A 72,089-nucleotide genomic window follows, 5' to 3' on the forward strand; every position below is an offset into this window, starting at 1 on the left:
TTTTATGATTGCAGAACCCCCCAGGAGAATATAAAAGTCGGGATAAGGTTGTTTTTTCCCAAATCTGTATCGACCTGTTATTCCATCATGAGTAGTTCCAGCATGTGACAATTACCCATAATAATTCATTAAATGCTGGACGGTAGTGAGTTCGCTTACAAATGTTCATGCGTATAAGGATCAAACTGGTAGCCTTTCAAGACACATAATTGTGAGCAATATGTGATATATGAGTGGCATTCTGGACTCAGACCATATACTTTTCAGTTCAGGATCCATTTCTGAACTTACAGGTAGAAAGGTAAGGTCCGTAGGTCTAGCCTAGAGACAGCTGTGTCTGTATTGTAAGGCTCATGTAATAATAAACATATAATATAGAGGTATTTTGGATCAGTAATCTTCATCCATTGGTCTGTTAAGCTGTTACTTATGTTTTGCTCATTCTCATCACAGCATGTAGAATTGCGTAATGAGTCAATCCATTTCAGCCCTTGACTTTCTTGAACGGCATTCACCTGATAGATGTGAATGCCTATAAAAAAAGAGCATGACGGGCCAATACTTTATTTTAGTCTGAGTACACCCACGTGGTAGGAAGAATCTTCAAACTTTTAATTATATTGTATGCAGTGATTTTCTTTTTAAATTTAAAAATGTCATTGCAATATTTCGGCTGCCACAGAGAACAAACAAACCAGTGTGTCATGGCCAGACCTTTCAGCTTTGCTGCTGATTAGTTTCTGTTGTCTTCAGTTGTTGTCTGAAGTTGTCTTCAGTATAGCCATATAGGCATTTCAATTTCAATGCTTGTAACGCTGAATGCACGCTCTTTACTCAATGATGATTAATTCATCAATACTTCCTTTTGTAAATACTGTAAGTTTGATTCAGTGCAACTGTCACCAGACATTATCTGATCAACCTAAACAAAATACACTATTAGGAGAGGAGCATTGACTCCAGCCACATGTTGATAGTCAGAAGCATACGTTTTGATTGGGCAGAAGTTGTGCTTCCACAAAATAATTGCTTGCCCTCCATGCAGCTGTGATCATTTTGTTCATTAATCCTGCCTGAGTGTGAACTTTCAGGGGCACACAACACTATATGAGGGATAAACTACCTCTATCTATATTTTAAGGATGTTGCAAGTCACCAAGGAGTTCCATAACCATATTGAGGAATGAGGCCGAAGGCAGAGTTCCTTTATAAGGTTATGGAACTACAATGTGACTTCCAACATCCTTATCATGTATGACAGGTGGTATTTTATACCATTTATATTAAATGGTGACGCCATCACCTTTCCCACAAACCACTAGAAACCTTGGTGTGTAGCTCTTTCATATGAAAGAGTGTGCATGTCTGTAAACAGAAACAATAAAAAGCAAAATTAAACACATCAAAAACTGGTTCGTTTTTTATTGCAATCAGATATTGGAAACAGTTCAATATAAGTGAATATTTTTTATAAAAAGCTGCACTAGCTCAGAATATATAGAAACAAGCAGAAAGATTCTAGCTTTTCTCTAATTAAGGAGTGACAAAAATAAACATGTTCTCTCTGCTTGTCATTGGAAGCTATTACAATAGAGCCGAAAGAAAGAAAACTAGTGTTATTTTTTTTTTTTGCCACAAAGAGCTGCTTCAATTATGCTCCCTAACCTGACCTTCCTTTCACCTTGGCTGCTAGCTCTGGCAACAGGCATTGCGATGTCAGAACTCGACTGTAATAACTTATTATAGTCATGTTTTGACATCTTTTCTTTATAATAGGTGGCTGGGTGCTTCACAAGTCAGGCAGAATCCAATGTATTAAAATGGTATTAAAGTGTCTAAATTAACTATATCATTTACTGTGTTTATTTTCCTCAAATAGCAGCCTGAATGGGAGCAGGGCAGTTATAATCTTTATAATTCAGAGTGCAGTTTTGAGTTTGAGAGTCCACAGCTATTGATATTTTATATCTGGCTTTACAGTGCAACTGTCTCCTGACTTTATGTGATCATAAAAAGAGCATTCAGATTTCTAGTGTAAGAAGGGTTTAGGCTCCACCCACTTGCTGGCTTTCCTGTGTACAGGATTTGATTGGATCAAATTTGAGTGCTTCCACTAAAAAGACTCCTTATGTGCACTTTTGGGCTATTAGCAATCTTTGTATTTAATACAGCAGGGTTGAGTTTGTTATGACGGCAAACCCCTGATCATGGCTATACGTCTGATCTGTTTGTTATGAAATGTTATAACGAAGGCACTAGGTCTGACATATTAAATGATGGTTTTTATTTGGGGTGAAAGACCACTGACATAAATGCATCATTTGCCCTGTAGTCAGGTCTGGGGACCCTGAATCGGGTCTGTTATCTCTGTGTTGTTTCTTTCTCAGTGTGAGCCAAGAATGAAAGATAAATCAGTTGTCTTTTATGTAAATAGGAGAGAGAGAGAGAGTGAGAGAGAGAGAGAGAGAGAGAGAGAGAGAGGATGACTTACCCATTTGGGGGTACATTTTAAAATGTGAACCCAGATAACATGGAATGAATACCGGCTTCCCTGTTCATCCAAATTGTGTGATCCTGGGCAAATATTTGACAAGCAGAGGCTACTTTTTTTCATCATCTCATATGAGCACACTTTGAAATACTTGAGTTCAGGATGAGCACTGTACAACCACTTTAAGATTTGATTTAATAGACTGTAATGAGAATCTAGGTCATGTTTAGGGTTTAAATGATTACTTGCTTGCCTCTTAGTTCACTAATAGCATTGTCGTGGGGGGGGGGGGGGTCAAACCATGAACATTTCTAAAACAATCACTTATTTATAAATGTCTTTGCAACTCTGCAGCTCGACAGTCAGTTCTCCTTTAAATATCTGATTCCCACTGTCACATTCACCTTCTTCAGGTTATTTGAAATTATCTGCAAGATGCTGTCTTTTTTTTAGTTCAATGCAAACTGTAATCCATGCTTTTAAAGATTATAGGCTGAGTTACTCTAACTCTCTCTACCGAGGCATTCCAAAGACACTCATATGCAGACTTCAATTAGTGCAGGATTGAGCAGTCAGACTACTTTTATCTTTGCAGACACTATTCTATCTCACCGAAAATGAAGGACATTCACTGGTTACCAATAGAAAAGAGGATTCACTTCAAGACTCTGATTCCCCTTCACATAGCCATCTATCTTTCTGGTCCACATAGTCTCCAACACTATTTAAGTTCCACCCTCCGGCAAAACCTTCGAGATCCTCCAATAACTTCTCTATCCTCTCTTCAAAATGTTGTACAATATGGAGAAAACGGCACTCGAGAGCAGTTGTATTGAAAATTATGGAACACTCTTCTTCGCATGCTTCATGCAACAGCTGATCATACACAATTTTTAAAAAAATCTTAAAACCTGGTTTTTGACTAATAACTAATTTCCTCAGTGCTTTTGTTCTCGTCCAGTTTGGCTGCTGACACCTTTTTATTGTGTTTTTTGAGAATATAGGATCTTGAAACTCTTTCTTGAGCATTAGCCATGATGTACAAATCATAAATCAAATCAAATGCGGTGATATTATCGAATGTGCTAAGGTGAAAAGCTTCCACATGTTAAAGAAATACACTTTTTTGAATTTTGAAGAGATTGTATCATATTTTTACATTTTGTTTATTGCCTGATACACATGTCAAATGTTTTTATGGTTCGGCTCATACACAGACCCTTGAAGCCAAGCCAGACCCATGGCTCGGCTCTGTCTCAGCTCTGACTCGGCCCACACATCTAATTTGCTAGCATGCCCTCTTCATTTACGACTCAGGCTTAATACATGTGGCTGTCAGTCACATGATAAAAAAATGTGTAAAGTTCAAGGACTAGAAACATGGAACTCTGCTAAAATGCACTGATTTGACAACCTCCACCGTCAAGACTTCTTGTAGCAGAGTCGGAGAAGAGTGCATTCAGTGAAAATAAATTTAAAATAGGTGATCATAAGGCAGACACTCCATGTCGTTGTGTTGTACGTGACCAAAGTCTTGGTTCCTACCAAGCTCAGGTAGGACAGGCACAAGCAAGTTTCAGGGGGGTGTTTGGGTTGTGACTCCCCTCAAATACATTTTTTGGTTTGGCAGCTGGGCCAGTGGGCCCTGGTATGTCTGTGGCCTGTTTTCTCGTAGTTCTCATTTAAACTAAGAGCTTTTGACCTGTGCATTTTTGAGTTGGGGATCTTAAATATATGTAGTGATAGGTTTCCCAAAAAAGTACTAAACCTGCACCTATAGAATTACACCTTGAATGGGTGCAAATTTACTACTTTTTGGAATTCACAATTCACAAACATTGGCAGTAGGAGACTTGAAAGCTGCACCGATGTCAACTTTCCAGGCATAAACAGTTACACCATTGGCAATCACTCAGACTAGAACTCCAAAACATTGTTATTTGCCCACTGTGACACTCTAGACAGAAGACCACCTAATGCAAATCAGTACTGATCCTGTTCCTCATGAAAACAGTCCATCCCACACATTAATTATCTCACCCCTCCACCCTGCAGCCCACTGCTTTTTTAGTTTGGGAAATTTACCAGAAAAGCATATAGTAAAATCATTAGGCTTTTAAGTGTGAATTTTGTACAACTTTCCAATATTATGACTGTCTGAGGTTGCATTGCAGAAATGTTTATGCTACAAAACTGCAGGCTGAAGTTGTTTATGGTGACATGATATAGGCCTGTTTAGTGCACTGGAAACATTATATCCGATGCCTTGTGTCAGGTCTGCTTTTTATGAAATGTTATGACAAAGGCAGTTGGTCTAGCTTATTCAATATGAAAAGGATATTTAAAGCCAGTAAGCCTTTAACACAGGCAGTTGTTATCACATTGTGTTACAGGCTGTAAACTGTTATTTTGATACATGTGATATCACACATTACCATGGTAGATAAGAGTTTTAGCATTGGCCACCCTCTTTGACAACACTGAGGGTGTTCATATGTGATTCTTGTTAAGCCCTATTGAGAGTGATTGTATATTGTTTGGCCAGCTGTAATTTTAGGAATGCATGCCTGATGGTTGCAAGTCCATTGGTCAAGGCTACAGGCCTTATCTGTTCACTGGGAAAAGTTATGTCAGGATCCTTAGGTGTGATATGTTTATTAAAAAAAGTTATACCAAAGCAAGTAGGCCTTACTAACCTATTGTGAAAAGCATGTGTTCAAGACAATTTGCTCTTAATAGCAGATTCTTATTGTTGTTGTGTTATGTTATGAGATTATTGTGTTGTGGTATGTGATGAGGGTGTTAAGCCGTGGCTTATCACCCTCAAGGGTTTCCAGGTGCTGTACAGGGTCAAGTGACGGGAGGCTGACTCAGGGTTTAGGCTCAACGGGCTGATTCTGGGGTTTTCCGTGGAGTAGATCAGAAGAACCAGGCCTTGAGCTTCTTCTGGAACTCAAGGAGTGAGGTGAAGGCCCTGATGTGATACGAGAGGCCATTCCAGGACTTAGCTGCAAAATTTGAGAATGAGCGGCCTCCAGTTCTGCTTCTGTAGAAGCGAGGAATGTGTGCTAGGGAGAGTGCTGCATATCTGAGTGGTATGGTCGGTTGGTGGTAGTTGGCAGAAACTCAGTCGGTGGCTGAGGCATGTGGGACCTGTGTAATGCAGGGCCTTGAATGCGTGCTAAAACCTGTGGGCAAGGGTTTTGGTGCTAGTGACGCACCCAAACAAACTATACGAATAGACACTTTGCCCAATAGTAAATCTTATTAGGGTCTATTAGTAGGGATTTAATATTGGTACAAAACTACATTTTGTACATATTTTATTATGGTATACCTGATGTATGACTTGTGCGAATGCTTATGACCACCACAGAAGGTCTGAGTTTATTATAGTGACAAGCAATGCCAGTAAAAAATAGTATAAAAGCTATGAACACATCGATTTGGGAGAAACAGGATGGCTACCACAAGTTTCAGCTAGAAAGAGGCTCCCAGGCTCGGGATCCCTTTTTAGATTAAATCTCCATTTAGCAAGCCATCTGTAACCTGCCAATTTTGCAAGTCCTCAGCAACTTTCCAAACAAAAGTATTATCCAGAACAGTACCTAATCATCAACATTTTCTCCATGGCTTTCAGCGAGAGGACTGGTACTCCAGGAGGACTTGACGAGAGAGTCTTGGAGTTTCAACAGTCAACCTCCATCGACACGTCTATTCAATTCCTGAGTGTCAGCTGGTTCTTCACACTTATCCACCCTCCAGACAACTGACTGAACCCTGAGAGTACATGGATAGAGACTGGGGATCCAACATGCTTGCTCTAATGTCTACTAGAACAGGACTGTAGTAGGCCTGGGCGGTAAATTTCGTTCCGTTCGCGGAATTTGTGGAATTTGCGGAATTTGGGTAATTTCGCGTTCTGCGGAGAACGCGAAATTGCCCAAAATTCCGGTTTCCGCGACTTCGTGAAATTTTTGCTTGTTCGCGTTCTTAAAATGCTTGTTCGCGAGATATTTCTCCCCGAGCACGCAAACAGCGATTGTGAACAGGAAAAAAGCATCGCGAACAAGCAATTCCGCGTGTTCGCGGAATTTCTGCGTGTTCGCGGAGGTTTTTTACCGTTTTGCGGAGATTTGCGTAATGCGATTACGCAAATTCCGCCCACCCCTAGACTGTAGTGAACATTTGTGGCCCGACTCTCCATGCCTGCCTTGGACCAACGCTGTACTCTGCAGTGCTACATCGCTGCACTGATCCTATTCTAGCATGCCAGTACTAAGCGCAGCACTCACAAGTTTCTGTGTCCCCCCTGGCCTGGGCCCACGCTAAAGATGGATTAACATCCGGTGTGATCATTCCAGGACCAGCTCATGCTTAACCACATCAGCATGGTCCAGGTCTTTCTCTATATGTCACCAGGGTGACTTCTTGCTTCCACATGGGACCTGAGTCCTGGGTCAACACAGCCTGCCCCCTCCTGCAAGCCATTGTCTGTTTCTTTCCATCTTTCTTTGCTATAGAGCAGTTCTGGGCCATGGCCGCTCGATGGAAGCAAACCCTGCAGAATCCATTGGCTGCTTTAGGTACAAAAAAAAGTAAGCATATGGGTTGATTTTCACCATATCTGCGGCTTCACACCGTCCTCTCTACCAAGAGGCAAAGCACTCTGCTCATCACTGCCATAATGCATCACGCACCTTCAAAAGGGCAGATAATGAGTTTGGTGCTCATTGGCCTTTCAGACCCCACTGTGCCCTCCAGCATTGACTGAGTACGCCCCATCTTGGCCTCACTGCACAGATCCTGCCCTGACCCGTGCTCAACACTGCTATGCTGCATCACACATACTTGAGAAGGCTGATAATGAGCTTTGTCCACATTGGCCTCTCGCAGTCAACTGTACCCCTCTTGCACTGACTGTGTATGCTCCATTTTGACCTGCCTTGAACAGATCTGTGTGTGTCCTCTGCACAACCTGGGTCCTGATACTACAACTCAGGGCTGTTTTTCCGGCACATGCAATTCCTCTCTTTTATGACCCTGTCCAATTTCCACATAAGAGGATGAAAACTAGAATAAAAACAAATCTCACATGAATACTGTGGATTCTCCTCCCTTTCGCCTCCTGTACTGAGTTTGTGTAATCCTGCCAGCTCATTTGTTCATGACCTAGGGATGGCCACTCTATAGGTGACATTTTGTGGCTTACAGGCTATGGTCTATTACATGAAGGAGACATAGAAAGTAAAAGAGGACTTCTTCCCTAGTTAACAACTTTTATTTAGACAGACACTTTGTCAACAATAGATCTGGGCCTTTAGTAATAGAGTTAAAGAAAGGAAGGAAGTATGTCCACCTTCTGTCCATTTCACCTTTTTTAATATGGTTTTCCTCTAGGGGATCATAGATAGAGCGATTGCATCCAATCTTCACTACCAATCAGATAATGATAGTAAGTAATACTACATTCTCCTGCAGGACAAAAGCGGAGTGCACAGCTGCAAAGAAGCTTAAGCCACCCATAGATGTACACTAAACGGTGTGATAATAGCTGCCAATGCACTCCGGATCATGGCTTTACTGTTATTTTTGCATATTTTATGCCTACAGTGTTATTTTATTGCCTATACTGTGATATTTGCCTATTTTACTTCACCTGCACACTAGTGGCCCTGTTATTATTGATGTTTACTAATCTATTCTTCATACTGATATCTTACTTGCTCTGTTCACATAACCATTGCTTGCCTTGTTCCTCTTTATATGAACACCACATTACCCAAAAAGCTATGTGGCATCCACTGACTTCAGCTGGCACCTTTTCACTGTTTTCTATATGTATGACAAACCCTAAAATCCATGATGCTGAACCTGGTGTAGACCTCTCTCAACCACTAACTATAGCTTTCATTGCACCAGACCGCTATCTGCCTCCCTTCTAGAAGCAAAAGGTCTCGTCCAACACTGTAAAAAGCAAACCCACAAGAAATGTGCGACCCTTGATGCTATAATTTCAAACCACAATACCGTATCCATCCACTCCATCCTTTACATAGAGCTGGTCCTGCCAGCACGTAATTCTGTTCGACCTTAACATCTATCAGCCTAAGCTTTCCACCCAAACCCACCTGCGGAAATACTGAACAAGAAACATGCACCAAATCCAACAAGCAGCTGGAAATCCCTAATTAGCTCCCAAATCATTCCACCACCAAAACTGTCAACCGCTGATGAACTCACTTCTCACTACATCACCAAAATGACTTCATGACACTATCACCCCTCTAAAACAAAAAAAATCAAGAAGTGCACCCTCCAGATAATGGTTCAACACAGACCTTAACAATTAGAGGCAACAACAGAAAGAAAATGAAGAAACTAACCCCCTTTGCTCATCTCTCACTCCTACGAACAGAATGCCTAAAATATAAGAAACAGATCTACAGAGAAAAATCTGCCTTCTTCAGAGCCCATCTAGACCATTCCAGAAACAATCCCAAAGACCTCTTCAAGATCATCAAAAACCAAACCTCCTCCATTCCTCAACATCAGACAGATACTTCCACGAAACAACGTGAAGAGTTCGCTAAATTCTTTGCAGTCAAGATAACAAACATTGAATTCTCATTAGACCCCCCTCCCCTATTCTCCTACTACCAAAGACCGTGCCTTCAATGTTGACCCCCCACATACACCCTCACCAATTGATGTCGATCTCTGCAATTCCAACACCTCAGAATACCAGAGCTACAGCCCCACCCAGCTCCATCCAAAAAATAACGCAAACTGGTCGAACTTCGCAATCAAATCTGAAAAGAAAGTCAGAGAAATACTATCATCCTCCCAGCTCTCTGATCCTCTCCCCTCCTCCCTTGTCAAAAACTCAGTCACATCATCGCTCCAACCTGAACAAATTCCATCAACTCTTCCTTATTCAGAGGCTTCATGCTGGCACTCCTTAAACTTGGCCAAATCACCCCCTCATCAAGAAGCCTGACACTGACCAAGGCGACCTCAATAACTCCAGACCCATCACCAACCTCCCTCTACTTGCTAAATCCATTGAAAAATGTGTCCTCTCTCAATTAAGCAATCACCTTGAGAAATTCACCTTACCAGACACATTCCAATCTGGATGTAGGAAAGGCTGCAGTGCAGAGACTGCAATCCTGAACATCAGTGATGACCTACACAGATCCCTCAATGAGGGGGATGTCTGTCTCCTCATCCTCCTGGACCTCTCAGTGGTCTTTGACACTGTCAACCACAACACTCTTTTCAACACCCTTGCACAATGGGCAGGCATCAGGGCCACCAACCTAGAATGGTTCTCATCTCCCAGCCTTCAACACCATCTCACACCGCACCCTTGCAGCCAGACTCCACCACGTCGGTATACGGGGAACTGCCCTTGACTGGATTTGCTCCTTTCTCTCCAGCAGAACCCAAAGGATCCGACTCCCTTCCTTTATGTCTGAACCTACAGAGATCAACTGCAGAGAACCCCAGGGATCCTTGCTCAGCCCCAGGCTCTTCAACATTTACATGCCCCCCCTCACCGCCATCGTCAGACAGCATGGGCTCAGCATAGTATCCTACGCTGACGACACCCAGCTCATCCTCTCTCTCACGAAGAACCCCAAAGACACCAGACTCAGCTTCCAAGAAGGAATTAAAGACGTCACAGCCTGGATGAGTGACAGCTGCCTAAAGCTAAACTCAGAGAAGATAGATGTCCTCGTTCTTGGACCCTACCCACTGCATGGGACAACTCCTGGTGGCCTCCTACAATCTGAAATCCACCCCCCCCGACGGACCATGCCTGGAACCTCGGCATCATTCTAAACTCCTCCCTCACCCTGACCCACCAGATCAATGCTGTCACCTCTACCTGTTTCAACACCCTTCGCATCTTCTGCAAGACCTTCAAGTGGATCCCCCGAATACAGAAATACCATCACCCACGCACTCATAACCAGCAGACTGGACTACAGTAATGCCCTCTACCCCGGTATCCACAAAAACCTGCTACACAAGCTCCAAACCATTCAGAACACTGCAGCCAGACTCGTCCTCGGAACCCCAAGACACAAACACATGACTCAGCACCTACGAGACCTCCACTGGCTCCTCATCAAAAAGAGAATTACCTTCAAGCTACTCACTCACGCCTACAAATCCCTCCACAACATCGAACCCAAATACCTTAATGAAAGAGTTTCCTTACACGTACTCAAAAGGAACCTCCGCTCTGCTGACCTCACCATGGCAGAAACCCCATACATCCGCAGAATGAGAGCAGGTGGAAGAGCCTTCTCCTATGGCACAGCAAAGAACTGGAACAAGCTCCCAGTCAACATCAGACGCTCCACCACTCTGCACTCCTTCAGGAAGAACCTCAAGACCTGGCTGTTTGACTGATCCGGAGCTGTACCTCCCCCCTCCTCAGTGCCTTGAGACCATCACGGGTGAATAGCACCCTTTATAAACTCCTGATTGATTGATTGTTTGATTGATCACACCTGAATGAAAGATCTAACCTGATCAAAATAAAAAAGTTCCAATAAAACTGAATTCCTCTTCATTCCGCTCTAATATAATCCCTTCCCCATCCACCACTGGGTAGACAGTCTAATGTAAATAAACTGTAAACTATCTACATCTAACTCCATCAAATCTCTTGAGAATTGGGAATGCCCTTCCTAAGGAACTGCGCAACAACCATTCCTACCTACACTTCAGGAAAAATGTAAAACGGTCTTTTCTCAATAAATTCCTAAACTCATCCACCTAAACTACCTTGCTGAACCTACCAAATATCCCATCCAAATAGCTCACTGATCACTCTGATCTCGAGCTCAACCTCCCTCTAGATACTCCACCCACCATTTACTGAATTATTATATTCTCCCCACTTGTATCCATCTCGTATAAATTAGCCCTGTTCACCTGCTTCCTGCTCTGCATTGTATGACTTTTCTCTCCCACTTCTGATATGGCTACTGTAGATGATGTTAACGATGAACAGGTAACTTTTGTAAAGCCTTATCCTATGGCTATAGCCCTCGTAATCAATCTATATGTAATTCTTGTAAAGAATTCCTAATTCCTGCCCTGTATTATATGACTTTTACTTCCCACCTCTGCTATGTCTACTACAAATAATGTAAATGATGCACATGTAAGTCTTGTAAAGACCTATCCTATGGTTAAAGATCCTGTAATTGATATATATGTAAATCTTGTCAAGAGTTCTGATGACATGTGTTCAAGTTCGTGCCATATGAAACTCAAAAAATAAGTAAATGAAACAAAATAAGAATAGGCATTATTGTTTACAATGGTGTGACACATTGTGAAAATTAAATATTGAAGGCAATTGCATTTAGGCTTAGATTGTTATCACTCTGTATTGAAGTCTACAGATAGGTATTTTGTTACATTGACTATCACAGATTACGAGAGTAGGTAAGGGTTTTGGTGCTGGTTATCCCCTCTGACAAAAAGTGGATTTAGGTCAGAATCTTTGTTATGCCCACTTAGGAGAGTTACTGTTTTGCTGTATAGTGCAATTTTGTAAACAATGGGCCTGATTACGAGTTCCTCATATTATTCTGACCTATGCATAAACTCCCGCTTCTGACAAACCATAGGGAGCGATGCCTTCTTAGCTGCATGCCATGATTTAGTAATGCAGAAAATCGTATATATATATATATTCACTGAAAAAACCATAGGTTTCAGGGGTGTTATAGTTAGCTGGACTTTTCACTTGTACAAAACCATTGAAATTCCCCCGTTATAGTTAGTTCAGCTAACTATAACTCGCACGCCCGCAATGCACTGCTGATGACGTCACATATTACATCACTCATGACATGGTCAGTGACATCACTCATGACATCACTGATGACATCTCAAATGACATCACTGATGACCTCACTGATGACATCATCCAGTGAATGTCTGTTTTCTGAAAATTAAATATGTTTTATATATGTATATCTCAAGGTCGATGGAAGAATAAATGGGTATATAAGTGTCTAAATGGATGATTTGTTTTTGAAAAATTGATTGTGTAACTGACTGATTAAGTGTATCATAGTGAATACATGGCTTAGTGAGTAATGTTTAAATATGTAAATATCTGTATCAGTCTCTCACTTTGTGTATAAGTGGCTGCATGGGTTGGTGAGTAGCTACATGGGTGTCTATATAGGTTATTAGTTGGTTTTTTGAGTATCAGTCTGAGTGTCTGCATGGTTCGGTGGGGGGTATTACGTAGTGCATAGGTGCATGAATGAGTGACTCACTGTTTGTATGTGTTGAAGACAGCATGTGTGCAGGACTGTATGGGTGGATAAGTGTGTGTATGGGTGTGTTCGTGAGTGAATGACTGTCTCAATAGTGTCTTTATGAGTAACTACATATGTTTTAAACTAGTATATGTGACTATTGGTGTATATAAGTGAGTATATGTGAGAGTGAGAGATTGAAAGAGTTCCTGTATGAATAAGTATGTGTTTCTATAAGTGATTGTTTAAAAGACTAAGTATGTGTAAGTTTCCGTAGAAGTAAGTGTGGTGGTGTGTGTATAACTGTATATGCAAGTAAATGTATGTTTGATTCTTTATTAGCATGAGTGACTATGTGTGTGAGTAACTCTATGGATGAGTGGCATTGTGTAACAGGATGTATAGGTGTATGAGTACATATGATGAGTGAGTACATGTATGAGTGACTGTATAGGACTGTTGGTGAATGAGTGGATGTGTATGTGGATCTTAGAATTACTGAAGAGGTTGTTGTAACTGGTATTGGTATGTCCATTGTTTTGAAAATTTTAGTCTCTATTTTTGAATGTGGGTATCAAAGGTTATATTAGGGTGAGAGGAGGTCTGCCACTCTATCACAAGGATGATGTCATCAGTGATGTCATCAGTGATGTCATTTGAGATGTCATCAGTGATGTCATGAGTGATGTCACTGACCATGTCATGAGTGATGTAATATGTGACGTCATCAGCAGTGCATTGCGGGCGCGCGAGTTATAGTTAGCTGAACTAACTATAACGGGGGAATTTCAATGGTTTTGTACAAGTGAAAAGTCCAGCTAACTATAACACCCCTGAAACCTATGGTTTTTTCAGTGAATTTCTGAGGTTTTTTAAATGCTGATTCCTAACTATAACGTGCCTGAAACCTATGGTTTTTTCTGTGAATTTCAAAGGTTTTTTAAATGCTAATTTCTAACTATGCCTACAGAGATAGGACATGTGAAGAAAGAAGAAAAAATGCACAGAAAGAAAAAAGCAACAGAAGTCCTCAAAGTCAAAGAAAAGTGCAGGAAGAAGGATAACGTGCAGAAAGAACAAAAAGGAGAGCAGAAAGAATCCTTGTTGCAAAATCATCCTGTACCCTCAACTTTTTCAGACGGATACTGGTGGTAACTGAGTCTGACTAACCAGTCCTAGAGCCAGTGCTATGTTAAAAGACACTCAGAATACAGTGAAAACACCTACATACACTAGGGAACATTATGCGTTGGGGTCCCCCTGTGATTAGCATGACCTCCTCTGTAAGCCCCTAGTATATAATAGGGCAGGGGGATTAAAAATACTTCTTAAAACAGGCCACAGGGCGTTTTTGCACACGTTAACTCAGGCCCCGTCCCCTCACTTCCCCACTGTGTAAACACGCCTTGTGTCCGTTTTTAGTTGGGAGATTAAGTTCATTTGAATGCTGAGGGTCCCTAGGGTCCAACTAGCCCACTAGGTACCTCCAGTAAGTGCCACAGAGCTGCGTTGCAGAGAGGTGTAAAAAGTGGCACAGCCTGGACCACCTCTCTGCAATGCAGCTCAGTGGCGCTTACTGGAAGCACTTGGTGGGCTAGTTAGCCCCCAGGGGCCCTCAGTATTGAAGGGAAATTATATCCCCAATTTAAAACATGCCATAGTGCGTGTTTGCACACGTCACCTCAGGCCCCGTCCCCTCCCTTCACCACTGTGTAAACGCGCCCTGTGGCTGTTCTAAGTTGAGAGATTAAGTCCCCTTGAATCCTAAGGGTCCCTAGGGTCAAACTAGACCACTAGGTACCTCCAGTAAGCGCCACAGAGCTGCGTTGCAGAGAGGTGTAAAAAGGGGCTTGGCCTCAGAACACCTGTCTGCAGCGCAGCTCCCTGGCGCATACTGGAGATGCCTGTTGGGCTAGTTGGCCCTCAGGGACCCTCAGTATTGAAGAGGAATCAATTCCCCAACTTACAACTCACCAGGGGGCGCGTTTGCAGAGTGCTGCAAGGAGGGGGCGTGGCCTCCGGCACGATGCCAGTCTTTTATTTATTTAAATTTTTTAAGAAGGGGGGCAGTGTGGTTCCCCTTCTTATTCTAATTTATTGGCCCTGATGACCCCATCCCCCAGGGCCTGTCTCCTAATTATATTTTTTTGACCCCAATCCCAAGGGCCGGCCACTGTTTTTTATTATTTTTAAAAAATATATATTTATAGACACACCTAGGACATGCTGGACAAACCGTACGTACCTATCACCATGACGATTTGAGTGATATTCATTAAAAGGCGACTATGCATACAATGAATCCACTTGGAATGTATTTACACCACTAGTGAAGCTCTGACATGTCTGATGCCCTACCGTGCCTAATCCCGGTAGACACCCTTGTCGTTTATTTATACAAACATGGGTAGCTATTGACGGGCACATTTAATACACATGCACACCAAGCCATTCAAAGGGGATTCGACAAAAATTCGACCAAAACTATGCAAGAAACCCCCCTCACGGTTAATAAAACACACATCCACTGCCGGATGTGTAATACTTTTTATTTTACTCTCTGGAAAGGGGACGAACATCACTTGAGAGTCACAGCGCGCTCCTGGCAGAGCCCAATGCTGTATTACACCCACCATTGCCTGCCGAGTGCCACACACCTCTGTGTTGTATTCCACCAGCTAGTGCATATGCTATCACACTCTCTAGCCCATGTGCACTGTAACACCACCCCGTGAATATGTCATGCCACACTTGTCTTCGCACGGGTTATATTGCCCCATCTAACGTGCCTTCCTCGATGCCTATGTTATAACGCACAGTGCTATGCCATACATATTACAATCTGGGATCCATATCTTTGTCACAGTGCATATGCAACGTTACACTCCCCAGCACATATTTTATATTACAACTTTAGAGACTAGTTAGGTTACACAACACTGCCCTGTGCATATTACACTCCAAGGCGCACATCGCATAGCACGCGCTAGTGCCTGTGCTATCTCGCGCTCTCCAATGAATCTGTCATTGCGCACAATGTATTGCATATTATATTTCACGCCCGGTTCATCTTATATCACACTTTTTGGTGCATAGTTTATACCATACACTATATCTAGTTTACATTTTCAATCGTTCTCTCAGGACTATGTTCTATATAACACTGTGTTCACCTACCCTTTTCACGGGCATTACATTTTGCGATAAGGGGTGGAGGGTCAGGGGGTGTTTCTGCCAAGTGAGCCCGGAGTCACAGTCACAAACGTCCTCTTCTTCCTGAATAAAAGTGAGATTATGCTGCATACTTGTTCATATTTTAAGTAGTTCGCACAGACACACGTTTTAAAAACAATAAAGTTCCTAATACCCGCCTTCTCTGAACAGTTAGCTTGCTGCCCCATCCCCCTCCTCCCTATCCTCTGTTGTGTGAATCCATGGACTAGCCTCCTCCCTCCTGCCATGCATGGTCTGCTGTGCTGCCACTGCCCTCAATTTAGTATGATGTACCAGTCCCCTCCTCCTGCCCTCCATTGCCCAATTCTATGCCCCATCATTGACCTCCTGCTTAAACTCTGTGCTTAGCTTGCTGCCCCTATTCTCCTTCCCCTGCCCTCCGATATCTTTGTGCATGCCCCTGCCTAGCATTGTCAGATGGCTGTAACCTGTCCCTGCCACCTCCACCCTGCCTGTCCACATGCCATGCCCCTATCCTCTTCCTCCTGTCCTGCATGGTCCATTGTACTGCCACACCCTTCTGCCCTCCCTGGTCTGTTGTGCTGCAACTGCTCCTCCTGCCTGCCCCGTGCGGTCTGTTGTGAGGCCCCTTCCCCTGAACTTTCTTGTCTGTGCACAGGTCCTGACCCTCCCTTCTATCCTCCATCGTCCTTTGTGCATGCCCCTGCACCCTCCTTCTTGCCCATCATAGCCATTGTGCTGCCGCTAACCCTCCCACTTGCCATGCATGATCTTCTGTGCTGCCATGGCCCCTCCCACCTTCCCTGTGTGGTCAGTTAGCTGCCCCTGACCCCCTCCCACCTTCCCTCCATGGTGTGTGTGTATGCCATCACAGTCTCACTGTTGCTCTTCATGGTGTGTCTTGCTTCTAGTGCCCATCCTGCCTGACCTCCATGGCTATCTTGCTGCTCCTGCCCTGCCCCCTTGCCCCCAGCCCTCTGTTTACATGTGCAGACCCCTACTCCCTCCCTCCTGGCTTGTCTGTTTCATTGTAATGCCCCTGATCCATCCCTCCTGCCATTTATGGTCTGTTATGCTGCAGCTTTATCTCCTGTCTGTCCATTATGGTCAGCTAGCTACCATTGCCTCTTGCCCCTCTGTTCTCTGTTGTCCATGTGCATGGTCCTGTCCCCTCCCTCTTGCTTTCTATGGATTGTTGTGCTGCACTCCCATCCCGCATGCCCTGTGTGGTGTATTGTGCTGCTGCAAACCCTGATGCCTGCCCTGCAGGGTCAGTTTGGTGCACCTTTCCATGTCCCTCCTGTCCTCTGTTATCCAAGTCCATGTCCCTACCCCATTTCCTTCCATGATCCAATGTACCATACTTGCGAACATTTTGAACTTGGTAAGAGGGAGATTTTGAAAAAAACCTGTGGTATTGATTCTCCCCTTTGAGTTACATTGAAAAAGAGGAGATTGTAGACAGGAGACAGATCAAATAAAGCCCATTTGAGCTTAAAAACATTGGACGTTTCCTGGCTGAATCGGGTCTGCTGGCATGTATGGTTGTACTACCATTGCCTCTTCCTTCTGCCCACAATGGTCTATTACATTGCCACAGCCTCTCTTGCAAGTCCTGTATTGTTGGTTTGTTGCCCCCCTTTCCACTGCCCTCCATAGTCTGTTGTGCTGCCACGGCCCTTCCTGCCTGCTCAGTGTGGTTAAATTGTTTCCTTTGCACCCTCCTACCTGCCTTCAATTTTCAGAGTCCGTGCCCCTGGCCTCTGCCTCTCAACAGTATCCTAATGAACAACTAGATTGCTAACATTCTATATTTATTACAAAAGTGTGGAACGCCTGACGTCATCCTGATGTAATCAAAACTGTAATACCTAGAGCATTTCCTTTAGAAATTACATATATGAGAGGGTCTTATTGGCATCAAAATTATGGTTAGTGCTCTAAAAGACTAAAATAAGGACATATTTTCTGAGTTTTCAAATAGCGACAAAGCACTTTTAAATTATTTGTTATCTTTATGTTTTTTTATCCAGTTGACCACTTGATTACATGTTGCACTTAGGGGAGAGGATGTGGTGTTACTTCCAGAACTGCAGACTTTGCAACTGGGGAACCAGGTTGGAGTTTCTGCTTCAGCTCGACATTCTGTGATTTTGGTCAAATCACTTAGTCTCCCCATGTCTACAACCAAAATGAATTTGTTCTTGTGTGATGTAACCAATGCTCATGTAAAGCACTCCAATACCTGACAAGTCTGCACTATATAACACTGCAAAAACACAAAATAATAAGTGTTTTGCACACTTCTGTCATTGGGCTATATTTGGGCTACATCTGGGTGATTTTGGGCTACATTTGGGCTCTTTTGTCTCCGGTGGCCATCTTGGGAGATTTATTTGTTATGAAGTTTCCTAATTTCCTCATGTACTGCAGTCTCCTCAGTAGGAAATACTTTCAGTTTTTTACTTTGATTCCATCATGAAGGTATTCAGATATGTCACACATTTGCCATAAATTCTGAAAGTTAGCACTCTAGTTGCTCATTAGATCACTGTAGTAAAACTACTCTTCACCATGGAAGTCTGCTCCTGGTATTAAAAGTGCATGTTTCAGTCTGCATGTCAGAATTTTTTAATGAAATAGAAGAGGATTTGAGAAGTCACTCAAAATGTGCCCTCATTTTCTTTCTTCAGCATTAATCATAATTTCTATGGCAAAATGAACCCCCTCATTGTGTTCCTTTTTAAATTAAATGTTTTAAGTGTTACCAGTTCATTCCAATCAAGATGGCTTCAGGTGTGCCATACTTTTGTCATAATGAAGACAGTAAGCGCTCTAGTTGTTTTTAAGAACACTCTGGGACATTCTGTCATTGGGCTATACTTGGGCTACATCTGGGTGATATTTGGGCTACATTTGGGCTCTTTTGTCTCTGGTGGCCATCTTGGGAGACTTATTTGTTATGAAGTTTCCTAATTTCCTCATTTACTGCAGTCTCCTCAGTAGGAAATACTTTCAGTTTTTTACTTTGATTCCATCAAGAAGGCATTCAGAGGTGTCACACATTTGCCATAAATTCAGAATGTTAGCACTCTTTTTGCTCATTAGATCACTGTAGTAAAGCTACTGCTCACCAGGGAAAACTGCTGCTGGTATTGAAAGTGAATGTTTCAGTCTGCCTTTCAGAATTTTTTTATGAAATAAAAGAGGATTTCAGAAGTCAAAATGTGCCCTAGTTTTTCTTTCTGCAGCACTAATCATACTTGTTATGGAAAAATGAACCCCCTCATTTTGTTCCTTTTTAAATTAAATGTTTTAAGAGTTACCACTTTAATCCAAGCAAGATGGCTTCAGGTGTGCCATACGTTTATCATAAGTAGGACTGTTAGCGCTCTAGTTGTTCTTTGGAACACTCTGGGAAGCTGCAGTAGAACACAAAGGAATCAACTGACAGTCTCTGCCCTTGTTGGATGTACATGTTTTACTGAGAATGTCAGACTTCATTCTCACATGACTGAGAAATATAATGTGAATTTACAGAAAATAAGCTCTCAGTTTAGCTTATAGATCACCTTCCAAACCTCTGTGGGAAAAGCATGAGAAAATATTTTTCTCTCAATCATGATATCCGAGCAGAAGGCTTTTTCACATGGTGAAATCACCTTAGAACATACCACAATTCCTCAAATGAGTATGGTACCATCAACAAATGATTTATAATGTAACTAAAGTCTTAAAACCTTCTATTAACTGCAATGCTTTTTAATCAGGTGCTATCATGTATATTGGTCCCAAGATGGCTGCCAACACTTCTTGGATGAAGTGCTGACAGCCAATCAGATCTCAGGATGAGATGTGTGGTTAGGCTCCGCCCACATATATATATGATTTTACTTTTGATTTTCTCAGGAACTACTGAACAGATTGACACCAGACCTGCAAAAGGCACTTCCCTGAGCTGAGGACTACCTCTCTGCCAAATTTCAAGTAATTCTGTTCAGCCGTTCGGGCTGTACCTTGGACTAAAGGTCCCTATGGAAAATTGCATGGGGAAAACGCGTTTTGGGACCCCCCTTTTTTCTCAGCCCCCGCTTGACGAATCCCCCGAGACTTTCAGGGTAGGAGCGGAGCGGAGCGCCCCACCTATTTTGAAAATTTCGCGAGGATTCGTCAACCGGCGCCAAGTTATTCCAAATAGAATGTTGCGGATTTCCTATGGAAACACGGTCCTAACTATAACTATCTACTGGCGACCGCCAGTAGATAATATATATATATATATATATATATATATATATATATATATATATATATATATATATATATCCAACATCGCAGGTTAGCCCCAAGGAGTGAACCGCCAGAAGATCGTAGTTCACAGCATTTATTGAAGACTTGCAAGCAGGCAGTCAACAGCACACAGGCATCGGTAAGATCATAGCGCCAGACGCGTTTCAGGAGTCTCATTATTCCTTTCATCAGTGGCAGCATGACGGAAAAGGAGCAGTCTTTTCTCGCGCACTTTTATTCCCAAATTACCTGTCCCAGTGGGCGTGGCTTAGATCTAAGCCTTCTGGTAACTGTAGTGCGCTGAGGTAATCCCAAGTGGGTGCGCTCTAGTCCCTCATGAATAAAATACAAAAATGTTCCCCAAGTGGGTTCGTGCTCTGGACCGTCGACATGCCTGCCCCGCTTTGTAGAAATCAACATGAACATATGCTGACACCTGTCCTGCACAGGCGCCAACTCCTTCATCCCGTATAGTGTAGCACCGGATGGCGCCAACACGGACCTGCTCGGAAGCGGTGGGTTCAACTCCACGGCTGGGCAACAGCCGAAATATATCCAACATCGCAGGTTAGCCCCAAGGAGTGAACCGCCAGAAGATCGTAGTTCACAGCATTTATTGAAGACTTGCAAGCAGGCAGTCAACAGCAAACAGGCATCGGTAAGATCATAGCGCCAGACGCGTTTCAGGAGTCTCATTATTCCTTTCATCAGTGGCAGCATGACGGAAAAGGAGCAGTCTTTTCTCGCGCACTTTTATTCCCAAATTACCTGTCCCAGTGGGCGTGGCTTAGATCTAAGCCTTCTGGTAACTGTAGTGCGCTGAGGTAATCCCAAGTGGGTGCGCTCTAGTCCCTCATGAATAAAATACAAAAATGTTCCCCAAGTGGATTCGTGCTCTGGTCCGTCGACATGCCTGCCCCGCTTTGTAGAAATCAACATGAACATATGCTGACACCTGTCCTGCACAGGCGCCAACTCCTTCATCCCGTATAGTGTAGCACCGGATGGCGCCAACACGGACCTGCTCGGAAGCGGTGGGTTCAACTCCACGGCTGGGCAACAGCCGAAATATATCCAACATCGCAGGTTAGCCCCAAGGAGTGAACCGCCAGAAGATCGTAGTTCACAGCATTTATTGAAGACTTGCAAGCAGGCAGTCAACAGCACACAGGCATCGGTAAGATCATAGCGCCAGACGCGTTTCAGGAGTCTCATTATTCCTTTCATCAGTGGCAGCATGACGGAAAAGGAGCAGTCTTTTCTCGCGCACTTTTATTCCCAAATTACCTGTCCCAGTGGGCGTGGCTTAGATCTAAGCCTTCTGGTAACTGTAGTGCGCTGAGGTAATCCCAAGTGGGTGCGCTCTAGTCCCTCATGAATAAAATACAAAAATGTTCCCCAAGTGGGTTCGTGCTCTGGTCCGTCGACATGCCTGCCCCGCTTTGTAGAAATCAACATGAACATATGCTGACACCTGTCCTGCACAGGCGCCAACTCCTTCATCCCGTATAGTGTAGCACCGGATGGCGCCAACACGGACCTGCTCGGAAGCGGTGGGTTCAACTCCACGGCTGGGCAACAGCCGAAATATATCCAACATCGCAGGTTAGCCCCAAGGAGTGAACCGCCAGAAGATCGTAGTTCACAGCATTTATTGAAGACTTGCAAGCAGGCAGTCAACAGCACACAGGCATCGGTAAGATCATAGCGCCAGACGCGTTTCAGGAGTCTCATTATTCCTTTCATCAGTGGCAGCATGACGGAAAAGGAGCAGTCTTTTCTCGCGCACTTTTATTCCCAAATTACCTGTCCCAGTGGGCGTGGCTTAGATCTAAGCCTTCTGGTAACTGTAGTGCGCTGAGGTAATCCCAAGTGGGTGCGCTCTAGTCCCTCATGAATAAAATACAAAAATGTTCCCCAAGTGGGTTCGTGCTCTGGTCCGTCGACATGCCTGCCCCGCTTTGTAGAAATCAACATGAACATATGCTGACACCTGTCCTGCACAGGCGCCAACTCCTTCATCCCGTATAGTGTAGCACCGGATGGCGCCAACACGGACCTGCTCGGAAGCGGTGGGTTCAACTCCACGGCTGGGCAACAGCCGAAATATATCCAACATCGCAGGTTAGCCCCAAGGAGTGAACCGCCAGAAGATCGTAGTTCACAGCATTTATTGAAGACTTGCAAGCAGGCAGTCAACAGCACACAGGCATCGGTAAGATCATAGCGCCAGACGCGTTTCAGGAGTCTCATTATTCCTTTCATCAGTGGCAGCATGACGGAAAAGGAGCAGTCTTTTCTCGCGCACTTTTATTCCCAAATTACCTGTCCCAGTGGGCGTGGCTTAGATCTAAGCCTTCTGGTAACTGTAGTGCGCTGAGGTAATCCCAAGTGGGTGCGCTCTAGTCCCTCATGAATAAAATACAAAAATGTTCCCCAAGTGGGTTCGTGCTCTGGTCCGTCGACATGCCTGCCCCGCTTTGTAGAAATCAACATGAACATATGCTGACACCTGTCCTGCACAGGCGCCAACTCCTTCATCCCGTATAGTGTAGCACCGGATGGCGCCAACACGGACCTGCTCGGAAGCGGTGGGTTCAACTCCACGGCTGGGCAACAGCCGAAATATATCCAACATCGCAGGTTAGCCCCAAGGAGTGAACCGCCAGAAGATCGTAGTTCACAGCATTTATTGAAGACTTGCAAGCAGGCAGTCAACAGCACACAGGCATCGGTAAGATCATAGCGCCAGACGCGTTTCAGGAGTCTCATTATTCCTTTCATCAGTGGCAGCATGACGGAAAAGGAGCAGTCTTTTCTCGCGCACTTTTATTCCCAAATTACCTGTCCCAGTGGGCGTGGCTTAGATCTAAGCCTTCTGGTAACTGTAGTGCGCTGAGGTAATCCCAAGTGGGTGCGCTCTAGTCCCTCATGAATAAAATACAAAAATGTTCCCCAAGTGGGTTCGTGCTCTGGTCCGTCGACATGCCTGCCCCGCTTTGTAGAAATCAACATGAACATATGCTGACACCTGTCCTGCACAGGCGCCAACTCCTTCATCCCGTATAGTGTAGCACCGGATGGCGCCAACACGGACCTGCTCGGAAGCGGTGGGTTCAACTCCACGGCTGGGCAACAGCCGAAATATATCCAACATCGCAGGTTAGCCCCAAGGAGTGAACCGCCAGAAGATCGTAGTTCACAGCATTTATTGAAGACTTGCAAGCAGGCAGTCAACAGCACACAGGCATCGGTAAGATCATAGCGCCAGACGCGTTTCAGGAGTCTCATTATTCCTTTCATCAGTGGCAGCATGACGGAAAAGGAGCAGTCTTTTCTCGCGCACTTTTATTCCCAAATTACCTGTCCCAGTGGGCGTGGCTTAGATCTCAGGAACTACTGAACAGATTGACACCAGACCTGCAAAAGGCACTTCCCTGAGCTGAGGACTACCTCTCTGCCAAATTTCAAGTAATTCTGTTCAGCCGTTCGGGCTGTACCTTGGACTAAAGGTCCCTATGGAAAATTGCATGGGGAAAACGCGTTTTGGGACCCCCCTTTTTTCTCAGCCCCCGCTTGACGAATCCCCCGAGACTTTCAGGGTAGGAGCGGAGCGGAGCGCCCCACCTATTTTGAAAATTTCGCGAGGATTCGTCAACCGGCGCCAAGTTATTCCAAATAGAATGTTGCGGATTTCCTATGGAAACACGGTCCTAACTATAACTATCTACTGGCGACCGCCAGTAGATAATATATATATATATATATATATATATATATATATATATATATATATATATATATATATATATATATATATATATATATATATATATATATATATATATATATCCAAAACACAGTATTCCACCTGGGGCCAGCCGAACTCCCAGCGGGTGCAACCGGGAAGTGGTGGTGGAAACCACTTATTACACATATATATATACAGTAGGTAGTTATAGTTAGGACCTATTTTCCATAGGAAATCAGTAACATTCTATTCCCAATAAGTCTGAGGCCGGATGACGAATCTTTGCGAAATTTTCCAAACTTTTGGCCAGCTCCGGTCCCCTCCTATCCTGAAAGTTTCATGGTGATTCGTCAAGCCCTGGAGCCCTTGAGGGCCCTGGGGACCGCCACCCCCCAGGGCCGGCTCCTACAGTGTCCTGGGGTGCCCACCCCAGGACACTTTTGTTTGCTATGAGAGGGCGGGAGCCTCCCACCCTCCCATAGCAAACTTCGTTAGGATTTTGAAAGAGAGAGCAGGGAAACCAGCTCTCTCTTTCAAAATCCAAACAATATTGCTTTTCCACATGGGGAGCTGCATGTCAGCAGCTCCCTGCATGTCAGCAGCTCCCCATGTGGAAAAGCAATGCCAGGTCCCGAAGGACGCGGGGAGCCGGCTGGGACCGTGGGGGCGTTGGGGCTCCCCCCACGGTCCCCAACATTTTTTTATAAGCCCTGGGAGATGGGGTTCCCAGGGATAATAAAAATTAGGGATGGGGCTATTTTTTTTTTATGTTAAAATTAGGAGTCGCGCATTCTAACGAGTTGGGTGCACAATTTCTCTTGCGTTGAGTGCGCGGTTCCTAACGCGTTGGGTGCGCGGATCCAAGGAAAATACCTGAAATTTTTGGGAGATAAACATCAAGCTTAAGTGTTTTGTTCTTGAGTGGCTTGAAAAAGAGCCGTTGTGTTCATTGAGAGTTTTTGGTACTTATAAGTAAGTACCTATACAGAGTCTAAAGTTGTTGAGGAAGACTCTGTTTCCTTCATCAGTAAAGTGTACTCCATCTCTCCTATACATATCTTGCATATGAAAGCACAGATTGTTATTGTAAATGGACCCCATTCTATAGTCTCGGAGAAAAGCAGAAACAGATTTATTCACATGTTTCCTAGCTTTCTCAATTTGTGGACAAAAATGATTGGACCAGTTCTATTTCTGCCTTTGGCATATGTTAGAATACACAAAGGCAGTTTTGGGAAAAAGTGAAATCAATTCTGCAAGGCATTTCCAGACCTACCCCAGTCAAAGTGCCTAGGTCATTGCCACCACAGTGCACTATTATGAGGTCATGGTGTTGTATATGCATAAAGGATTTTACCAATGGCATCAATTGGTGCCACTTTAACCCTCTCTGTCCATTCCATTTAACGTCTACATTTGGCAAACCTAGATCTTTGTGAATGCCTTTGTCTTCTGCATACTTTTGGCTCCAGAATATATAGCTGTGTCCCACAATTCACAGTCTAAGCATCTTGAAGGGAGGTCCGTTCAGCCCAAACTGCTGAACGGAATTACACCACATTCTTTAAAAATTAATGGGGGAGGAGGGCTGCGTGGCCCCCCTCCTGGAGCCCTTGAGGGCCCTGGGGACCGCCACCCCCCAGGGCCGGCTCCTACAGTGTCCTGGGGTGCCCACCCCAGGACACTTTTGTTTGCTATGAGAGGGCGGGAGTCTCCCGCCCTCCCATAGCAAACTTCGTTAGGATTTTGAAAGAGAGAGCAGGGAAACCAGCTCTCTCTTTCAAAATCCAAACAATATTGCTTTTCCACACGGGGAGCTGCATGTCAGCAGCTCCCTGCATGTCAGCAGCTCCCCATGTGGAAAAGCAATGCCAGGTCCCGAAGGACGCGGGGAGCCGGCTGGGACCGTGGGGGCGTTGGGGCTCCCCCCACGGTCCCCAACATTTTTTTATAAGCCCTGGGAGATGGGGTTCCCGGGGATAATAAAAATTAGGGATGGGGCTATTTTTTTTTATGTTAAAATTAGGAGTCGCGCATCCTAACGAGTTGGGTGCACAATTTCTCTTGCGTTGAGTGCGCGGTTCCTAACGCGTTGGGTGCGCGGATCCAAGGAAAATACCTGAAATTTTTGGGAGATAAACATCAAGCTTAAGTGTTTTGTTCTTGAGTGGCTCGAAAAAGAGCCGTTGTGTTCATTGAGAGTTTTTGGTACTTATAAGTAAGTACCTATACAGAGTCTAAAGTTGTTGAGGAAGACTCTGTTTCCTTCATCAGTAAAGTGTACTCCATCTCTCCTATACATATCTTGCATATGAAAGCACAGATTGTTATTGTAAATGGACCCCATTCTATAGTCTCGGAGAAAAGCAGAAACAGATTTATTCACATGTTTCCTAGCTTTCTCAATTTGTGGACAAAAATGATTGGACCAGTTCTATTTCTGCCTTTGGCATATGTTAGAATACACAAAGGCAGTTTTGGGAAAAAGTGAAATCAATTCTGCAAGGCATTTCCAGACCTACCCCAGTCAAAGTGCCTAGGTCATTGCCACCACAGTGCACTATTATGAGGTCATGGTGTTGTATATGCATAAAGGATTTTACCAATGGCATCAATTGGTGCCACTTTAACCCTCTCTGTCCAATCCATTTAACGTCTACATTTGGCAAACCTAGATCTTTGTGAATGCCTTTGTCTTCTGCATACTTTTGGCTCCAGAATATATAGCTGTGTCCCACAATTCACAGTCTAAGCATCTTGAAGGGAGGTCCGTTCAGCCCAAACTGCTGAACGGAATTACACCACATTCTTTAAAAATTAATGGGGGAGGAGGGCTGCGTGGCCCCCCTCCTGGAGCCCTCGAGGGCCCTGGGGACCGCCACCCCCCAGGGCCGGCTCCTACAGTGTCCTGGGGTGCCCACCCCAGGACACTTTTGTTTGCTATGAGAGGGCGGGAGTCTCCCGCCCTCCCATAGCAAACTTCGTTAGGATTTTGAAAGAGAGAGCAGGGAAACCAGCTCTCTCTTTCAAAATCCAAACAATATTGCTTTTCCACACGGGGAGCTGCATGTCAGCAGCTCCCTGCATGTCAGCAGCTCCCCATGTGGAAAAGCAATGCCAGGTCCCGAAGGACGCGGGGAGCCGGCTGGGACCGTGGGGGCGTTGGGGCTCCCCCCACGGTCCCCAACATTTTTTTATAAGCCCTGGGAGATGGGGTTCCCGGGGATAATAAAAATTAGGGATGGGGCTATTTTTTTTTATGTTAAAATTAGGAGTCGCGCATCCTAACGAGTTGGGTGCACAATTTCTCTTGCGTTGAGTGCGCGGTTCCTAACGCGTTGGGTGCGCGGATCCAAGGAAAATACCTGAAATTTTTGGGAGATAAACATCAAGCTTAAGTGTTTTGTTCTTGAGTGGCTCGAAAAAGAGCCGTTGTGTTCATTGAGAGTTTTTGGTACTTATAAGTAAGTACCTATACAGAGTCTAAAGTTGTTGAGGAAGACTCTGTTTCCTTCATCAGTAAAGTGTACTCCATCTCTCCTATACATATCTTGCATATGAAAGCACAGATTGTTATTGTAAATGGACCCCATTCTATAGTCTCGGAGAAAAGCAGAAACAGATTTATTCACATGTTTCCTAGCTTTCTCAATTTGTGGACAAAAATGATTGGACCAGTTCTATTTCTGCCTTTGGCATATGTTAGAATACACAAAGGCAGTTTTGGGAAAAAGTGAAATCAATTCTGCAAGGCATTTCCAGACCTACCCCAGTCAAAGTGCCTAGGTCATTGCCACCACAGTGCACTATTATGAGGTCATGGTGTTGTATATGCATAAAGGATTTTACCAATGGCATCAATTGGTGCCACTTTAACCCTCTCTGTCCAATCCATTTAACGTCTACATTTGGCAAACCTAGATCTTTGTGAATGCCTTTGTCTTCTGCATACTTTTGGCTCCAGAATATATAGCTGTGTCCCACAATTCACAGTCTAAGCATCTTGAAGGGAGGTCCGTTCAGCCCAAACTGCTGAACGGAATTACACCACATTCTTTAAAAATTAATGGGGGAGGAGGGCTGCGTGGCCCCCCTCCTGGAGCCCTCGAGGGCCCTGGGGACCGCCACCCCCCAGGGCCGGCTCCTACAGTGTCCTGGGGTGCCCACCCCAGGACACTTTTGTTTGCTATGAGAGGGCGGGAGTCTCCCGCCCTCCCATAGCAAACTTCGTTAGGATTTTGAAAGAGAGAGCAGGGAAACCAGCTCTCTCTTTCAAAATCCAAACAATATTGCTTTTCCACACGGGGAGCTGCATGTCAGCAGCTCCCTGCATGTCAGCAGCTCCCCATGTGGAAAAGCAATGCCAGGTCCCGAAGGACGCGGGGAGCCGGCTGGGACCGTGGGGGCGTTGGGGCTCCCCCCACGGTCCCCAACATTTTTTTATAAGCCCTGGGAGATGGGGTTCCCGGGGATAATAAAAATTAGGGATGGGGCTATTTTTTTTTATGTTAAAATTAGGAGTCGCGCATCCTAACGAGTTGGGTGCACAATTTCTCTTGCGTTGAGTGCGCGGTTCCTAACGCGTTGGGTGCGCGGATCCAAGGAAAATACCTGAAATTTTTGGGAGATAAACATCAAGCTTAAGTGTTTTGTTCTTGAGTGGCTCGAAAAAGAGCCGTTGTGTTCATTGAGAGTTTTTGGTACTTATAAGTAAGTACCTATACAGAGTCTAAAGTTGTTGAGGAAGACTCTGTTTCCTTCATCAGTAAAGTGTACTCCATCTCTCCTATACATATCTTGCATATGAAAGCACAGATTGTTATTGTAAATGGACCCCATTCTATAGTCTCGGAGAAAAGCAGAAACAGATTTATTCACATGTTTCCTAGCTTTCTCAATTTGTGGACAAAAATGATTGGACCAGTTCTATTTCTGCCTTTGGCATATGTTAGAATACACAAAGGCAGTTTTGGGAAAAAGTGAAATCAATTCTTCAAGGCATTTCCAGACCTACCCCAGTCAAAGTGCCTAGGTCATTGCCACCACAGTGCACTATTATGAGGTCATGGTGTTGTATATGCATAAAGGATTTTACCAATGGCATCAATTGGTGCCACTTTAACCCTCTCTGTCCAATCCATTTAACGTCTACATTTGGCAAACCTAGATCTTTGTGAATGCCTTTGTCTTCTGCATACTTTTGGCTCCAGAAAATATAGCTGTGTCCCACAATTCACAGTCTAAGCATCTTGAAGGGAGGTCTGGATACACTCAGATGGTTTCTGTAAATGAAATGGCAGTTTGAAAAGTAAGATTTTTCTAAAATGGTGGCTAAGATGCAGTTTTGAAAAAAGACACGAAATCATTGGTTGTTTGACAACCTTCTACACTGAAAGGTAGGGTGCATGTTTCTGTTTTTTAAACGTATGATTCTTATTGGTTAACAAAAACTGATTGAAAGGAACATTATATATGATAAGCTGATAGGTTGAAAAGTCAAGCACACTTGCTGTTCTGATTAGCAACATTGTGTGCTGAACTTGTGACCTGTGTGCTCAGTTCAGTGTTTCATGACCTGTTTCTATGGTAACAAGCAGAAGGCAGATTGGGGGTAGGGTTCAAATTTATGTAATTTAGAAAGGGTTGAAATGTTTAACCAATAGAAATGTGTGTTAGCTTTTGAATTTATGTGGGAAGGAATGTGATTTGATGTTTACATGTATATGTGTGGAAAATGAGAGGCAAACTTTGCCATTCTTTGGTTTTGCGTGCACAGTTTAGAGATTCTGTATAAGAAAATCTGGTGTGTGACTGATATACTTCTTAATCTACAAAGCAACTTGAAAGGTGAGTTATTTAATTGTGAGGGGATGTATGTGGTATATTTTGATTTTAATCAAACTAATGTGTTTCTCCTGCTAAAGTGCAGGGAGTACTTTTTTTATCTACAATCTTATTGTCAGTGTGTGTGCATGTAGACACCATTCTGTGATAAGCATTTGTGTTTATCATGTGTTTGCAGACAGAAAACTGTGCTCTTTTTATATTTTGGTACAATTAGAAAGCAGTCATTGTTTATAAATTTGCAAAATGAGTCATGTTTCTACACTAAAATGTAGTATTCGTAGATTAAGACATGTGTTTTGGTATAGTGCAAGGGATAGTGTTGTTTGTCTAGAATCACACAGTGAGTCTGTGTGCATTTAGGAATCATTTTAAGAGTAGCATTTTGGTACTAATGTGTAGTAGAAAATTTACTGTAATGTGTGCAGTCACCTTAGATCTTGTAGACTAGTAAATGTATTTTGTACAAGGGATAGTTGGCTGGCTACAATCACACTGTGAGTCTGTGTGTATTTGGGTAGCCATTGTGAGAGAAGCATTTGGTAACATCATGTATTTGCTTGCAGATAACTGTTTTAAACCCCATCATGTTGTCAAGTTTTAGTAGCATTAGAAGCCAGTCTTTGCTTATGCATTGATAAAATGAGTCAGGCATTGACAATAAAGTACAGAACTGAAATATGTAGATTGTGTGCAGTCCCCATAACCCTTCCAGAGTAGTGAATGAGTTTTGGTAAAGTCCAAGGCATAGTGATGCTTGTCTACAATCACACTGTGAGTCTGGGTGTATTTGGGCAACCATTCTGAGAGAAGCATTTGGTTACATAATGTATTTACTGATAGATAATGGCTTAAAAACCTGTCATGTTGTCAAGTTTTAGTAGTATTAGAAGCCAGTGATTGCTTATGCATTCACAAAATGAGTCAGGCTTTGACACTAAAGTGCAGTACTGAAATATGTAAATTGTGTGCAGTCCCCTTACCCCTTCCAGAGTAGTGAATGAGTTTTTGTAAACTCCTAAGGATAATGTTGCTTGTCTAGAATCACACTGTGAGTCTGTGAGCATTTGGGAACCACTGTGAGAGAAGCATTTGGTAATATCGTGTATTTGCTGACAGATAACTGTTTTAAAACCTGTCATGTTGACAAGTTTTAGTAGCATTAAAAGCCAGTCTTTGCTTATGCATTGACAAAATGACTCAGGCTTTGACACTAAAGTGCAGTACTTAAATATGCAGATTGTGTGCAGTAGTACCCTTACCCCTTCCAGACTAGTGAATGAGTTTTGGTAAACTCCTAGGATAGTGTTGCTTATCTAAAATCACACTGTGAGTCTGTCTGCATTTGGGTAAGGATTGTGAGAAAAGTATTTGGTAACATCGTGTATTTGCTGACAGATAACTGTTTTAAAACCGGTCATGTTGTCAATTATTAGTAGCATTAGAAGCCAGTCTTTGCTTATGCATTGATAAAATGAGTCAGGCTTTGACACTAAAGTGCAGTATTGAAATATGTAGATTGTCTGCAGTATCCTTACCCTTTTCACAGAAGTGAATGAGTTTTGGTAAACTCCTAGGGTAGTGTTGCTTGTCTAAAATCACACTGTGAGTCTGTGTGTATTTGGGTAAGGATTGTGAGAGAAGCATTTGGTAACATTGTGTATTTGCTGACAGATAACTGTTTTAAAACCTGTCATGTTGTCAAGTTTTAGTAGCATTAAAAGCCAGTCTTTGCTTATGCATTGATAAAATGAGTTAGGCTTTGACACTAAAGTGCAGTACTTAAATATGTAGATTGTGTGCAGTCCCCTTACCCCTTCCACAGTAGTGAATCAGTTTTAGTAAACTTCTAGTGATAGTGTTGCTTTTCTAGAATCACACTGTGAGTCTGTGTGCATTTGGGAACCACTGTGAGAGAAGCATTTGGTAACATCATGTATTTGCTGACAGATAACTGTTTTAAAACCTGTCATGTTGTCAAGTTTTAGTAGCATTAAAAGCCAGTCTTTGCTTATGCATTGATAACATGAGTCAGGCTTTGACACTAAAGTGCAGTACTTAAATATGGAGATTGTGTGCAGTACACTTACCCCTTCCAGACTAGTGAATGAGTTTTGGTAAACTCCTAGGATAGTGTTGCTTGTCTAAAATCACACTTTGAGTCTGTGTGCATTTGGGTAAGGATTGTGAGAGAAGCATTTGGTAACATTGTGTATTTGCTGACAGATAACTGTTTTAAAACCGGTCATGTTGTCAAGTTTTAGTAGCATTAGAAGCCAGTCTTTGCTTATGCATTGATAAAATGAGTCAGGCATTGACAATAGAGTACAGAACTGAAATATGTAGATTGTGTGCAGTCCCCTTAACCCTTCCAGAGTAGTGAATGAGTTTTGGTAAAGTCCAAGGCATAGTGATGCTTGTCTACAATCACACTGTGAGTCTGGGTGTATTTGGGCAACCATTCTGAGAGAAGCATTTGGTTACATAATGTATTTGCTGATAGATAATGGCTTAAAAACCTGTCATGTTGTCAAGTTTTAGTAGTATTAGAAGCCAGTGATTGCTTATGCATTCACAAAATGAGTCAGGCTTTGACACTAAAGTGCAGTACTGAAATATGTAAATTGTGTGCAGTCCCCTTACCCCTTCCAGAGTAGTGAATGAGTTTTTGTAAACTCCTAAGGATAATGTTGCTTGTCTAGAATCACACTGTGAGTCTGTGTGCATTTGGGTGACCATTGTGAGAGAAGCATTTGGTAACATCGTGTATTTGCTGACAGATAACTGTTTTAAAACCTGTCATGTTGTCAAGTTTTACTAACATTACAAGCCAGCGTTTGCTTATGCATTGATAAAATGAGTCAGGCTTTGACACTAAAGTGCAGTACTGAGATATGTAGATTGTGTGCAGTACCCTTACCCCTTCCAGACTAGTGAATGAGTTTTGGTAAACTCCTAGGATAGTGTTGCTTGTCTAGAATCACACTGTGAGTCTGTGTGCATTTGGGAACCACTGTGAGAGAAGCATTTGAGTACTTGACATCTTTGCATACGCATAACTGCTTAAAAAACCTTTCCTGTTCTCAAGTTTTGGTAGAATTAGAAGGCAGTCATTGCTTATGTATTCACCCAGGAACTGTTCTTGCAATACTGTAATCATTCAGTTAATATCCAAGTAGTAATGGAGTGAGGCAGGCCTTAGCACATGCATTGATTCAAATGCTTATCCACTATGCATGCAGTCCTCTAACCATCTACACAGTTCTCTTACACACCTTTAATTCCACAGTCAGTATCCATACACTTCCAGCAAGCACCCTGTCACTCCCCTTTTACTCCTCTAGTGACCCATTCAGCACCATTTACTAATCCATTCACTGCGCCAAAACCCAAACACTTATAAATTCACCAAGGCACTCTCCTTGTTGTACTCTAATGATTCAGTTAGTACCCAGGTACTTATGTAGTGAACCCGGACTTAGCACATGGAGTATTTGAAACGTCTATCCACTATGCATGCTTGCATCAAATCACCTATACAATTGTCGTTCACATCTCCAATTGCCCAGTCAGTATTTATATACTCTAATAAACATCCTGTCACTCCCTTTGCACACCTCCAGTGTTTCATCCTGCACCATGTACTAATCTATTCACTGCACCAAAATCCAGAAACTTAAAAGATTAATACAGGCACTCTCCTTGCAGTACTCTAATGATTCAGTTAGTACTCAGGTACTCATGCAATTACCCAGGCCTTAGATAGTGGACTGCTTCAAATGTCTGTTTTAGTATGCATGCAGGTCTCTAACCACCTACACACTTGTCTTTCACACCTTCAATATCCCAGTCAGTATTTATACAGTTTCCGTAAACACCCTGTTACTCCCCTTACACTTCTCCAGTGACCCATTCAGTACCATGTACTAATCCATTTACTGTGCCAAAACCCAAACACTTATAAATTCGCTGAGGCACTCTCCTTGTACTTCTCTAATGATTCAGAAGTACCCAGGTACTTCTGTAGTGAACCCGGTTTTAGCACATGGACTACTTCAAATGACTATCCATTATGCATGCAGGCCTCTAACCACCTATAGAATTATCTTTCACACCTTCATTTGCCCAGTCAGTATCTATATACTCCAATAAACACCCTGTCACTCCCCTTGCACACCTCCAGTGACTCATTCAGCAGCATGTACTAATCTATTCACTGCCCAAAAACTTAAAAGGTTTATCCAGGCACTCTCCTTGCAGTACTCTAATGATTCAGTCAGTACCCAGGTACTCATGCAGTGACCCATGCCTTAGCCCATGGACTGCTTCAAATGTCTGTCCAGTATGCATGCAAGCCTCTAGTCACCTACACATTTGTCTTTCGCTTTTTCAATTAACTAGTCAGTATCTAGAAACTCCAGTAAACACTCTTTCAGTCCGCTTCCACACCTCTACTGACTCATCTGGCACTATGTAATAATCTATTCACTGCACCAAAACACAAAAACTTAAAAAGATTAACCCAGGCACTCTCCTTGCAGTAGTGTAATGATTCAGTCAGTACCCAGATAATCATGCAGTGTCTGAGGACTTAGCTCATGGACTGTTTAAACGTCTATCCACTTTGCATGCAGGCCTCTAGTCACCTACACACTTGTCTTTGACTTCTTTAAATAACTAGTCTGTATCTATATACTTCAATAAACACCCTGTCACTCATCTTGCACACCTCCAGTGACTGATCCAGTATCATGTACTAATCTAGTCACTGCGCCAAAACCGAAAAACTTAAAAGTTTCATCCTGGCAGTCTCCTAGCAGTAGTTTAATGATTCAGTCAGTACGTAGATACTCATGCAGTGAACTGTGCATTACTACATGGACTGCTTCAAATATCTATGCAGTATGCATGCAGTCTTCTAACATACTATACACTTGTCTTTAACAGCTTCAATTCCCCAGTCAGTATGCATGTACTTCCAGCAAACACCCTGTCACTCTTCTAGCACACTTCCAGTAACTTATTCAGCACCATGTAGTAATGCATTCACTGAACCAAAACAGAAACACTTATAAATTCACCCAGGCATTCTTCTTGCAATAGTCTAATCATTCAGTCAGTACCTAAGTACTAATGGAGTGAGGCAGGCCTTAGCACATGGATTGATTCAAACGTGTTTCCACTATGCATGGAGGCCTCTAACTACCAACACAATTGTCTTTCAGACCTTCAATTTCTCTGTCAGTATCTATAAACTCCAATAAACACTCTGTCACTTTAATTGCACACCTCCACTGACTCTTTTGGCACTAAGTACTAATCTTTTCACTGCACTAGAATCCAAAAACGTAAAAAGATTCACCCAGTCACTCTGTTTGTAGTACTCTAATGATTCAGTCAGTACTCAGGTTGTTTTGCAGTGATCCAAGTGTTACTCTATGGACTGTTTCAAACGTCTATCCACTATGCATGTAGGTCTCTAGCCACCTACACACTTGTCTTTCACACCTTCAATATCCCAGACAATATTCATACAGTTCCCGCAAACATTCTGTCACTCCCCTTATACTTCTCAAGTGACTTATTCAGCACCATGTACTAATGTATTTACTGCACCAAAATATAAATACTTATAAATTCATCCTGGCACTCTCCTTGTAATACTCAAAACATTCAGTCAGTATCCAAGTACTTTTGGACTGAGACAGGCCTTAACATATGGGTGGATTCAAACACGTATCCACTATGCATGTAGGTCTCTAATCACTAGGCCTGGGCTAAAATTCCGTTCCACTCGCGGAAATTGCGATAATTTGACATTTTCGCGTACCGCAGAAAGCGCGAAAATGTCAAAATCTCCGCAGTCCGCATCTTACCGGTAATTTTTTTCTTGCTCGCGCCGTAAAAAAATACATTCTTGCGTGCGCGCGATCGCCTTACCTGAATCCCCGCGTTCGCTGACAAGTTTTCCTGATCCGGTCGCGTTCTCCACGAGATGTTGGATTGTTGGTAGCCATTTGCGCTGTCTCGCGACAGTTCACGCCCGCATTAACGTCATTTGTCGCGCGATCACGTCATTTGTCGCGATCATGCACTCGAAGACGTCATTCTCCACTGCGAGCGAGAGCGTGAGGACGCAGGCACGTCATATCGAACGCGAGCGGGTGGGACAAGTGAAAACAAGATGGCCGCGCCCGTGAGCAACCACATGGGTAAGTTGGCGAGCCGCGATCACGCAAAAAGTACCGCGAACAGGCGGGAAAAAAACTTCTGCGTCTTCGCGAAATTTCCGGCATGTTTGCGGAGATTTTCAACATTTTCGTGATAGTTTGCAAAAGTGAATTTTGCAAATTCCGCCCACCCTACTAATCACCTACACACTTGTCTTTCACACCATCAATATCCATGTCAGTATTCATTCACTTCTAGCAAACACCATGTCACTCACCCAGTGTGTCTCCTTATAGTACTGTAATCATTCAGTCAGTTATCATGTAGTCTTTTTGTGAGGTAGGCTTTAGGGCATGAACTGCTTCAAAGTAGTATGCATTATGCATGTAGTGTTTTAACCATCGTCACACTTGTGCTTCAGGGCTATAGTTTCTTAGTCAGTATTTATATAAAATGTGTTTCTAAAGTAATAGAATAGTATAAATTTGAAAGTTATTAATATACATTTATTTGTGATTCTTTCTTACAGATACTGTTTTTAAAATAGAGAAATCATGCCAGAAAAAAAAAGAAAAAGAAAAGAACAGAGACAGGAGAATTACTTGAAGAAACATCAACCACAAGTATTGAATGAACAAGATAATGTGGCTAAAAAGAAAAAATCTTCTGGTAAGATCACAAAGCGATTTATTAAAAATGTTTGAAGGACCAAACAGAATGTACAGAATGCTGAAACCTCTTAGAATGCGTATAATCAAAAGGGGGGACGTGAGAGCTGGTTATTTCTAGAGGTCCTGTTCCTGTGCTCCTAGGAGTATATACGTTCATTAAAAGGGAACAGTTCCTCGCTTGGGGCCAAGGTAAAAAGTATCATTGGCTTCCTACAATATTGGTGGTATCTGGGGAGATCTGAATTTCAGATCTTTATGCCCTCACACACCTGTTAGGGTGTCATGCTTCATCACTGGCCGCTCCTCGTCGGACCGGCGCTGCCTGTCCAACGGGCCTGGTGGCATCTTTATTGGAGATCTTCTGATCTGAGAACGCCGTTAGTGAGTGAGGTGTGTGGAGTTACTGGAAAACAATGTCTCCTGATATGTAAGAAAAAGTGATTTAAAATAGGCCCTGGCCCTGTTGATTCTCTTTAATAAGAGTTCAAGGCCGGGACTATGTAAAAACCAGTGAGGCTACTCTAATAAGTCAAGGTATTGAGGTAGCCTTTAGTTGACTGTGGTCAACATGTTTCGTGTCTTTTGTGCTCCGAGATAGAGCAACACTTCTTCAGGACCGGGGGTAGATATCTATATGTAATGACCTCTGATGGTCAGTCAAGGGATGTGATCTACCCATCTTGAGTGCAAGACCCTGATTCAGGGTTCTTGTAAGGACGCTCCACCTCACAGGATGAGGATTAGACACGCCGGATCCATTGAGAGCCCACACCCACATCAGGTGAACCCGTTCAAGTGGTTGGGTTGTCTTTCCTTATCTATGAGGCCTTCCGCCCCACTCCTGTGAGGTGGAGCTGATGAAGTTCTAGGGAGACGTCCTAAACACCCTGTGTACACTTGGGATTGCAGTAGTATTTGTAGTGTATGACAAGAATCTATTGATAAATTATCTAGTTTTTTACGAGCATATAGTAAAAAAAGTGTTAAACAAAAGATTAAGGTGTTGCAAGGACTAGACCCTTGCAGAGTGAGAAAAAATACTGGTTTGCAAGGTCATTCTCTGGCTTGTCTTTCTAGGAAAGTTTGTCAAAGTGTCTTTCACCATTTCAGGATGCTGGCAGTACATCATACTCAAATGCGGAAGTTAGTGAGAAGATTGTATTATGCAAAAAGTCCAGCACTAAAGTTAAATGAGTTGAACATTGCTCTTTTGCGTGGGTCAGTATCAGATGTGAAGAAGGTTTGTGACGATATTGAGTTTTGTTACTTTGGTTCTCAGCAAGAGAGTGCAGAACAAAATGTTGAAGACAATGTAGAAACCGTAATTACAAAACATTTTGAGGATGAAATCACAAAGTTTAAGGTAATTTCAGGTGAAAGACCAAATGTTTCTTGCATTTGTTGTCGGCGAAGTCACTATAAAGATCAGACTAGGGGTGTCAATCTGTATTTAAAAAGTGAAATAGAAGATAATGATAAGTGGATGGAATTTGCAACCTATTTGTTGGTAGAGGATTGTTTTGATTTGGGATGTGAGCAGCGTATTTGCAAATATTGTTATAACAAATTAGATGAGAATTAAATGCCTGCTAGAGCTGTTCATAATAATCTAGAGTTGGTTGCTATTCCTCCAGAGCTGATAGATTTAAATACGTATGAGTCTATTCTCAGTCAATGTGTACACCCGTTTCAGGCTATTGTTCATATGGAGCCTAAAACAGGTAAATTACCTCCATCAGAGTTACAAAGAGGATTGAAAGGAAGAGTTGTGTATTTACCGTTCGATTTAAAGAAAAATATTGAAACTATTGGTGTAGACCATGCAGAAAATTAACCACTAGTCATTCTAGTTAATGGTGTTCCTACTAAGAATAAGAAAATCTGGCAAGAGTTAGTGGATGTTAGAAAAGTGCAAAAGGCATCATTGTATCTGATAAAAAATAATGAGTACTATAGAAATGTGTTTGTAGGAGAAAAAGAAATAGATTTAGCAGAAGATACTGAAACATTAAGTGGACAAATTGAAAAAGTGGACATGTCCAGATGTGAAGAAATCTATGAACATTACAGTGTACATCCACTTCATTCCAAAGAGGTGATGGGGAATACGATTGAGTTGTTCCAAATGAAAAAAGCAAGAGGAAGTCCCATGAGTGTATGGGAAGAGAGCTGGGAAGCTCGTTGTTTCCCGTACTTGTTTCCAACAGGAAAAGGTGGACGATATGATGAACGTCTTGTGCAGATTCTTGCATCTGAATATCGGACAACAAGATTATATGCAGGAGATCCAAGATTTCGACAATGTATCCCTTATATGTTTCATCTTCTGTTTGAAAGTGACTTGTCTGGACTTTCATAAGCAGTAAATCACTTTTTAAAAACTGGAATGCATCTGCAAAATGTTACTTCGAAGAATTTTATGGATAAAGTGCATCAGAGAGATGATCATTTAGAATCTCAGTTGATTAATCTGATGGCATGTCAGTGTGGGACTAATGAACATTGGTACCGTCATCATGGAGAACTGAAATGTATGCTACGGAACTTGGGACCTCCTACATGGTTTGTTACACTTAGCTGTGCTGAGTATGCTTGGAATGATTTACTTGAATTTCTTCGAGAGGCAAATTCCAATATAAAATATATTGAATACAAGACACCTGGAGAATTGTGCTCTTTGGATCCTGTTAATGTATTCAGATATTTCAATCACAGAAGTCATCATCTTGAGAACATGTGCCTCTATGAAGTGCTGCAAAACTACACGGAATACTACAGAGAACATCAATGATGGAAAATATGCAGTGATTGGTTCCGAAGGATGTCTGGTGAAACAAAGGAAAGGAAATGTAATTAATCACAGGAAACTGAGTTGCGACACTGATGACAAAAGGGAATTTTACTATTTAGCCCTTTTGCAAATGTTCAAACCGAGGCGTTCAGAACTGGAATTACTTGGAGATTGTCAGATCTATGAAGATTTATTTAATGCTGGTAAAGATAGCATACAATGCAGTGCTTTTGCAAATTATGTGAAAATGTTGAATGATGAAATTGATCAAGAAGCTACAATTGCAGCTGAGATTGCCAGGGCCGGCTCCTACAGTGTCCTGGGGTGCCCACCCCAGGACACTTTTGTTTGCTATGAGAGGGCGGGAGTCTCCCGCCCTCCCATAGCAAACTTCGTTAGGATTTTGAAAGAGAGAGCAGGGAAACCAGCTCTCTCTTTCAAAATCCAAACAATATTGCTTTTCCACACGGGGAGCTGCATGTCAGCAGCTCCCTGCATGTCAGCAGCTCCCCATGTGGAAAAGCAATGCCAGGTCCCGAAGGACGCGGGGAGCCGGCTGGGACCGTGGGGGCGTTGGGGCTCCCCCCACGGTCCCCAACATTTTTTTATAAGCCCTGGGAGATGGGGTTCCCAGGGATAATAAAAATTAGGGACGGGCTATTTTTTTTTTATGTTAAAATTAGGAGTCGCGCATCCTAACGAGTTGGGTGCACAATTTCTCTTGCGTTGAGTGCGCGGTTCCTAACGCGTTGGGTGCGCGGATCCAAGGAAAATACCTGAAATTTTTGGGAGATAAACATCAAGCTTAAGTGTTTTGTTCTTGAGTGGCTTGAAAAAGAGCCGTTGTGTTCATTGAGAGTTTTTGGTACTTATAAGTAAGTACCTATACAGAGTCTAAAGTTGTTGAGGAAGACTCTGTTTCCTTCATCAGTAAAGTGTACTCCATCTCAACTATACATATCTTGCATATGAAAGCACAGATTGTTATTGTAAATGGACCCCATTCTATAGTCTCGGAGAAAAGCAGAAACAGATTTATTCACATGTTTCCTAGCTTTCTCAATTTGTGGACAAAAATGATTGGACCAGTTCTATTTCTGCCTTTGGCATATGTTAGAATACACAAAGGCAGTTTTGGGAAAAAGTAAAATCAATTCTGCAAGGCATTTCCAGACCTACCCCAGTCAAAGTGCCTAGGTCATTGCCACCACAGTGCACTATTATGAGGTCATGGTGTTGTATATGCATAAAGGATTTTACCAATGGCATCAATTGGTGCCACTTTAACCCTCTCTGTCCAATCCATTTAACGTCTACATTTGGCAAACCTAGATCTTTGTGAATGCCTTTGTCTTCTGCATACTTTTGGCTCCAGAATATATAGCTGTGTCCCACAATTCACAGTCTAAGCATCTTGAAGGGAGGTCCGTTCAGCCCAAACTGCTGAACGGAATTACACCACATTCTTTAAAAATTAATGGGGGAGGAGGGCTGCGTGGCCCCCCTCCTGGAGCCCTCGAGGGCCCTGGGGACCGCCACCCCCCAGGGCCGGCTCCTACAGTGTCCTGGGGTGCCCACCCCAGGACACTTTTGTTTGCTATGAGAGGGCGGGAGTCTCCCGCCCTCCCATAGCAAACTTCGTTAGGATTTTGAAAGAGAGAGCAGGGAAACCAGCTCTCTCTTTCAAAATCCAAACAATATTGCTTTTCCACACGGGGAGCTGCATGTCAGCAGCTCCCTGCATGTCAGCAGCTCCCCATGTGGAAAAGCAATGCCAGGTCCCGAAGGACGCGGGGAGCCGGCTGGGACCGTGGGGGCGTTGGGGCTCCCCCCACGGTCCCCAACATTTTTTTATAAGCCCTGGGAGATGGGGTTCCCGGGGATACTAAAAATTAGGGATGGGGCTATTTTTTTTTATGTTAAAATTAGGAGTCGCGCATCCTAACGAGTTGGGTGCACAATTTCTCTTGCGTTGAGTGCGCGGTTCCTAACACGTTGGGTGCGCGGATCCAAGGAAAATACCTGAAATTTTTGGGAGATAAAAATCAAGCTTAAGTGTTTTGTTCTTGAGTGGCTCGAAAAAGAGCCGTTGTGTTCATTGAGAGTTTTTGGTACTTATAAGTAAGTACCTATACAGAGTCTAAAGTTGTTGAGGAAGACTCTGTTTCCTTCATCAGTAAAGTGTACTCCATCTCTCCTATACATATCTTGCATATGAAAGCACAGATTGTTATTGTAAATGGACCCCATTCTATAGTCTCGGAGAAAAGCAGAAACAGATTTATTCACATGTTTCCTAGCTTTCTCAATTTGTGGACAAAAATGATTGGACCAGTTCTATTTCTGCCTTTGGCATATGTTAGAATACACAAAGGCAGTTTTGGGAAAAAGTGAAATCAATTCTTCAAGGCATTTCCAGACCTACCCCAGTCAAAGTGCCTAGGTCATTGCCACCACAGTGCACTATTATGAGGTCATGGTGTTGTATATGCATAAAGGATTTTACCAATGGCATCAATTGGTGCCACTTTAACCCTCTCTGTCCAATCCATTTAACGTCTACATTTGGCAAACCTAGATCTTTGTGAATGCCTTTGTCTTCTGCATACTTTTGGCTCCAGAAAATATAGCTGTGTCCCACAATTCACAGTCTAAGCATCTTGAAGGGAGGTCTGGATACACTCAGATGGTTTCTGTAAATGAAATGGCAGTTTGAAAAGTAAGATTTTTCTAAAATGGTGGCTAAGATGCAGTTTTGAAAAAAGACAAGAAATCATTGGTTGTTTGACAACCTTCTACACTGAAAGGTAGGGTGCATGTTTCTGTTTTTTAAACGTATGATTCTTATTGGTTAACAAAAACTGATTGAAAGGAACATTATATATGATAAGCTGATAGGTTGAAAAGTCAAGCACACTTGCTGTTCTGATTAGCAACATTGTGTGCTGAACTTGTGACCTGTGTGCTCAGTTCAGTGTTTCATGACCTGTTTCTATGGTAACAAGCAGAAGGCAGATTGGGGGTAGGGTTCAAATTTATGTAATTTAGAAAGGGTTGAAATGTTTAACCAATAGAAATGTGTGTTAGCTTTTGAATTTATGTGGGAAGGAATGTGATTTGATGTTTACATGTATATGTGTGGAAAATGAGAGGCAAACTTTGCCATTCTTTGGTTTTGCGTGCACAGTTTAGAGATTCTGTATAAGAAAATCTGGTGTGTGACTGATATACTTCTTAATCTACAAAGCAACTTGAAAGGTGAGTTATTTAATTGTGAGGGGATGTATGTGGTATATTTTGATTTTAATCAAACTAATGTGTTTCTCCTGCTAAAGTGCAGGGAGTACTTTTTTTATCTACAATCTTATTGTCAGTGTGTGTGCATGTAGACACCATTCTGTGATAAGCATTTGTGTTTATCATGTGTTTGCAGACAGAAAACTGTGCTCTTTTTATATTTTGGTACAATTAGAAAGCAGTCATTGTTTATAAATTTGCAAAATGAGTCATGTTTCTACACTAAAATGTAGTATTCGTAGATTAAGACATGTGTTTTGGTATAGTGCAAGGGATAGTGTTGTTTGTCTAGAATCACACAGTGAGTCTGTGTGCATTTAGGAATCATTTTAAGAGTAGCATTTTGGTACTAATGTGTAGTAGAAAATTTACTGTAATGTGTGCAGTCACCTTAGATCTTGTAGACTAGTAAATGTATTTTGTACAAGGGATAGTTGGCTGGCTACAATCACACTGTGAGTCTGTGTGTATTTGGGTAGCCATTGTGAGAGAAGCATTTGGTAACATCATGTATTTGCTTGCAGATAACTGTTTTAAACCCCATCATGTTGTCAAGTTTTAGTAGCATTAGAAGCCAGTCTTTGCTTATGCATTGATAAAATGAGTCAGGCATTGACAATAAAGTACAGAACTGAAATATGTAGATTGTGTGCAGTCCCCATAACCCTTCCACAGTAGTGAATGAGTTTTGGTAAAGTCCAAGGCATAGTGATGCTTGTCTACAATCACACTGTGAGTCTGGGTGTATTTGGGCAACCATTCTGAGAGAAGCATTTGGTTACATAATGTATTTACTGATAGATAATGGCTTAAAAACCTGTCATGTTGTCAAGTTTTAGTAGTATTAGAAGCCAGTGATTGCTTATGCATTCACAAAATGAGTCAGGCTTTGACACTAAAGTGCAGTACTGAAATATGTAAATTGTGTGCAGTCCCCTTACCCCTTCCAGAGTAGTGAATGAGTTTTTGTAAACTCCTAAGGATAATGTTGCTTGTCTAGAATCACACTGTGAGTCTGTGAGCATTTGGGAACCACTGTGAGAGAAGCATTTGGTAATATCGTGTATTTGCTGACAGATAACTGTTTTAAAACCTGTCATGTTGACAAGTTTTAGTAGCATTAAAAGCCAGTCTTTGCTTATGCATTGACAAAATGACTCAGGCTTTGACACTAAAGTGCAGTACTTAAATATGCAGATTGTGTGCAGTAGTACCCTTACCCCTTCCAGACTAGTGAATGAGTTTTGGTAAACTCCTAGGATAGTGTTGCTTATCTAAAATCACACTGTGATTCTGTCTGCATTTGGGTAAGGATTGTGAGAAAAGTATTTGGTAACATCGTGTATTTGCTGACAGATAACTGTTTTAAAACCGGTCATGTTGTCAATTATTAGTAGCATTAGAAGCCAGTCTTTGCTTATGCATTGATAAAATGAGTCAGGCTTTGACACTAAAGTGCAGTATTGAAATATGTAGATTGTCTGCAGTATCCTTACCCTTTTCACAGAAGTGAATGAGTTTTGGTAAACTCCTAGGGTAGTGTTGCTTGTCTAAAATCACACTGTGAGTCTGTGTGTATTTGGGTAAGGATTGTGAGAGAAGCATTTGGTAACATTGTGTATTTGCTGACAGATAACTGTTTTAAAACCTGTCATGTTGTCAAGTTTTAGTAGCATTAAAAGCCAGTCTTTGCTTATGCATTGATAAAATGAGTTAGGCTTTGACACTAAAGTGCAGTACTTAAATATGTAGATTGTGTGCAGTCCCCTTACCCCTTCCACAGTAGTGAATCAGTTTTAGTAAACTTCTAGTGATAGTGTTGCTTTTCTAGAATCACACTGTGAGTCTGTGTGCATTTGGGAACCACTGTGAAAGAAGCATTTGGTAACATCATGTATTTGCTGACAGATAACTGTTTTAAAACCTGTCATGTTGTCAAGTTTTAGTAGCATTAAAAGCCAGTCTTTGCTTATGCATTGATAACATGAGTCAGGCTTTGACACTAAAGTGCAGTACTTAAATATGGAGATTGTGTGCAGTACACTTACCCCTTCCAGACTAGTGAATGAGTTTTGGTAAACTCCTAGGATAGTGTTGCTTGTCTAAAATCACACTTTGAGTCTGTGTGCATTTGGGTAAGGATTGTGAGAGAAGCATTTGGTAACATTGTGTATTTGCTGACAGATAACTGTTTTAAAACCGGTCATGTTGTCAAGTTTTAGTAGCATTAGAAGCCAGTCTTTGCTTATGCATTGATAAAATGAGTCAGGCATTGACAATAGAGTACAGAACTGAAATATGTAGATTGTGTGCAGTCCCCTTAACCCTTCCAGAGTAGTGAATGAGTTTTGGTAAAGTCCAAGGCATAGTGATGCTTGTCTACAATCACACTGTGAGTCTGGGTGTATTTGGGCAACCATTCTGAGAGAAGCATTTGGTTACATAATGTATTTGCTGATAGATAATGGCTTAAAAACCTGTCATGTTGTCAAGTTTTAGTAGTATTAGAAGCCAGTGATTGCTTATGCATTCACAAAATGAGTCAGGCTTTGACACTAAAGTGCAGTACTGAAATATGTAAATTGTGTGCAGTCCCCTTACCCCTTCCAGAGTAGTGAATGAGTTTTTGTAAACTCCTAAGGATAATGTTGCTTGTCTAGAATCACACTGTGAGTCTGTGTGCATTTGGGTGACCATTGTGAGAGAAGCATTTGGTAACATCGTGTATTTGCTGACAGATAACTGTTTTAAAACCTGTCATGTTGTCAAGTTTTACTAACATTACAAGCCAGCGTTTGCTTATGCATTGATAAAATGAGTCAGGCTTTGACACTAAAGTGCAGTACTGAGATATGTAGATTGTGTGCAGTACCCTTACCCCTTCCAGACTAGTGAATGAGTTTTGGTAAACTCCTAGGATAGTGTTGCTTGTCTAGAATCACACTGTGAGTCTGTGTGCATTTGGGAACCACTGTGAGAGAAGCATTTGAGTACTTGACATCTTTGCATACGCATAACTGCTTAAAAAACCTTTCCTGTTCTCAAGTTTTGGTAGAATTAGAAGGCAGTCATTGCTTATGTATTCACCCAGGAACTGTTCTTGCAATACTGTAATCATTCAGTTAATATCCAAGTAGTAATGGAGTGAGGCAGGCCTTAGCACATGCATTGATTCAAATGCTTATCCACTATGCATGCAGTCCTCTAACCATCTACACAGTTCTCTTTCACACCTTTAATTCCACAGTCAGTATCCATACACTTCCAGCAAGCACCCTGTCACTCCCCTTTTACTCCTCTAGTGACCCATTCAGCACCATTTACTAATCCATTCACTGCGCCAAAACCCAAACACTTATAAATTCACCAAGGCACTCTCCTTGTTGTACTCTAATGATTCAGTTAGTACCCAGGTACTTATGTAGTGAACCCGGACTTAGCACATGGAGTATTTGAAACGTCTATCCACTATGCATGCTTGCATCAAATCACCTATACAATTGTCGTTCACATCTCCAATTGCCCAGTCAGTATTTATATACTCTAATAAACATCCTGTCACTCCCTTTGCACACCTCCAGTGTTTCATCCTGCACCATGTACTAATCTATTCACTGCACCAAAATCCAGAAACTTAAAAGATTAATACAGGCACTCTCCTTGCAGTACTCTAATGATTCAGTTAGTACTCAGGTACTCATGCAATTACCCAGGCCTTAGATAGTGGACTGCTTCAAATGTCTGTTTTAGTATGCATGCAGGTCTCTAACCACCTACACACTTGTCTTTCACACCTTCAATATCCCAGTCAGTATTTATACGGTTTCCGTAAACACCCTGTTACTCCCCTTACACTTCTCCAGTGACCCATTCAGTACCATGTACTAATCCATTTACTGTGCCAAAACCCAAACACTTATAAATTCGCTGAGGCACTCTCCTTGTACTTCTCTAATGATTCAGTCAGTACCCAGGTACTTCTGTAGTGAACCCGGTTTTAGCACATGGACTACTTCAAATGACTATCCATTATGCATGCAGGCCTCTAACCACCTATAGAATTATCTTTCACACCTTCATTTGCCCAGTCAGTATCTATATACTCCAATAAACACCCTGTCACTCCCCTTGCACACCTCCAGTGACTCATTCAGCAGCATGTACTAATCTATTCACTGCCCAAAAACTTAAAAGGTTTATCCAGGCACTCTCCTTGCAGTACTCTAATGATTCAGTCAGTACCCAGGTACTCATGCAGTGACCCATGCCTTAGCCCATGGACTGCTTCAAATGTCTGTCCAGTATGCATGCAAGCCTCTAGTCACCTACACATTTGTCTTTCGCTTTTTCAATTAACTAGTCAGTATCTAGAAACTCCAGTAAACACTCTTTCAGTCCACTTCCACACCTCTACTGACTCATCTGGCACTATGTAATAATCTATTCACTGCACCAAAACACAAAAACTTAAAAAGATTAACCCAGGCACTCTCCTTGCAGTAGTGTAATGATTCAGTCAGTACCCAGATAATCATGCAGTGTCTGAGGACTTAGCTCATGGACTGTTTAAACGTCTATCCACTTTGCATGCAGGCCTCTAGTCACCTACACACTTGTCTTTGACTTCTTTAAATAACTAGTCTGTATCTATATACTTCAATAAACACCCTGTCACTCATCTTGCACACCTCCAGTGACTGATCCAGTATCATGTACTAATCTAGTCACTGCGCCAAAACCGAAAAACTTAAAAGTTTCATCCTGGCAGTCTCCTAGCAGTAGTTTAATGATTCAGTCAGTACGTAGATACTCATGCAGTGAACTGTGCATTACTACATGGACTGCTTCAAATATCTATGCAGTATGCATGCAGTCTTCTAACATACTATACACTTGTCTTTAACAGCTTCAATTCCCCAGTCAGTATGCATGTACTTCCAGCAAACACCCTGTCACTCTTCTAGCACACTTCCAGTAACTTATTCAGCACCATGTAGTAATGCATTCACTGAACCAAAACAGAAACACTTATAAATTCACCCAGGCATTCTTCTTGCAATAGTCTAATCATTCAGTCAGTACCTAAGTACTAATGGAGTGAGGCAGGCCTTAGCACATGGATTGATTCAAACGTGTTTCCACTATGCATGGAGGCCTCTAACTACCAACACAATTGTCTTTCAGACCTTCAATTTCTCTGTCAGTATCTATAAACTCCAATAAACACTCTGTCACTTTAATTGCACACCTCCACTGACTCATTTGGCACTAAGTACTAATCTTTTCACTGCACTAGAATCCAAAAACATAAAAAGATTCACCCAGTCACTCTGTTTGTAGTACTCTAATGATTCAGTCAGTACTCAGGTTGTTTTGCAGTGATCCAAGTGTTACTCTATGGACTGTTTCAAACGTCTATCCACTATGCATGTAGGTCTCTAGCCACCTACACACTTGTCTTTCACACCTTCAATATCCCAGACAATATTCATACAGTTCCCGCAAACATTCTGTCACTCCCCTTATACTTCTCAAGTGACTTATTCAGCACCATGTACTAATGTATTTACTGCACCAAAATATAAATACTTATAAATTCATCCTGGCACTCTCCTTGTAATACTCAAAACATTCAGTCAGTATCCAAGTACTTTTGGACTGAGACAGGCCTTAACATATGGGTGGATTCAAACACGTATCCACTATGCATGTAGGTCTCTAATCACTAGGCCTGGGCTAAAATTCCGTTCCACTCGCGGAAATTGCGATAATTTGACATTTTCGCGTACCGCGGAAAGCGCGAAAATGTCAAAATCTCCGCAGTCCGCATCTTACCGGTAATTTTTTTCTTGCTCGCGCCGTAAAAAAATACATTCTTGCGTGCGCGCGATCGCCTTACCTGAATCCCCGCGTTCGCTGACAAGTTTTCCTGATCCGGTCGCGTTCTCCACGAGATGTTGGATTGTTGGTAGCCATTTGCGCTGTCTCGCGACAGTTCACGCCCGCATTAACGTCATTTGTCGCGCGATCACGTCATTTGTCGCGATCATGCACTCGAAGACGTCATTCTCCACTGCGAGCGAGAGCGTGAGGACGCAGGCACGTCATATCGAACGCGAGCGGGTGGGACAAGTGAAAACAAGATGGCCGCGCCCGTGAGCAACCACATGGGTAAGTTGGCGAGCCGCGATCACGCAAAAAGTACCGCGAACAGGCGGGAAAAAAACTTCTGCGTCTTCGCGAAATTTCCGGCATGTTTGCGGAGATTTTCAACATTTTCGCGATAGTTTGCAAAAGTGAATTTTGCAAATTCCGCCCACCCTACTAATCACCTACACACTTGTCTTTCACACCATCAATATCCATGTCAGTATTCATTCACTTCTAGCAAACACCATGTCACTCACCCAGTGTGTCTCCTTATAGTACTGTAATCATTCAGTCAGTTATCATGTAGTTTTTTTGTGAGGTAGGCTTTAGGGCATGAACTGCTTCAAAGTAGTATGCATTATGCATGTAGTGTTTTAACCATCGTCACACTTGTGCTTCAGGGCTATAGTTTCTTAGTCAGTATTTATATAAAATGTGTTTCTAAAGTAATAGAATAGTATAAATTTGAAAGTTATTAATATACATTTATTTGTGATTCTTTCTTACAGATACTGTTTTTAAAATAGAGAAATCATGCCAGAAAAAAAAGAAAAAGAAAAGAACAGAGACAGGAGAATTACTTGAAGAAACATCAACCACAAGTATTGAATGAACAAGATAATGTGGCTAAAAAGAAAAAATCTTCTGGTAAGATCACAAAGCGATTTATTAAAAATGTTTGAAGGACCAAACAGAATGTACAGAATGCTGAAACCTCTTAGAATGCGTATAATCAAAAGGGGGGACGTGAGAGCTGGTTATTTCTAGAGGTCCTGTTCCTGTGCTCCTAGGAGTATATACGTTCATTAAAAGGGAACAGTTCCTCGCTTGGGGCCAAGGTAAAAAGTATCATTGGCTTCCTACAATATTGGTGGTATCTGGGGAGATCTGAATTTCAGATCTTTATGCCCTCACACACCTGTTAGGGTGTCATGCTTCATCACTGGCCGCTCCTCGTCGGACCGGCGCTGCCTGTCCAACGGGCCTGGTGGCATCTTTATTGGAGATCTTCTGATCTGAGAACGCCGTTAGTGAGTGAGGTGTGTGGAGTTACTGGAAAACAATGTCTCCTGATATGTAAGAAAAAGTGATTTAAAATAGGCCCTGGCCCTGTTGATTCTCTTTAATAAGAGTTCAAGGCCGGGACTATGTAAAAACCAGTGAGGCTACTCTAATAAGTCAAGGTATTGAGGTAGCCTTTAGTTGACTGTGGTCAACATGTTTCGTGTCTTTTGTGCTCCGAGATAGAGCAACACTTCTTCAGGACCGGGGGTAGATATCTATATGTAATGACCTCTGATGGTCAGTCAAGGGATGTGATCTACCCATCTTGAGTGCAAGACCCTGATTCAGGGTTCTTGTAAGGACGCTCCACCTCACAGGATGAGGATTAGACACGCCGGATCCATTGAGAGCCCACACCCACATCAGGTGAACCCGTTCAAGTGGTTGGGTCGTCTTTCCTTATCTATGAGGCCTTCCGCCCCACTCCTGTGAGGTGGAGCTGATGAAGTTCTAGGGAGACGTCCTAAACACCCTGTGTACACTTGGTATTGCAGTAGTATTTGTAGTGTATGACAAGAATCTATTGATAAATTATCTAGTTTTTTACGAGCATATAGTAAAAAAAGTGTTAAACAAAAGATTAAGGTGTTGCAAGGACTAGACCCTTGCAGAGTGAGAAAAAATACTGGTTTGCAAGGTCATTCTCTGGCTTGTCTTTCTAGGAAAGTTTGTCAAAGTGTCTTTCACCATTTCAGGATGCTGGCAGTACATCATACTCAAATGCGGAAGTTAGTGAGAAGATTGTATTATGCAAAAAGTCCAGCACTAAAGTTAAATGAGTTGAACATTGCTCTTTTGCGTGGGTCAGTATCAGATGTGAAGAAGGTTTGTGACGATATTGAGTTTTGTTACTTTGGTTCTCAGCAAGAGAGTGCAGAACAAAATGTTGAAGACAATGTAGAAACCGTAATTACAAAACATTTTGAGGATGAAATCACAAAGTTTAAGGTAATTTCAGGTGAAAGACCAAATGTTTCTTGCATTTGTTGTCGGCGAAGTCACTATAAAGATCAGACTAGGGGTGTCAATCTGTATTTAAAAAGTGAAATAGAAGATAATGATAAGTGGATGGAATTTGCAACCTATTTGTTGGTAGAGGATTGTTTTGATTTGGGATGTGAGCAGCGTATTTGCAAATATTGTTATAACAAATTAGATGAGAATTAAATGCCTGCTAGAGCTGTTCATAATAATCTAGAGTTGGTTGCTATTCCTCCAGAGCTGATAGATTTAAATACGTATGAGTCTATTCTCAGTCAATGTGTACACCCGTTTCAGGCTATTGTTCATATGGAGCCTAAAACAGGTAAATTACCTCCATCAGAGTTACAAAGAGGATTGAAAGGAAGAGTTGTGTATTTACCGTTCGATTTAAAGAAAAATATTGAAACTATTGGTGTAGACCATGCAGAAAATTAACCACTAGTCATTCTAGTTAATGGTGTTCCTACTAAGAATAAGAAAATCTGGCAAGAGTTAGTGGATGTTAGAAAAGTGCAAAAGGCATCATTGTATCTGATAAAAAATAATGAGTACTATAGAAATGTGTTTGTAGGAGAAAAAGAAATAGATTTAGCAGAAGATACTGAAACATTAAGTGGACAAATTGAAAAAGTGGACATGTCCAGATGTGAAGAAATCTATGAACATTACAGTGTACATCCACTTCATTCCAAAGAGGTGATGGGGAATACGATTGAGTTGTTCCAAATGAAAAAAGCAAGAGGAAGTCCCATGAGTGTATGGGAAGAGAGCTGGGAAGCTCGTTGTTTCCCGTACTTGTTTCCAACAGGAAAAGGTGGACGATATGATGAACGTCTTGTGCAGATTCTTGCATCTGAATATCGGACAACAAGATTATATGCAGGAGATCCAAGATTTCGACAATGTATCCCTTATATGTTTCCTCTTCTGTTTGAAAGTGACTTGTCTGGACTTTCATATGCAGTAAATCACTTTTTAAAAACTGGAATGCATCTGCAAAATGTTACTTCGAAGAATTTTATGGATAAAGTGCATCAGAGAGATGATCATTTAGAATCTCAGTTGATTAATCTGATGGCATGTCAGCGTGGGACTAATGAATATTGGTACCGTCATCATGGAGAACTGAAATGTATGCTACGGAACTTGGGACCTCCTACATGGTTTGTTACACTTAGCTGTGCTGAGTATGCTTGGAATGATTTACTTGAATTTCTTCGAGAGGCAAATTCCAATATAAAATATATTGAATACAAGACACCTGGAGAATTGTGCTCTTTGGATCCTGTTAATGTATTCAGATATTTCAATCACAGAAGTCATCATCTTGAGAACATGTGCCTCTATGAAGTGCTGCAAAACTACACGGAATACTACAGAGAACATCAATGATGGAAAATATGCAGTGATTGGTTCCGAAGGATGTCTGGTGAAACAAAGGAAAGGAAATGTAATTAATCACAGGAAACTGAGTTGCGACACTGATGACAAAAGGGAATTTTACTATTTAGCCCTTTTGCAAATGTTCAAACCGAGGCGTTCAGAACTGGAATTACTTGGAGATTTTCAGATCTATGAAGATTTATTTAATGCTGGTAAAGATAGCATACAATGCAGTGCTTTTGCAAATTATGTGAAAATGTTGAATGATGAAATTGATCAAGAAGCTACAATTGCAGCTGAGATTGCTAGAGACAGTTCTCAAGACAGTCAAAGTTCTGCGGCACTGAGTCAAGATCCCCTTGGACAACCAATTGTTGAAAATGAAGCAGCAACTGCCATGAATGAGGTGGAAACAGCAATGTATCAAGCTCAAGAACATGTAATACAGTTAGGAAACTTGGAAGAACAACTAAATGTTGAACAGAAACAAATATATCAACAAGTGAAATAGCAGACTGACCATGGATTACTTCATGAAAAGAAAGGGTGCTCATGTACATCATTTCAACCTATCCGAATGTATATGAGTGGTCAAGCTGGAACAGGAAAAAGTTTCTTAAGTAAAGTAATTACAAGATATCTGCAGAAAACAACTGAGTCGCATTTGTCTTGTGTTGTCACTGCTCCAACTGGGTTGGCAGCACATAACATTAAAGCAATTACTTTATATCGTTTACTAATGCTACCAGTAGAGCATGAGAACAAATTGGAATACCACAAGCTATCTGGAGAAGCTTGTTTTGAAGTTTCAAGAGTCCTGAAGAAGATGAAACTTCTCATTATTGATGAGGTGAGCATGGTCTCAAACTTGATGCTTGCCTTTGTGCATTTAAGAATGCAGCAAATTCTTAAAACAGAGTATGACGTGTTATTTGGAGGAAAACACGTCATAGTTTTTGGAGATCTACTGCAAGTGACTCCGGTAAAAGGACAACCGGTATTTAAAACACTTGTACATGAAGATACCAGAAAGTCTCTTGGTAGTGTTGGTAATGTGAACATTTGAACTGATGGACAACAAATATGCGACAGGCAAATGATGCTGAATATAGAAGTATTCTTCAAGATATAAGAATTGGAATTCTTACAGAACATGGCAAACAAGCTTTGGAGAGTCGATTACTTTGCAATGTGTTTCCAAATGAAAATGTAGTTCCTGCAATAGTGTACATGAAAATTGCAGTAAATAAATCAGTGATCTGCTTAATGCCAACACTGCGCGAGTGATCCATATTCAATGAAGAACTATTGAAACTGGAAAATGAAGAAATTATAAAAATGGAAGCCATCGATAAAATAGAGCATGAAGGAATCACTATTATTTTGATGGGAAAGTTGAAAACAAAACTGGATTCTTTAGAAAAAAAAATATCTAAAACAGCTGGTTTAGAAAAGGCACTATATGCATGTGTAAACTGTCGGGTAATTTTAAGGCGTAATGTGGATGTAGAAAAAGGTTTAGTTAATGACGTAATGGGTAAAGTGGTGGATTTTGTTAATTATCAGAAAAAAGAAGGAATTACATTTTTTAAAATTAAATTTGATCAGATTGAAGAAGTTAAAGTAATTGGTCGTTGTTCAGTTCGTTTTTTGCTTGTTAAAGATTTATATGTCTGTAGGAAACAATTTCCATTTTCTCTGGCATATGCAGTGACTATTCATAAATCTCAAGGATTAAGTGTAGACAGTGCATTGGTGAACATTGGATCTACTGTATTTAAAGAGGGTATGGCATATGTTGCTTTGTCGCGAGTGAGAACATTATCTGGTTTGTTTTTTATCGATTTTGATGAGACAAAGGTTACTGCAGATGCAAGCTGTGTAAAAGAGTATAAAAGGGTGCATGCTTCAAATTTAGGTCAATATCCTGTATTTGAAAAGCGTGTGGTTGGTCAAAAAAGAAGGTTTGAGAATTTCTGTTCTGAAGGTGTCGAGAAGGGAAAAGAACAAGATAATGTTGTGATTACAAGTAAAAGGAAATTCGACACTGATGAAGAGGTTGTTGGTTATCAGTTTGAAAATAGTTCAGGTGTCAACTGCTATGCTAATGTAGTGGTCAATGTTGTTTTTTATCTTGAAGGTTTGCAAGAACAAATTATGCAGAATCGGCAAAAAAGATTTTTTCTCTGTTGCATTCTGTTTATGAAAAATTGACAACAGATACATGTAAAATACAATCTGTTTCAGATGTTCGTAATCTTTTGGATGTGTGTTCTGGTTCTACACAATTTACACAAAATATCCAACAAGATGCTCAGGAATTTTTAATGTATATGCTTACCATTTTTGAAAATGAAGGTGTAGAAATAGAAAATATTTTTGGCCTTTCTTACAAATGTGAACATCATTGTGAAAATTGCATGTATACATGTACCACTAGTGTAGACACTGAAAGATTTCTGTATTTAACATTGCCAGACTGTAAATCAGTGTCTTTCAATAAATTAGTTAAAGGTGCAAATCAAAACATGAAGTGTAGCCAATGTAAATCACTAATGTTATCCACATTATTTTTAACAAAATATGGACAATACATCATTTTAATGATGCAACGTTGTACAGCTGATGGAAGAAAATTGGATACTTTAATTAAGCAATTTGTAGCAACACAACTATCAATATCAGGAAGGACTTTTGTAGCAATTGCAATAATTTTCCATGATGGTCCTTCCACAACATCTGGACATTACACTGCCTATCTAAAATGTGACAAAGGCTGGACACTTTGTAATGATTCCCAGTTGCTTTTCAAACAATATTTGCCTAGGGAATTACCAAATTCCTACCTAATATTTTTAAAGTCAAAGTTTTAGGAAGATAATTCACTCTCTGAGGAATTTAATATTATAATTTAATAGGACTACCATTGGACAATTTTCATAAAAAGGAGTGCAAAAATACCATTTGGCCTCAAGGAAAGGTATATGTTTGAATTATGGACTTTTTTGTGCTCATTGACTCGGTGGATATTTTAAAGCAACAACATTTACAGTTTTTATAAGTTAAAGTTATAAAATTTTGTTATCCATAAGCATTTCATATATGTGTGATTTGTATTTTCTGGTATTTTACTGAGAATAGCATGTTGTTGTTTTTTAAACAATCTTTTTGATTGGTTGTTTTTTTGCCCGCTGTTAAGTGAAGTGTACGATTGATATCACTATTTCTAGTGAAATTCAATATATTCTGAGAACAGCAAAAAAGGCAAACAGATTACTTTGTTGAAATTATGCTGTGTTGTAAAAACTGTATTATTACATGTTATAACTATTTTTTCTTTTCTTTCACATATCCTAATTCTAAAATAAGCAATTTACATCAATATACATTGCAAAAAAAATCTGAAAAAAATGTATACCATTTTTAATTTCTATTACTGTGAAGGTAAGTTTAACTAACTATTAATATGCAGAATGGGCATATCTGCAAGAAGCTACAAAGTGTGAACATGTGTTTAAAAACACACTGTTTATTCCTATGTAGTTTTGAAATCTCTCTGTTATCGGATATCATGTGACCTCCAAAAAAACAGATATGAGTGGTTCATAATATTTCCCATTGTACCTATTGAAGAACCGCAATCATTTCAATCATTCTTCTTTGAGCATCTTTGCAGACAAAACTCTGTGCTTACCTTCTATCATTCGCAAGCAATTTTAAAAACAGAAACATGTCACTTTTTGTAACATAGTTATTGCACAAGACACTCTTTCATATTTACAGAGAGAGGAAAAGGCACTCTGTGTACTTCTTCTACTCTATGTAAATACAACCTCATCATACACACAACTTTGCGTTGAAAGGGTGTTCTATAAGTGTTGTTGTGCATGATTCCACTGAATACTCATAGAACAAGACACATCTCCAGATTTATCAGAAATCATAAATCTCGATATGTGTGTGAATGCTGCACCATTCTCCAATCGGTGTATGAAAGCACAACAAGGAGAATTGTTTTCATTTCTCCTCATTTTTAAATCTTCAATGGTGCAAGGGTGCCTGTGTCACTAAGTTAAGCAGCCGTGCAGAGAGAAGCATAGATTTGTAACATATTTATGTACATATGTTGCATCCCTGTGCTTCGGAAGTACTACAGCACACTGCAGTTAAAGAGGTTACTGTGTGATGCTGCAGCACTTCAGTCAACTACATACTACACATACTAAACCTATTTTTTAATTTTTAAAAGAATTAATTGTAAAAGTTAGTTTATAGATTTATAGTTAGCTGGGCATTTCCCTCGTACAAAACCCTAGAAATTCCCCTGTTATAGTTAGTTCAGCTAACTATAACTCGCGCCCCCGCAATGCACTGCTGATGACGTCACACATTACATCACTCGTGACATGGTCAGTGACATCACTGATGACATCACTGATGACATCTCAAATGACATCACTGATGACGTCATCCAGTGAGTGTGTGTTTCTGTAAAGTTTTAACATGTTTAATATATATAGGGAAAGGCCTGTTGAAGAATGAGTTGGTGTACAAGTGTGTGAATGGATGATTTTCTAGGTGCATAACTGACTCTATAAGTGAGTCATTAAATGTATCTTACTGCAGACTAGTGACTAAACTGTGTGAATGTCTGTATGTGTCTGTGTGTTGGTGTATAAGTGGCTGCATAGCTTTGTCAATAGCTATATGAGTGTCTATATGGGTTATTGATTGGTTGTCTGAGTATCTGTATGGGTGCCTGAGTGTTTGTGTGGGTAGGGTGTGTGTGACTCTGTGCATAGATGTGTGAGTGGGTGTTCTATGGGTGCATGGTTTTAAGAGTGCAACTGTGATGGACTGTATGGTTGATTGAGTGTATGTATGGGTGTGTTAGTGATTGAATGTATATCTCAGTTGTACATGTGTCAGTAACTACATATGTGAAACGCAGTGTATATGTGTGTAAGAGTATATAACTATCTATATGTGGGAGTGTGTGATTGCAGGAGTGGCTGTATGGATGAGTGTGTGCTTGTATCAGTAATTGTAAGAGCGTCAGAATTTGTTAGTATTTTTATGAGTAAGTGAACTTGAGTGTGTTTAACTGTATAGGTGAGTAAATTGGACTGTGATCAATTATTTGCATGACTGACTAGGTGTGTCAGTACCTCAATGGATGATTGGCGGTGTGTGAGTGTCTATATAGGTGTATAAATGCATATTATAGTCCTGTACAGAGTGACTGTAAGTATGAGTGACTGTACAAGTGAGTGAGTGGAGATGTATGTAGACCTAAGAGTCAATGAGTGGGTATGTAGTTATTGGTATTGGAGTATCTATGGTTTTCAAAATGGCCGTCTGAAATTTTGAGCCGGTGTATCAAAGGTTATATTAGGGTGTGAGAAGATGCACTCATTTATCACATGGATGACGTCATCAGTGATGTCATCAGTGATGTCATTTGAGATGTCATCAGTGATGTCATGAGTGATGTCACTGACCATGTCATGAGTGATGTAATATGTGACGTCATCAGCAGTACATTGCGGGGGCGCGAGTTATAGTTAGCTGAACTAACTATAACAAGGGAATTTCTAGGGTTTTGTACAAGGGAAATGTCCAGCTACTTATAACGCCCTTGAAACCTATGGTTTTTTCAGTGAATTTCTAAGGTTTTTTAAATGCCAATTCCTAACTATAACACCCCTGAAACCTTTGGTTTTTTCAGTGAATTTCAAAGGTTTTTTAAATGCCAGTTCCTATCTATAACGTGCATGAAACCTATGGTTTTTTCAGTGAATTTCAAAGGTTTTTTAAATGCTAATTCCTATCTATAACTTATCTCTAAAGATATCATGTTTAATGATTTTCATTGGATTTCTATATTTTTCAAATTCAGTGTGTCAATTTCATTAATTATGTTCTTTTAAAATACTTTTTTATCACCATTATTTAAACTTCTTTTTTCAATTAATTCTTTTAAAAATAAAAAAATATTATTTGTTTTTATTGGGTTTTTCAAAAATATTTTTTTATATTTTTTAAAATATTTTTAACTATATGTTCAAAACTTTATTTTATATATTTTCTTTCCATGTTTTTTGGATCCGCGCACCCTATGCGCACCGTTCTCGATCCCTACGCGATAGCATCCGCACATGGTACGCTTTGGGTACGTGTTTAGTGCGCGATCGCAATGCGACCGGTACGCGACTCCAAGCATATACGCGACACGTTCGATGTACGTAACGCGACGTTTGCGCGCTTCCGCGATGCGTCATCTGCGTCTATGACGCAGTAGGTGCACGGATCCTGCAAAATATTTAACATTTCAAAAAACATAAATATGTATTTCATGTGAATATTAATTGAAGACAAACTCTAAACTAGTCTTAAAAGTAATATATTTTTACATGTAATCCTATATTTTTTTAATTCAATTTCGCGGATGCGCGCTGGGTGCGTGATGCGTAAGCGCAGGGTGCGCGGATCCCATGTGACCTGCAAAAAAAAGAGATTTGATTGGTTCATTACACTTCCTGTTCTAACTATTGAAAGACCCCACCCAATTCAATCATTCTTCTTTCATCTTCTTTGGAGGAGCATCTCTTTGCAGAGATGAAGATTTTTTACACTAAGTTTACACTTAGCTCTAACTTTTTTCAACTAAAAATGTCTTCAGGGCAGCAGGCATCACCTGCATCTCCTCATTCATCTGAGGATGAATTTTTGGAGGAGGCACCACCCACACCACATTTTTCATCTGTGGTGTGGAAATTTTTTACTTTTCCCGAGGGGCAAACTAAAACCAATGCCACCTTGGTCACATGCAAGATTTGCAAAAGAGTGCTGTCGCGAGGGGATCCTAACAAGAAATACTGGTGCGGCACGGCAAGTATGATGAAGCACCTAAGGACCCTTCATCCGAACAATCTTGCACGAGAAGAGTGCAAACGGATGAGAAACACTCCTGCTCCTGCACCTTCCACCTCATCGCAGCCGAGCACTTCAAGAGTGCATCCATCAGCCCAAAATTTGGAAATCCGTCCTCAATTTGAATTTTTAAAAGTGCTCTGCACTAAGTGCAATGCGACTTTGTGCTACGGTGAGCAGTCGATCGATCTGATCTGCCGCCGCCAAGAAAGTCACAAGTGCTAGTTTTTTTGTTTTGGTTTTTTTTGTTCCCTGAATTTCATTGTTTGGTTCCTCCTGTTTTTTTTTTTTTGCAGAAAAACCAAAAATAATTAAAAATTGTTTAGAAAACCCAAAAAAATATATAAAAGAAGAAAGAAGAAAAAAAAATTTCTTCTAAGAACTAACTTTCCTGGTTTAAAAAAAGAGCTACATTTCTTTGTTAGTGTGTGAAAGTTTAGATGAATGTATGTGTAGTACGTAATTGACTGAATTAATGCATTAGTAGCGTATGGTGAATGTATAAGTGCAGAACTATGAGGAAGTGCTGCAGCATCACACAGTAACCTCTTTACCTACAGTGTGCTGTAGTACTTCCGAAGCACAGGGATGCAACATATATACATAAATATGTTGCAAATCTATGCTTCTCTCTGCACGGCTGCTTAAACTGCAGCCATGTGGTGACACAGGCACCCTTGCACCATAGTGCAAGGATATCTGTGTCATGTGCTGTTTGTTTTTCTGCAGGAAGACACACTTTCCTGCAGAAAAACAATGAGAAAATGCATTTTTCTCCTTCAATGTATGCTGAACATTTTAGCATGCATTGAAGATATAAAAATGTGGAGAAATGAAAACAATTCTCCTTGTTGTGCTTTCCTACACCAATTTTAGAATGGTGCAGTATTCACACACATATCGAGATTTATGATTTCTGATAAATCTAGACATGTGTCTTGGTCTATGAGTATTCAGTGCAATCATGCACAACAACACTCATAGAACACCCTTTCAACGCAAAGTGGTGTGCATAATGAGGTTGTATTTACATGGAGTATAAAAAGTGCACAGAGTGCCTTTTCCTCTCTTTGTAAATAGGAAAGAGTGTCTTGCGCAATAACTATGTTATAAATAGTGACATATTTCCTGTTTTAAAATTCCTTGCGAATGATAGAAGGTAAGCACAGAGTTTTGTCTGCAAAGATGTTCATAGAAGAATGATCGAAATGATTGCTGTCCTTCAATCGGTTCAATGGGAAATATTATGAACCCCTCAAATCTCTTTTTCTGCAGGTCACATGATATCTGATTACGGTCAGATTTCAAAACTACCTAGGTATAAACAGAGTGTTTTTAGAAACGTGTTTCAACTTTGTAGCTTCTTGCAGACCTCCTCATTCTGCATATTGAGACTTAGTTAAACTTACCTTCACAGTAATAGGAATAAAAAATAGTATACATTTTTTTCAGATTTTCATTGCAATCTAAATTCATATAAATTGCTTATTTTAAAATTTGGATCTGTGAAAGAAAAGAAAAAAAATTATAACATGTAATAATACATTTTTTACAACACAGCATAATTTCCACAAAGTAATTTGTTTGCCTTTTTTGCTGTTCTCAGAATATATTGAATTTCACTAGAAATAGTGATATCAATCGTACTCATCACTTAACAGCGGACAAAAAAAAAACAATCAGAAATGCTATTCTCAGTAAAATACCAGAAAATACAAATCGCACATATATGAAATGCTTACAGCTTACAACATTTTATAACTTTAACTTATAAAATCTGTAAATATTGCCGCATTAAAATATTCGCTGAATCAATGACCACCAAAAAGTCCACAATTCAAAAATATACCTTTCTTTGAGGCCAAATGGTATTTTTGCACTCCTTCTTTATGTAAATTGTCCAATGGTAGTCCTATTAAATTATAATATTAAATTCCTCAGAGAGTGAATTATCTTCCTAAAACTTTGACTTTAAAAATATTAGGTAGGAATTTTGTAATTCCCTAGGCAAACTTTGTTTAAAAACCAACTGGGAATCATTACAAAGTGTCCAGCCTTTCTTACATTTTAGATAGGCAGTGTAATGTCCAGATCTGGTGGAAGGACCATCATGGAAAATTATTGCAATTGCTACAAAAGTCCTTCCTGATATTGATAGTTGTGCTGCTACAAATTGATTTATTAAAGTATCCAATTTTCTTCTGTCAGCTGTACAACGTTGCATCATGAAAATTATGTATTTTCCATATTTTGTTAAGAATAATGTGGATAACATTTCTGATTTACATTGGCTACACTCCATGTTTTGAATTGCACCTTTAACTAATTTATTGAAAGACACTGATTTACAGTCTGGTAATGTTAAATACAGAAATCTCTCAGTGTCTACATTGGTGCTACATGTATACATGCAATTTTCACAATAATGTTCCCATTTGTAAGAAAGGCCAAAAATATTTTCTATTTCTACACCTTCATTTTCAAAAATGGTAAGCATATACATTAAAAATTCCTGAGCATCTTGTTGGATATTTTGTGTAAATTGTGTAGAACCAGAAAACACATCCAAAAGATTACGAACATCTGAAACAGATTGTATGTTACTTCTATCTGTTGTCAATTTTTCATAAACAGAATGCAACAGAGAACAAAATCTTTTTTCCCGATTCTGCATAATTTGTTCTTGCAAACCTTCCGGATAAAAAACAACTTGACCAATACATTAGCATAGCAGTTGACACCAGAACTATTTTCAAACTGATAACCAACAATCTCTTCAACAGTGTCCAATTTCTTTTTACCTGCAATCACAACATTTTCTTGTTCTTTACCCTTCTTGACACCTTTAGAACAGATATTCTCTAACCTTATTTTTCGACCAACCACACGCTTTTCAAATACAGGATATTGACCTAAATTTGGAGCATACACCCTTCTTAACCTATGATACTCTTTTACACAGTTTGCATCTGCAGTAACCTCTGTCTCATTAAAATCAATCAAAAACAAACGAGATAATGTTCTGACTCGCGACATAGCAACATATGCCATACCCTCTTTAAATACAGTAGATCCAATGTTCACCAATGCACTGTCTACACTTAATCCTTGAGATTTATGAATAGTCACTGCATGTGCCAGGGAAAATAGAAATTGTTTCCTACGGACATATAAATCTTTAACAAGCAAAAAATAAACTGAACAACGACCAATTTCTTTAACTTCATCAATCTGATCAAATTTAATTTTAAAAAATTCAATTCCTTCTTTTTTCTGATAATTCACAAAAACCACCACTTTACCCATTGCACCATTAACTAAACCTTTCTCTACATCCAAATTACGCCTTAAAATTACCCGATAGTTTACACACGCATATAGTGTCTTTTCTAAACCAGCCGTTTTAGATATTTTTTTTTCTAAACAATCCAGTTTTCATCTCAACTTTCCTGTCAAAATAATAGTGATTCCTTCATGCAGTATTTTATCGATGGCTTCCATTTTTACAATTTCTTCATTTTCCAGTTTCAATAATTCTTCGTTGAATATGGAACACTCGCGCAGAGTTGGCAGTAAGCAAATCACTGACTTATTTTTAGCAATTTCCACGTACACTTTTGCAGGAACTGCATGTTCATTTGGAAAGACATTGCAAAGTAATCGACTCTCCAAGGCTTGTTTGCCTTGTTTTGAAAGAATTCCAATTCTTATATCTTGAAGAATACTTCCATATTCAGCATCATTTGCCTGTTGCATATTTGTTGTCAGTTCTTTGTATTCAAAATTACTCCAAATGTTCATATTACCAACACTGGCAAGAGACTTTCTGGTATCTTCATGGGCAAGTGTTTTAAATACCGGTTGTCCTTTTACCGGAGTCACTTGCAGTAGATCTCCAAAAACTATGACGTGTTTTCCTCCAAATAACACGTCATACTCTGTTTTAAGAATTTGCTGCATTCTTAAATGCAAAAAGGCAAGCATCAAGTTTGAGACCATGCTCACCTCATCAATAATGAGAAGTTTCATTTTCTTCAGAACTCTTGAAACTTCACAACAAGCTTCTCCAGATAGCTTGTGGTATTCCAATTTGTTCTCATGCTCTACTGGCAGCATTAGTAAACGATGTAAAGTAATTCCTTTAATATTATGTGCTGCCAACCCAGTTGGAAAAACAACAATTGATGGACAGAATGCAGAACAATGTCATACATTCACCCCAGTACAGAGATCTGGGCCTAAATCCATCGTTTTTTTGCTCACCATGCCGTTCCAGTTTGAACCCAGCCATATGCAAATCAGTCTTGACCCTGTGCCTCATGGGAACAGTCCAGCCCGAACGGCCAAGCCATGTCCTCCCTGGACTGGAATCCAGCATCCTAGGACCGGTTTCAGGGTTTCACCCCTCTTCAGCCAGGATAGCTTGATTCCAGTGGCATGGAGAGCAAGGGACCCACGTCTGGGCATACCCTTCCCACTCGGGGTGACAAATGCAAAAACAACAATTGATGGACAGAATGTAGAACAATGTCATACATTCACCCCAGTACAGAGATCTGGGCCTAAATCCATCATTTTTTTGCTCACCATGCCATTCCAGTTTGAACCCAGCCATATGAAAATCAGTCTTGACCCTGTGCCTCATGGGAACAGTCCAGCCCGAACTGCCAAGCCATGTCCTCCCTGGACTGGAATCAAGCATCCTAGGACCGGTTTCGGGGTTTCACCCCTCTTCAGCCAGGATAGCTTGATTCCAGTGGCATGGAGAGCAAGGGACCCACGTCTGGGCATACCCTTCCCACTCGGGGTGACCAATGCAAAAACAACAATTGATGGACAGAATGCAGAACAATGTCATACATTCACCCCAGTACAGAGATCTGGGCCTAAATCCATCGTTTTTTTGCTTACCATGCCGTTCCAGTTTGAACCCAGCCATATGCAAATCAGTCTTGACCCTGTGCCTCATGGGAACAGTCCAGCCCGAACTGCCAAGCCATGTCCTCCCTGGACTGGAATCAAGCATCCTAGGACCGGTTTCGGGGTTTCACCCCTCTTCAGCCAGGATAGCTTGATTCCAGTGGCATGGAGAGCAAGGGACCCACGTCTGGGCATACCCTTCCCACTCGGGGTGACAAATGCAAAAACAACAATTGATGGACAGAATGCAGAACAATGTCATACATTCACCCCAGTACAGATATCTGGGCCTAAATCCATCGTTTTTTTGCTCACCATGCCGTTCCAGTTTGAACCCAGCCATATGCAAATCAGTCTTGACCCTGTGCCTCATGGGAACAGTCCAGCCCGAACTGCCAAGCCATGTCCTCCTTGGACTGGAATCAAGCATCCTAGGACCGGTTTCGGGGTTTCACCCCTCTTCAGCCAGGATAGCTTGATTCCAGTGGCATGGAGAGCAAGGGACCCACGTCTGGGCATACCCTTCCCACTCGGGGTGACAAATGCAAAAATAACAATTGAGGGACAGAATGCAGAACAATGTCATACATTCACCCCAGTACAGAGATCTGGGCCTAAATCCATCGTTTTTTTGCTCAACATGCCGTTCCAGTTTGAACCCAGCCATATGCAAATCAGTCTTGACCCTGTGCCTCATGGGAACAGTCCAGCCCGAACTGCCAAGCCATGTCCTCCCTGGACTGGAATCAAGCATCCTAGGACCGGTTTCGGGGTTTCACCCCTCTTCAGCCAGGATAGCTTGATTCCAGTGGCATGGAGAGCAAGGGACCCACGTCTGGGTATACCCTTTCCACTCGGGGTGACAAATGCAAAAACAACAATTGATGGACAGAATGCAGAACAATGTCATACATTCACCCCAGTACAGAGATCTGGGCCTAAATCCATCGTTTATTTGCTCACCATGCCGTTCCAGTTTGAACCCAGCCATATGCAAATCAGTCTTGACCCTGTGCCTCATGGGAACCGTCCAGCCCGAACTGCCAAGCCATGTCCTCCCTAGACTGGAATCAAGCATCCTAGGACCGGTTTCGGGGCTTCACCCCTCTTCAGCCAGGATAGCTTGATTCCAGTGGCATGGAGAGCAAGGGACCCACGTCTGGGCATACCCTTCCCACTCGGGGTGACAAATGCAAAAACAGCAATTGATGGACAGAATGCAGAACAATGTCATACATTCACCCCAGTACAGAGATCTGGGCCTAAATCCATCGTTTTTTTGCTCACCATGCCGTTCCAGTTTGAACCCAGCCATATGCAAATCAGTCTTGACCCTGTGCCTCATGGGAACAGCCCAGCCCGAACTGCCAAGCCATGTCCTCCCTGGACTGGAATCAAGCATCCTAGGACCGGTTTCGGGGTTTCACCCCTCTTCAGCCAGGATAGCTTGATTCCAGTGGCATGGAGAGCAAGGGACCCACGTCTGGGCATACCCTTCCCACTCGGGGTGACAAATGCAAAAACAACAATTGATGGACAGAATGCAGAACAATGTCATACATTCACCCCAGTACAGAGATCTGGGCCTAAATCCATCGTTTTTTTGCTCACCATGCCGTTCCAGTTTGTACCCAGCCATATGCAAATCAGTCTTGACCCTGTGCCTCATGGGAACAGTCCAGCCCGAACTGCCAAGCCATGTCCTCCCTGGAATGGAATCAAGCATCCTAGGACCGGTTTCGGGGTTTCACCCCTCTTCAGCCAGGATAGCTTGATTCCAGTGGCATGGAGAGCAAGGGACCCACGTCTGGGCATACCCTTCCCACTCGGGGTGACAAATGCAAAAACAACAATTGAGGGACAGAATGCAGAACAATGTCATACATTCACCCCAGTACAGAGATCTGGGCCTAAATCCATCGTTTTTTTGCTCAACATGCCGTTCCAGTTTGAACCCAGCCATATGCAAATCAGTCTTGACCCTGTGCCTCATGGGAACAGTCCAGCCCGAACTGCCAAGCCATGTCCTCCCTGGAATGGAATCAAGCATCCTAGGACCGGTTTCGGGGTTTCACCCCTCTTCAGCCAGGATAGCTTGATTCCAGTGGTATGGAGAGCAAGGGACCCACGTCTGGGCATACCCTTCCCACTCGGGGTGACAAATGCAAAAACAACAATTGATGGACAGAATGCAGAACAATGTCATACATTCACCCCAGTACAGAGATCTGAGCCTAAATCCATTGTTTTTTTGCTCACCATGCCGTTCCAGTTTGAACCCAGCCATATGCAAATTAGTCTTGACCCTGTGCCTCATGGGAACAGTCCAGCCCGAATTGCCAAGCCTCCCTGGACTGGAATCAAGCATCCTAGGACCGGTTTCGGGGTTTCACCCCTCTTCAGCCAGGATAGCTTGATTCCAGTGGCATGGAGAGCAAGGGACCCTCGTCTGGGCATACCCTTCCCACTCGGGGTGACAAATGCAAAAACAACAATTGATGGACAGAATGCAGAACAATGTCATACATTCACCCCAGTACAGAGATCTGGGCCTAAATCCATCGTTTATTTGCTCACCATGCCGTTCCAGTTTGAACCCAGCCATATGCAAATCAGTCTTGACCCTGTGCCTCATGGGAACCGTCCAGCCCAAACTGCCAAGCCATGTCCTCCCTAGACTGGAATCAAGCATCCTAGGACCGGTTTCGGGGCTTCACTTCTCTTCAGCCAGGATAGCTTGATTCCAGTGGCATGGAGAGCAAGGGACCCACGTCTGGGCATACTCTTCCCACTCGGGGTGACATATGCAAAAACAACAATTGATGGACAGAATGCAGAACAATGTCATACATTCACCCCAGTACAGAGATCTGAGCCTAAATCCATCGTTTTTTTGCTCACCATGCCGTTCTAGTTTGAACCCAGCCATATGCAAATCAGTCTTGACCCTGTGCCTCATGGGAACAGTCCAGCCCGAACTGCCAAGCCATGTCCTCCCTGGACTGGAATCAAGCATCCTAGGACCGGTTTCGGGGTTTCACCCCTCTTCAGCCAGGATAGCTTGATTCCAGTGGCATGGAGAGCAAGGGACCCACGTCTGGGCATACCCTTCCCACTCGGGGTGACAAATGCAAAAACAACACTTGATGGACAGAATGCAGAACAATGTCATACATTCACCCCAGTACAGAGATCTGGGCCTAAATCCATTGTTTTTTTGCTCACCATGCCGTTTCAGTTTGAACCCAGCCATATGCAAATTAGTCTTGACCCTGTGCCTCATGGAAACAGTCCAGCCCGAATTGCCAAGCCTCCCTGGACTGGAATCAAGCATCCTAGGACCGGTTTTGGGGTTTCACCCCTCTTCAGCCAGGATAGCTTGATTCCAGTGGCATGGAGAGCAAGGGACCCACGTCTGGGCATACCCTTCCCACTCGGGGTGACCAATGCAAAAACAACAATTGATGGACAGAATGCAGAACAATGTCATACATTCACCCCAGTACAGAGATCTGGGCCTAAATCCATCGTTTTTTTGCTCACCATGCCGTTCCAGTTTGAACCCAGCCATATGCAAATCAGTCTTGACCCTGTGCCTCATGGGAACAGTCCAGCCCGAACTGCCAAGCCATGTCCTCCCTGGACTGGAATCAAGCATCCTAGGACCGGTTTCGGGGTTTCACCCCTCTTCAGCCAGGATAGCTTGATTCCAGTGGCATGGAGAGCAAGGGACCCACGTCTGGGCATACCCTTCCCACTCGGGGTGACAAATGCAAAAACAACAATTGATGGACAGAATGCAGAACAATGTCATACATTCACCCCAGTACAGAGATCTGGGCCTAAATCCATCGTTTTTTTGCTCACCATGCCGTTCCAGTTTGAACTCAGCCATATGTAAATCAGTCTTGACCCTGTGCCTCATGGGAACAGTCCAGCCCGAACTGCCAAGCCATGTCCTCCCTGGACTGGAATCAAGCATCCTAGGACCGGTTTCGGGGTTTCACCCCTCTTCAGCCAGGATAGCTTGATTCCAGTGGCATGGAGAGCAAGGGACCCACGTCTGGGCATACCCTTCCCACTCGGGGTGACAAATGCAAAAACAACAATTGATGGACAGAATGCAGAACAATGTCATACATTCACCCCAGTACAGATATCTGGGCCTAAATCCATCGTTTTTTTGCTCACCATGCCGTTCCAGTTTGAACCCAGCCATATGCAAATCAGTCTTGACCCTGTGCCTCATGGGAACAGTCCAGCCCGAACTGCCAAGCCATGTCCTCCTTGGACTGGAATCAAGCATCCTAGGACCGGTTTCGGGGTTTCACCCCTCTTCAGCCAGGATAGCTTGATTCCAGTGGCATGGAGAGCAAGGGACCCACGTCTGGGCATACCCTTCCCACTCGGGGTGACAAATGCAAAAATAACAATTGAGGGACAGAATGCAGAACAATGTCATACATTCACCCCAGTACAGAGATCTGGGCCTAAATCCATCGTTTTTTTGCTCAACATGCCGTTCCAGTTTGAACCCAGCCATATGCAAATCAGTCTTGACCCTGTGCCTCATGGGAACAGTCCAGCCCGAACTGCCAAGCCATGTCCTCCCTGGACTGGAATCAAGCATCCTAGGACCGGTTTCGGGGTTTCACCCCTCTTCAGCCAGGATAGCTTGATTCCAGTGGCATGGAGAGCAAGGGACCCACGTCTGGGCATACCCTTCCCACTCGGGGTGACAAATGCAAAAACAACAATTGATGGACAGAATGCAGAACAATGTCATACATTCACCCGAGTACAGAGATCTGGGCCTAAATCCATTGTTTTTTTGCTCACCATGCCGTTCCAGTTTGAACCCAGCTATATGCAAATTAGTCTTGACCTTGTGCCTCATGGGAACAGCCCAGCCCGAATTGCCAAGCCTCCCTGGACTGGAATCAAACATCCTAGGACCGGTTTCGGGGTTTCACCCCTCTTCAGCCAGGATAGCTTGATTCCAGTTGCATGGAGAGCAAGGGACCCACGTCTGGGTATACCCTTTCCACTCGGGGTGACAAATGCAAAAACAACAATTGATGGACAGAATGCAGAACAATGTCATACATTCACCCCAGTACAGAGATCTGGGCCTAAATCCATCGTTTATTTGCTCACCATGCCGTTCCAGTTTGAACCCAGCCATATGCAAATCAGTCTTGACCCTGTGCCTCATGGGAACCGTCCAGCCCGAACTGCCAAGCCATGTCCTCCCTAGACTGGAATCAAGCATCCTAGGACCGGTTTCGGGGCTTCACCCCTCTTCAGCCAGGATAGCTTGATTCCAGTGGCATGGAGAGCAAGGGACCCACGTCTGGGCATACCCTTCCCACTCGGGGTGACAAATGCAAAAACAGCAATTGATGGACAGAATGCAGAACAATGTCATACATTCACCCCAGTACAGAGATCTGGGCCTAAATCCATCGTTTTTTGCTCACCATGCCGTTCCAGTTTGAACCCAGCCATATGCAAATCAGTCTTGACCCTGTGCCTCATGGGAACAGCCCAGCCCGAACTGCCAAGCCATGTCCTCCCTGGACTGGAATGAAGCATCCTAGGACCGGTTTCGAGGTTTCACCCCTCTTCAGCCAGGATAGCTTGATTCCAGTGGCATGGAGAGCAAGGGACCCACGTCTGGGCATACCCTTCCCACTCGGGGTGACAAATGCAAAAACAACAATTGATGGACAGAATGCAGAACAATGTCATACATTCACCCCAGTACAGAGATCTGGGCCTAAATCCATCGTTTTTTTGCTCACCATGCCGTTCCAGTTTGTACTCAGCCATATGCAAATCAGTCTTGACCCTGTGCCTCATGGAAACAGTCCAGCCCGAACTGCCAACCCATGTCCTCCCTGGAATGGAATCAAGCATCCTAGGACCGGTTTCGGGGTTTCACCCCTCTTCAGCCAGGATAGCTTGATTCCAGTGGCATGGAGAGCAAGGGACCCACGTCTGGGCATACCCTTCCCACTCGGGGTGACAAATGCAAAAACAACAATTGAGGGACAGAATGCAGAACAATGTCATACATTCACCCCAGTACAGAGATCTGGGCCTAAATCCATCGTTTTTTTGCTCAACATGCCGTTCCAGTTTGAACCCAGCCATATGCAAATCAGTCTTGACCCTGTGCCTCATGGGAACAGTCCAGCCCGAACTGCCAAGCCATGTCCTCCCTGGAATGGAATCAAGCATCCTAGGACCGGTTTCGGGGTTTCACCCCTCTTCAGCCAGGATAGCTTGATTCCAGTGGCATGGAGAGCAAGGGACCCACGTCTGGGCATACCCTTCCCACTCGGGGTGACAAATGCAAAAACAACAATTGATGGACAGAATGCAGAACAATGTCATACATTCACCCCAGTACAGAGATCTGAGCCTAAATCCATTGTTTTTTTGCTCACCATGCCGTTCCAGTTTGAACCCAGCCATATGCAAATTAGTATTGACCCTGTGCCTCATGGGAACAGTCCAGCCCGAATTGCCAAGCCTCCCTGGACTGGAATCAAGCATCCTAGGACCGGTTTCGGGGTTTCACCCCTCTTCAGCCAGGATAGCTTGATTCCAGTGGCATGGAGAGCAAGGGACCCACGTCTGGGCATACCCTTCCCACTCGGGGTGACAAATGCAAAAACAACAATTGATGGACAGAATGCAGAACAATGTCATACATTCACCCCAGTACAGAGATCTGGGCCTAAATCCATCGTTTATTTGCTCACCATGCCGTTCCAGTTTGAACCCAGCCATATGCAAATCAGTCTTGACCCTGTGCCTCATGGGAACCGTCCAGCCCAAACTGCCAAGCCATGTCCTCCCTAGACTGGAATCAAGCATCCTAGGACCGGTTTCGGGGCTTCACTTCTCTTCAGCCAGGATAGCTTGATTCCAGTGGCATGGAGAGCAAGGGACCCACGTCTGGGCATACTCTTCCCACTCGGGGTGACATATGCAAAAACAACAATTGATGGACAGAATGCAGAACAATGTCATACATTCACCCCAGTACAGAGATCTGAGCCTAAATCCATCGTTTTTTTGCTCACCATGCCGTTCTAGTTTGAACCCAGCCATATGCAAATCAGTCTTGACCCTGTGCCTCATGGGAACAGTCCAGCCCGAACTGCCAAGCCATGTCCTCCCTGGACTGGAATCAAGCATCCTAGGACCGGTTTCGGGGTTTCACCCCTCTTCAGCCAGGATAGCTTGATTCCAGTGGCATGGAGAGCAAGGGACCCACGCCTGGGCATACCCTTCCCACTCGGGGTGACAAATGCAAAAACAACACTTGATGGACAGAATGCAGAACAATGTCATACATTCACCCCAGTACAGAGATCTGGGCCTAAATCCATTGTTTTTTTGCTCACCATGCCGTTCCAGTTTGAACCCAGCCATATGCAAATTAGTCTTGACCCTGTGCCTCATGGGAACAGTCCAGCCCGAATTGCCAAGCCTCCCTGGACTGGAATCAAGCATCCTAGGACCGGTTTTGGGGTTTCACCCCTCTTCAGCCAGGATAGCTTGATTCCAGTGGCATGGAGAGCAAGGGACCCACGTCTGGGCATACCCTTCCCACTCGGGGTGACAAATGCAAAAACAACAATTGATGGACAGAATGCAGAACAATGTCATACATTCACCCCAGTACAGAGATCTGGGCCTAAATCCATCGTTTATTTGCTCACCATGCCGTTCCAGTTTGAACCCAGCCATATGCAAATCAGTCTTGACCCTGTGCCTCATGGGAACCGTCCAGCCCGAACTGCCAAGCCATGTCCTCCCTAGACTGGAATCAAGCATCCTA

The sequence above is a fragment of the Triturus cristatus genome, chromosome 6, assembly GCF_964204655.1.
Source record: "Triturus cristatus chromosome 6, aTriCri1.1, whole genome shotgun sequence".
Lineage (NCBI taxonomy): Eukaryota > Metazoa > Chordata > Amphibia > Caudata > Salamandridae > Triturus > Triturus cristatus.